The sequence below is a fragment of the Sceloporus undulatus genome, chromosome 2 (assembly GCF_019175285.1).
Source record: "Sceloporus undulatus isolate JIND9_A2432 ecotype Alabama chromosome 2, SceUnd_v1.1, whole genome shotgun sequence".
NCBI classification, from domain to species: Eukaryota; Metazoa; Chordata; class Lepidosauria; order Squamata; family Phrynosomatidae; genus Sceloporus; species Sceloporus undulatus.
The window spans coordinates 57,856,593-57,916,452 of NC_056523.1; the positions used below are offsets into that span (position 1 = coordinate 57,856,593).

At 41.4% G+C, this 59,860-nt stretch overlaps 1 protein-coding gene across 1 annotated transcript; it reads left to right on the forward strand.

Moving 5' to 3' along the window:
- Positions 1 to 22,155: 22,155 nt before the first annotated feature.
- On the forward strand, positions 22,156 to 56,028 carry IL17RD (interleukin 17 receptor D; the record flags this gene model as incomplete). Its single annotated transcript, XM_042447465.1, has 12 exons — positions 22,156 to 22,237; positions 25,515 to 25,640; positions 28,252 to 28,370; positions 37,028 to 37,148; positions 38,710 to 38,754; positions 38,864 to 39,015; positions 40,340 to 40,405; positions 43,031 to 43,085; positions 43,932 to 44,042; positions 45,096 to 45,280; positions 48,292 to 49,231; positions 50,736 to 56,028. Coding segments are annotated over 12 exons (2,118 nt in total), but the record flags the coding sequence as incomplete, so codon positions are not given.
- Between the last annotated feature and the right edge of the window lie 3,832 nt (positions 56,029 to 59,860).

The window sequence follows — 59,860 nt, forward strand, 5'->3', positions numbered from 1 at the left end:
TTTGTTCTCATTGTAAGTGTTACTCAAGACATAGCAATTTGTCTTCAACTACATCTGCCTAGTCCAACGAATTACTCTTCGTATGCATTGAACTACAATCTCCATCAACCCCAAACATCATCGCTATTCTGCATGGAGAGGATTAAAGTTTCAGTTCAACACATCAGGAGGGTAAGAGGTTAGGAGTAGGGGAACCAGGAATTTGAAATATGAAATACTTCCCATGTCTCTTGAAAGAGCAGTTAAGATAGTAACACTAAATTTCCATTTGAGAATCTTATGTTCCCATGAGTTATTTTCTTTGTTCTTTTATCCTGGGTAGGTGTGGTGTGTGAGGGAGTTAGGCATACATAGAGAATGCACTAGAAGATTTCCTTTTCACCTTTGGATATCTTTCTGCTCTTCCTCTATTTTTATTATTTGAAATCTCTTGTAGCCTGTGGGGACTACCAAGTATACAGTCAGTGTGCACTTTTCTTTGTGATCCTTTACATTCTTCCCCCTGAAATCTATTCCAACTCTTTAGCATGGTATAAGTATTAAGAAAACTAATGAAGGAATTTGCATTCCCTCCCTTAAAATGTGCATACTTCATTTTCTCCCATTCCTGAGGAATCTATTGAAACCATCTGTTGGACAGTTTCCAGGTGCTTGTGAAGGTTTTAGAAACAGAGGCTGCGCGCCATGCTTCCTATGCTTCTCTAACTTCCTGTGTTTATACCTAAGTGGATAGTAAACGGAACTGCCAATATTGAAATTCTTTATCCTTTCTTCTAAACAATTTCTAGAAGTATGGTTTAGGCTGAAATAGTGTACAGGTTTATGTGCACAATGCACAAAGGGGCTTAATTCTGAATATACATATTTTACTACACCAAAATACAGGAACCCTATGTTTTTGGATATTCCAAAAAGAGTCACTTTCTTTTTGCTTTCAGTCGTGTAAGCTTTGGTCTTATGCCTTCTTTCCTGCCAACCATTTTACCATAATAGTGAAAGTTCAAATGGTTGCATTTAGTGACTTTATAGCTTGGAAACATTATGGTTGAGACCACAGTTTGCAAAATCTGGAATACAAGAATACAAACAGCTTGTATAATATAACAGAGACCCAGTCAGAGCTGTTCAGAATGTCTCAACTTGCAAAAAGCATTGGAAAAAAGTATGAGTGGTCTTTTTGGCATGCTTAACTGCACTGAATTCCTAAGTCTGACAAAAGATTTCAGAGAGCATTTTGAAGCATGCTAAAGCTGATCCTTCTGTTACAGGTGGTATCTTGTGGTTTTCAGAACAGTTTGGTTATTGAGTAAGCCTCTGTGAGGGACATCCTGCTAATAGTGCTAAAAAGACAGAATTGTTTATGATTCTGGCCAGTAACAAGACTTTTCTTCTCAACTCATACCTGTAAACCTGTATCTATTCAAAGATAGATATCCATTCAAAGACCTAGCGGTTAGCAACACCAATATCTAAAAGCCTAAACTATGAAACTAAATCAATATTTTTTTTTATGTTTCTTGTTTCACTTGTGGAATAAACAGTGTCTTGAGGAATTCAGGTCTTGCTTGCTAAAGTAGGCTGGGGAGTCCTTTGTCTCATCATACAGGTGTTCAAATAGTGGTCATTGAGCTGATTCACTGTAGTTTAGCAATATGGTAACAAGGTGAACATCATGCTTCCACACTGTCTTGTCCCTCCTGGCATAGTGAGGACGATTGTAGGACACTTGACTTCTGTTTTTGGTTTTCGTGTAATTCAAACTCAGCAAACTGCATTTAGTTAATCCTAATTGTGTTAGTAGGAGCAAGTGGGTTATAATTTGTGCTTTGTGAAACTGGTTTAGTACACTAGCATAATTAAGTTTAACCATCACTTAGTGTTAGGGCAACACACTACTTTGTGATGAATCTAAAATGGAAGTAGAAGCTTCTGGTGTTCTCTCTGTATTTAAGCTGTGATTTTGTGTTGCATGCAGATTAGCTCATGATTTCTGAACCTGGAATGGCAACCTTATATTTACAATCTTTCTAAAATGTTGCATAAATAAATGCATGCCCTTCTTTCTCTCTCTTAAAAAAAAATGATTCATGGAAGGAAAACCCAGTAACACATTTTATTTTACTGTTTGATGTTTCCCCAAATCACTTCCATTATCCCTAGTCCAGCTTTTTTTCATGAGCCACTTCTTGCATTACTTGCGTAGTGTGGTTGCCATTTCCATGTAGTCTCCTCCCAAGCAGTTCTGGCAGTGTTTCAGATGTGGACAGCAGCTGTGGGAAATATATTTAATAGTTTTGAGCCAGCTAACTTTTTCATTCAGGTAGTATGAGAACACCCCCAACATTTTCATGAAATATGAAATGATAATGATTAGAACCTGCCTTATCTTGCTGCATGGCTAAAGACATATGTTCAGCATTGTACAGGTTGAGTCTCCTTTATCTGGCAGTCTGAAATCTGAAATATTCCAAAATCCAAGACTGTCTACATGGCTGGCTGAGATAGTGACACCTTTGCTTTCTGACAGTTCAGTGTATACAAACTTTGTTTCATGCACAAAGTTATTGAAAGTATTAATTTAGGTAAATGAATTTAATGTTTAGACTTGGGTTATATATTAATGATATTTCATTATGTATATGTAAATATTCAAAAATATTCCAAAATCCACCCCCCCCCCCCGAAATCCCGAACACCTCTGGTCCCAAGCATTTCGGATAAGGGAGACCCAACTGGTAGTTGAATCAGAACCCATAGAGTTGAAGCATGGGGATGCTGCTGTCATCTGTTACCCCCACACAGACTTCCCTGGGCCGTCTGAGCCTAGTTGCAGTCATTCCAATACTGTACCTGGGAATGTGTGGGATTTTCCTAGAGACAATACAGTGTTGTGAGGCTAGCTACCCCTACTATAATGCAAAATACAGTTGCTAACATTTTTGGATTCTTCTTGGGTGCATAATTATGATGGATGTGCTCTGTCCTTCAGAATTCTCCATTGTACTTCTAAACATGTTTTTCTCTCTCTCATAGACAGCTGGAGCACTTATCTACCATATTTTAGTCAGCTGAATGTAACCTCTGTAGGTACCATTTATTTTTTAGCAAAACCAAGACTTCACTATTGAGCATGTATGTTGGTTTCCCCCCATGTTTTCTTCTTGTTATAGCTTCAGTCATTACCTTACAGACTCTTAATTCACTGAACACCCTAAAGGGGCCACATCTTCCCCTCCCCCTTATATCAAAAATAGTCATCAGGTTTTTTTTGTTGGAACACAAGTCATAGGAAGAACCATTCTCTGGTATATTCTGTTATGCTCATGAAGTTCATAACTCCTTTACAGTATTTCCCTTTCTGTCCATGACATTATAATGAATGGCTCTGAAAACAAGTACCAAAAGTCATGCTTAGAATGGAAAAATAGTTGCACATGATGAATTGAACAATAGTCAGTTGCTTGCCTTGATTTTGTGAGCTCTTTTCATCAAAGATCTAAAACTGCATTTTAACTTCAGATGCAGGTCATTAGTGTTATAACACATAATGCTACCTTAGGGATGGATAACAGTGGGAGGCTAGGGGGCAACAATACCCTTCTAGAAACCTTTGGGGGTGCACTGCACACACCCACTAAAATCCCCCCAATTTTGTTAGTAGCCTTGTTCAGGTATTAAGCTTTTGCAGTGAGCTAGGCACAGGTCTTCCATCCCACTGCGCCACCAGTGTGATCCGTCCACTAGGGAATCTGACAAGGTGTGTGGGGATGGGTAACCCATTTGCAGCTGAAAATATGTAGAAATTTCCATTAAATCAGGAACCCTGCTTTTTAAGGTCCCATATTGAGCAGGAAAGTTTGACTGTAGTTTCTATGTGTGTTCATGTAGAAGCTTTCTTCAGATCTCCCTGCTCTATGTGGAAAGGCCAGAAGTGGGAAAGGTGGTTATTCCCAATATGTGTTGCCAGATTCCCTGCTCAGGAATAACATCTGAGCAGGGCTGCTGTGTATACATAAATACATGGGGTATGACCCAGCCAAAGTTAAGCAAGTTCTAAATCCTGTTGGTTTTAGTGGGTAAAGTATTTGCTTTAATGGACACATGGGATTTCGAAGCACTTGATGGGTTTTTGCTTGTGCTTGCTGCCATGTATTTCCTAGTAAAAAAACTATACTGAATGTCAATAAGAAGTGGATTAAAAACAAAAGGTGCAGTGTATTTAGAGAAGAGAAATTCTTTGGCATTAAATTATAAACTTGATCCTCTGGGTCACAACTTGCTTAAAGAGACAACATTGCATGCCAAGTTACTTGAAAACATTCCTATTGCCTAATTCAGTGGTCTTGCTTGCAAGCAATATTGGAAAAAAATGTTTATATTACATATACAAATCTTGACATGTGCATTCCCTTCTCTTTTTAATATCCTGTGAAGAGATGGGGATCACCTATCCATTTTCAGTTTGCCAGGGTTTGTTACAATATTCAAGCCTAGGAATTGCAGATACTGTTAATGGTGGACCAGACTAACTCTTCATTTGTTTATAAAGACTTATATTAGGGCAAATCCCTTTCAAGGTAGCTTAGAAAAAACAACTTTGTTAACTGTGGCTTGCACTTGTCCCATTAAGGTAGATCATAGGTACAAAACACAATGCAGAAATAATCCAGTTTGAGACCTGTTTAACTCCCTGGCTCAGTGCTAGGGAATCCTGGGAACTGTAGTTTTGTGAGGCATTTAGCCTCCTCTATCAGAGAGCTCTGGTGCCACAATAAATTACAATTCCCAGGATTCCCTAGCACTGATCTAGGACAGTTAAAGCAGTCTCAAAATGGACTATTTCTCCAGGGTATTTTGGACCATGGTTAACATAAAACATCCTTCAGACAGATTTACGTGTAAATCCAAACCATAGTTATTTGAAATAAACAGATGCTTCTCCTTTCTTCTTGGGGCCATAATGAAGTGGAAAGTTACCATGCACAAGCTCAAATCTTATGCATATAATAGCAAACTGTGGCTTAGCACTGAACTGAGGAATTTTTGGCCTTCAGGGATTGATGAATGACTGTGTCTGTCCTTTATCACCACTGACCTATCTGAGAGGGCTAATGGTAATTGGAGTCAACCTCTGGAGAGTTAATATGCAAATAGTATTGAGATTCCCCAACAGTGTTCAGTAAAAGATATTGTATCTTATTTGTGGTTGGGTGTGTAATGCCTGTAGTCACGTTCTGCTTTTCACAGGCAACTCAGTGGCTGATTTGAAATAAAGCATTAAATGACTACAGTGCCAATATAGTTTTATTGAGACACATAGCATACATGTTTAATATCGGAAAATCTTCAGTAGTTCCCTGAAGTAATTCATATTCAATGTAGGGTAGTTGTCACATTGGTAGCAGGAAAAATACATATACACACACATCAGTTTTACATGGAAAACTGTCTACTTGAACAGTAAGCTTCTGTTCATGTAAATAGAGGTTAATGCAATTAAAATCTAAATCAGCAGCACTCATCATTTACCTTTCTAATGACATAGGTTCATTATATTGAATTCTGGCAATTTGAGGAACTGGGAGTGGAAGATCTGTGTAATCTCCAGGAAAATTTGGGAGGACACAAATTTGAAGTGTTTGGAAATGCAAAACAAAAGAAAGTATCTAGTGACTAGATCAGGTCGCCAAGAAGATTACTCCCTTAAAGGCTGCTTTGTGTTCTCAGGAAGTCAACTGTTAACTGTGTGAGCATGAGGAGAGGGTTTTTCCATCCCAGAAGAGATTAAAAGGATATACCAGACAACACAATGTAGTAGTTGAAAAAGACAAATTGTTTAAGAGTAATGTGCAAACCCATGAAAGACTCATTGCTAAATTTTTCTTAGCAGCACAGACGGAAACTACTTTGACATTGCATGTTTCAGGGCAGGAGGTCAGAGCTTGGCAAGTTACATTTAAAAAGTAATTATACAACTTGTTACAGGGCAAAAAAGAAGAAACCTTGTTACCCCATAACATTTGAATTGGAGGTGCTATTTGTTATGCGGCCGTTCTTTTTGCTACATGTGTTCATGTTATGTGTGTGTGCATGCTTTCAAGTTGCCTATGGAATTATGGAGACCCTCTCAATTTCAGTCTTATGAAAATGGCTTTTTTTTTAAAGGCAGAAGCCTCAAAATGGCTCCAAAGGAATTTGATTCCCCTTTAAAATTAGAAGTCAGTACAATATGTAGAAAAAAGTTACTTTTACCAGTGTTGTGGTTTCTAAAGATAAATTGTAACATGTAGCCCTTGTATTGTAATTACTATCAACTGTCGTCAAGATAGCTAATGATCAGGAATGATGGGATGAACTGTAGTCCTAACAACAACTCAAAATTTGGGGAGGGCTGAGTAAGGTTTACATTGATCACAGGTGTTACTTCTGAATAAAGATGAATAGGTTTGTGCTGTAAAAGTTCATAAAAATATTATGTACTGCATATTCTTTCACCAGTATAAGACTCTCCCTGCAAAATGTACCACTGTATCTGTTTTTCAGTAGGACTATCAGCAGAGCATAATTTCAGACACAGACAGTATTTCTACTAAAATATATGTATATGTATACTCTGTGTTGCTGTCATGCAACAAGTATAATCTATTAGATTATACTGAGTTTTATATGTGTATGTATACACTGTTGAAAAATTAATTTGGGAGCTAATACAAAAGTATCCCCCCACCCTGGAGGATAGTGTGAATTGTAGTCAGAAAGTGACTTTTACAGATTCTGCCCAGGGAAGATCCTGTCCTCTTTAAGTACAGTATAGATACTCAGGTGAGTCAACTTGGTTTAGTGGTTTGAGAATTGGACTAAGATTCTGAAGACCAGGGTTTGAATCGCTGCTTGGCCATGGAAACCCACTATGTGACCTTGGACAAGTCACATTTTCTCAACCTCAGAGGATGGCAGTGGCAAACATTTTGTCAAGAAAACCTTGTGATAGGGTTATCATAAATTAGAAATGACTTCAAAGCACAGCAACTATATACCAGTGTAGTTACGCCAGATTCCACAGTTGTGCAACTGACTGCAAAACAAGCACTTTGGTCTTGAGTTCACCTGTTGTTCAACAGTAAGTTAGTTCCCCATCTACTCAATCAGAAGTGAATGAGAGTGCTTGTGAAATGACTGGATGCACTAGAAAATGCACTTAGGTAACAAAAAGCATACTATGATTTTTATACTAGTGTAATGCCATAAGATATTGTGGCTATTTCTCTTAACTTTACTCCTGTTACCAAACTTGTTTGGAAAAATGACTACTAGCATGATGAAGTTTCCTATTTGTTGAAGTTGCAGGTGGGTCACCAGAGAGTGCAGGCTGCAGCAGTTGACATCACTGCTCCCCAAACATCTGCCGTTTGGCAGAAATGGGCTGTGATGTTCGCCGTTAAAATGCTGAAGTGTTGCTACAGTGAAGATGCAGAAAATAATTAAGAAGTAGACTGGAATACATGCATATACAAAACAAACAGAATAAAATATTTATTTTAAAAAAAGGACTGTTTTGGGTCTTTCATTTGGTCACACTTCTCTAAATTTCTTGGCAACATCAGAGTTTGTTGTCTGCCCTACTGCTGGACGAAACAGCACTATGAATCACTTTATCAAAACCATTCTTATCAGACATTTTGAGTGTTTGATTTATCTTCAGAGAGCTTGACAAATTCAAGCTTAAAACTCAGTAATATTTATCATTTCTCTCTGCAATGTTAAAACTCAAACCAATTGTTCAGTTTGCCTTGTGGGAGCATGAAATTAGGAACATATGCATGCTAATTAACAACATGTGAAATTGTGATTGCTTTTTGGTCTGCTGCACATGGCTTGGGGGGGGATCATTAGTTCCTACCTCCGTAACCCAATTATAATTAGTTCTTAGGCACAAGTTTATGTGTCTTATGCTGATATTAAAGGTGATGATATGTCTTGAAGTCTGTCTACAAGGTTGCATCATTGTGACATTTCATTGGATGCAGCCTAACTGTTGCAATAAATCTCAGCATAATTATACAGGTAGTTTATGCAAATAGTATTTATCTTTTTAAAAACAAAACAAAAACAAAACTAATTCTATTTCAACCTGAGGTTCTTCCTACATAGTCGAAGAAGACATTCTCTTATAATTAGACATCACTTCCTAGTTGGGAAGAACATTTTAACTGAGAGATGCAGAATGTGTGGCCATCTGGATGTTGTTTGACTGTAATTTTCATCTCTGCCAACAGTGAGAGAGCTATAATATAACAACATAAAGGGCCACATGCTCTCCATCATTAAATATATGGACTGTTTTACTTGTTGGTTTTGCTGCACAGGTTCCCATAGGTGTGGGAAAAGCTCATGTTTACTCCTTTGTCTTATGTTAATATGTAAATGAGAACTGGATCAAGATGTGTTTAATTCCTGTAAACTAAGAGCAATAATAGAATCTGTTGGGAAAAGGAATATAAATTGATCATTGTGATTCCTAGGCTCTTTTGGTATTTGCATCCTGTCAGGTTCACATGAAAACTATAACATTAAAACTGCATCTCTGGGCTCCTTTGGATGCTGTGTGTGACAAATTAGAGAAAGCCAAGTAAGCAGTCCCTCAAGATTTTGGCATTATGATTACATTAAAAACAGTCCCCCCTTTCCTGATTACACAAGTAGGAGCGTATCCCTTTGACATCATTTTACAACACAAATGATTTTTATTTTTTAAATTTTTTTAAAACCAGCACTGTGAAGAATTAGGTTCCAAGCAGTATGACTTTTTTTCACAATGCACACTTCCCTTCTGGGTGCAGTTATCCAGCCCTGATCTCATGGGCAAGTATCCTGTTATGGACCTCAGAACAGTTTATACTGTTGATGTCTCACATTTCCAAGCTGACACTGAGGCCCAGTTTTGTGTGTTCATAACCCCTCCAGTTGATGGAACTGCTTCCCTCAGCAAAGCAAGAGAGTGTGTCTCTCCCTGACTCTGGCAGCCCACTTTGTACCCTCAATTTTCTGGGGAGGATTATGAGATCCTCAGAAGCAGATTTGCAACGGAGCATGGGAGGCTGAGACTGAGAGAACCAGCATGGTGTAGTGGTTTGAGTGTTGGGCTAGGACTCTGGAGAACAAGATTCAAATCTCAGCTCAGCCATGTAAACCCACTGGGTAACCTTGGGCAAGTCACTCTCTCTCAGCCTCAGAGGATGGCAATGGCAAACTTCCTCTGAAGAAACTTGCCAAGAAACCCCCATGATAGGGTTGCCACCTTAGGGTCATCATAAGTCAGAAATGTCTTGAAGGCCCACAACAACAACAACAACGTGGGGAGGCTCCAGAAGGTGACGAAGGAAGAGAAAGTTATCCTCCATATGAATGGACATTGTTCATGTGGTTGCTTTTGCTCATGCTTTACTGGCTGTGGGAACCAAAATATCTATTTTTTTCAGAATGAAGCCCCTCCCCTCCTGTCTTTATGCCAGGCAGGCGAAGACATTTTTATTTAGGTGCTCTTTTGTATTTTAATTATGGAACAGTAGTAAAAGATTAAAAATATGTCGTATCATTTCACACAGACACGTTGCTGTGTGCCTTCAGGTTGTTTCCAACTTTTGGCAACCCTAAGGCAAATTTATTACAGGATTCTTCAGAGGATGTTTGCCTTCCTCACAGCTTCAGAGGAAGGCAAAGGCAAAGACAACGGTAACCTCCCTCTAAACAATCTTGCCAAGAAAATCCCATTATAAGATTTCCATAAACTGGAAATTATTTGAAGGCAAACAACAACAACAATGAAGTGTGTATGATGTGGTGGACTGTATTTTAATCTTTTACTGGAAACTATGTTGTAAATATATTTTAAATGTCTTCAGTCAGTTGTATACCCTTAAAGTTCATCAGATTCTGTTTCCCAGTTAAAAAACCCCCAAAACTTGAGATTATCAAATGTTTCTGCATTGTCTCTCTGTTCTGGTGTTTTTTAACCAAAGAATTTTTATAGTAAAAGCTGCAGGCAAAGGGGACTTGTTTTTTAGCAGTAATCAGAACAAATTAAAAGCTGCCCATAAGTTGAACAAATGTTAGTGACTAATTGACAGACTGTGTAGTCCTCAGGCAATACATTTACATGTATAGTTGAAGTAAGATATATCTGAAACAGGTCTTAATTGCAGGCTAATTAAATGGCAGAGCTGCTTGGTAATTTGAATTTCAAGCCATGTGTCTGTAGGTGTTTTATTGAAGTCATATGCTTGTGCGACAAAGTAATATGTTTTTGAGTTCAAAGCTTATAAGGGAAATGACCATAACACATAGGCACTTCTTTAGCCGCTGGCCCATTTTAAAGCCCTTATTAATTATTGTGGGCTCTTTTGTGGTAAATGGTGAAAGCCTGGCACCTTCATCATAAATAGATTTCTTTGATTTCAGGTGAGATTGATTTGCCAAGAGAGCTTAAGAGTGCAGGTCTAGTTACTGTTCTTACATTTACTGACAGCAGCTTTGTGTCCACTGGGAGAGAGTTCCTGTAGGAAAGTCTTGCTGCAATATTTACATTTTTGTTTTCACACTGAAATATATTTAAAAGCAGATCATAAGGTGTATGAGAAGAGACACTTAAGAAGTTAAGTATCCAAACTAACTTAAGTATCCAAAGTCATTCTGTAAGGATACATGATCTTTTGTAGTGTTGTAAATGTCTCAGTTTATTGCAAACACCAACAGTTCAAAGCATACAAGCAATAACTCCAACCCAAATTAAAGTTATAAATAAAATCAACCCTCAGTAAAAATTTTCATGTGGTTTTTTTTTAATTACAAAAGCAGAATATTATTTAATGTAGCTTTTCACATAATGGATCCCTCCAGGTATTCTGGCTGACAGCACCCTTCAATCCTTTACTGTTGGACTGTATTGACTGAGGATGATGAGATCTGCAGACAGTAGCAGCTGGTGGCTTCAATGTCAGTTGAGTGGTGACTTGCTCTGGGTTCTAGTCTGAACTTTTGAGGAGCTATCCAAGTTGCTATGAAAGGTACCAGCCACAACTGGCTGTAGGCAAAAATGATGGAGGGAACCAGTTTGATGAAGGCTGTACTGCATAGGTCCCCCCTCCTCACCTCACTGGCAAGTATTCCCTGTAGGTTGGAGTTTATTCCTTCCTTGCTCCCTGAGTTTATCTTGCTGAGGGAAAAAAGTTGTGCCTTCATGACTTGCTCATGGACTTCCCTGAAACATCTCAATGGCAATTGTTCAAAACAAGATGATAATGTTACGGGTCTTCTTTTCTTCTAAGGAGTTTATCACATGGAGGGAGAGTGAATTGGTAAAATCCTGTGCAGAAACGGGTTTTTAAAATCTGGTTGTTGTTTGTCAGACACGTTGGTGTGAAAGAGAAATAACGCGAAAATCATCCAAACGGAAAGCTTCTTTGTACTTTTGGAATTTAGCGAAAGTAAAAAGGAGCTGATTTCAACAACTTTTCATCAGGGTTATTTTCATGTTATGTCTCTTTCACAGAAACATCCCACAAATGTGGGTTTTTTCAACTTTCTGTTCGTGTTAACCCCGAACATTTTCTGAAGAACAATCCACAAATGTGGGTTGTTTTCAGTATAAATTTAGTTTCTGCATGGGATCCATCCTGTGTGATAAACTCCATAGAGTGGCAAGGAGATTTGTTCTTGTGAACAAATAAATAAAATGGATGGATGGTCAACTTTTCCTTCTCTTTGAATACATCAGATTCCTCACAGATTCTCCTTAGGAAGTATGGAGGTTGAAAGAAAGGGAGACAGAGCCCCATGGGGGCAAGAGTCACAGAATGTCACAATGAATGTCACAGATTTCAGATTTCTGTTTGTACTTAACTGACACTAAGTTAGACTCAAGAGCACTCTGAAATGCCCCAGAGGACGAGCTTGTTTTCCTTGTCTGATTGCTGGTTTTTTGTCTGGTCTACCTTTTCTTTCTTTTCTTGAAATTTGGAACTGCTCTGTAAAATTATCTGCTGTTGGTCAGTAATCCAAAGGCGCTTTTTACCATTGCACCCTCTGTGTGTGTGTGTGTGTGTGTGTGCGCGCGCGCGCACGTGTGTGTGTGTGTGTGTATCTCTGAGCTCTTTTTAAAGAGATTATGGGAGGAAAAGAGACAGAAGATGCACTGAGGTAAGTCCAGCAACAGTGTCTCCTGTCACGATCATTGTGCTTCTCTTGAAGTTTTGCTGCCTCCAAGTCACTTCCTCTCTTATAATTAAAGTATATTTAATTAGGCTTCCTACTAATCTCTTCCCAAAGACATTGCTTCATATTTCCAGATTTTCCTTCAGTGTTCCATTCACGTCATATTTATACAACACTAGAACCAAGTGGAAACACTTTGCCTATAATGTAAGTACCATTACAGATGTGCGGGGGGGGGGGGGGATATTTAAATGCATCCCACAAACACCACTCCATTGACACGAATAAAAGGTACATCACTTATTGTGAAGTCAAAGGCATTCATGTCCGGCATCCATAGGTTTTTTGGGTTTTTTTTGCTTTTTCGGGCTATGTGGCTATGTTCTAGAAGAGTTTATTCCTGACATTTCGCCAGCATCTGAAGATGCCAGCCACAGATGCTGGCGATATGTCAGGAATAAACTCTTCTAGAACATGGGCACATAGCCCAAAAACCCCACAAAAACTTCACCACTTATTCTCTGTATGGCAACATTCAAACATGCCCCAGCAGTCTGAAATGGAACAGTTCTAGGAAAATTGATCCTGCTCAGGTATTTCTGCTGATCTTTTAATTTTCTTCTCCATGTCAGGATGGTGCTTCTTGTCCATGTCAGGATTAGTAGTGTTTGTAGAATGAAAATAATATATTTTGCATGAAATAAATACTGTTCTGTTTTAGTTTGTGAGTTTTGTTTTTAATGTTCTTGGTTTTCTTTTCCATAACTTTGTAGTAATATTCTAATGTGGCAAAAGTTCCATTGCCTTGAGTCCCATCTCACCCATACGAGAGTGCAGCAGTTGTGCGTTTGAGTTGGTGAACTTGTTTTGGATATGCCATATATACTCTTGTATAAGTTGACCTCATAAGTCGAGGTCAGGTTTTGCTGCCAAAATTAAGGATATGACTGGGCAAAACAGCATTGCATAGTGGTTTGAGTGTTGGATTGTGACTCTGGAGACCAGGGTTCGATTCTAAGCCTGGCTGTCAAACCTCACTGGATGATTTTGGGCAAGTCACATGCTCTCAGCCTCAGAGGAAGGCAATGGCAAACCTCTAAACAAATCTTGCCATGAAAACCCCATGATAGGGTCACCTTAGGGTTGAGATAAGTTGGAAATGATTTGAAGACACACAAAAATAGCAACAGAGGATGTAAAGGACAAAGCAAAGGGAAGTGATATCAAAGAACTTATAAAATTCTGGCAGGCATAATTGTTTGAGCTCATCCTAAAGGCTGGATGGATGAGGAGGGAAATACAGTAAATGGTGGTGTGGAGAAGGGAACGAGGTATGGGCCGTGCTAAGAAAATGTGTGCATTCCAAAAAGGATGTAAGTTAAAGCAAAGGAAATGGAGAGTTATGTTAGCAGTGATTACAGCCTTTAACTTTAATGCAATGATTTTGCTGGATTTTAACCCAGAATAGCTGATAAACACACACAGATATCTTATTTGAAGCCAGTTTCCTCATTGCAGGAATAATATAGTTGGAAACCTTTTCTCTGAGTAGAGTGGCAAAAGGCAAGAGCCTAGCCCATCCTTGGAGAACTTAAAAGTGATCCTCTCTACTCTCTCTGCCCTCCTTTGTGGGGAAATGCTGCTCCCACCGCTATTTTCGTGACTAGGCATTTAAAAAGGCCAGAAGCGGCATCATGGAGGAGAGAGTAGAGGGGATCAGTGATTCTTTTAGATTCTCCCAGGACAGACTATCCTCTTGCCTTCACCACTCTATTCAGAATAGGGATGGCTCCTTTTTAAAAATAAGAGTTAAGGTACAGTACTTATGGACCTGTGGATAAGTTGATCCAGGTTTTTGGCTTGATATTATTATTATTATCATCATCAGGTAATTTATACAAAAGTATATACGGTAACGCTACAACACAGTTTGTAAGGAACCTAGATTCCCACTGGGCTTCCTGCTTTCTTTGTCCATGTCAACGTAGAGGAGTTCAGAAACATTCCCTTCTGTTTTTGATTACCTGTAGCTTGCCATGTTGTGTGGCCTCATACAAATTGTGGTTAATTTAAACTATGGCTAATGGAAACAAGCACACTTCAAACTATAGTTCATGAAGCAGACTTGTTTAGTTGTTATTGAGGATTTGGATGATATGCTAAATTGCGGTTAATATAAAATCGAAAATGAAGCGTCTTCCTTGGAGCTTAATAAAAGTGAAGAGGGGACACATGAGCTTTGGTGGGTGTTAGTCTTTCCCCCCTTTCCTTTCCTTTTTTTTGGGGGGCAGCAATAAAACATAATTTAACAGTATAGCCAAATAGAGCTCTATTATAAATAAATTGTATCCAGGTGCTGGCACAGTGCTAGCACAAGACATTTTGCTGTTCAGATCTTCTGGCAAAGTTTTACAAATTTTAAAGGTTTTTTTCTTCATTATTTACAATTCCTGCCTTCATTCACTTCTCACCCCTTGGTGCCACTTGAAACAGGTTGCTTCACTATGCTGTACAGCAGTGTCAGTCCAGTAGGGTTGCCACACGCTTGAGCATGTTTTAAGAGTATTGATACTACATGCAGCATGCAACAGAGCTCTGCTTTGTGGATCCTGCTCCACTGTAATTAGAAACTAAATTATGTTTGTGGGATCAACATTTCCTAAATCTTGCCAGAGTTTACCACTCCATATATTGATTCAGCATAGAGATATTGTGTACAGAAGGGATTGCGAACATTGGCACTTGTACTGGAGAAGAAAAGCATTTTCTACAAATGTACCTTCTTGGAAGAGCTGCAGCACATCAGCTTAAGTGCACCTCCTTTCTCAGCCAATGTCCCTAAATCTAGGAAGGCAGGGTCATTTTCAATACTTCAGAACAGCTGGCCTTGCTCTATCTCTTTAGCATATATGCCTGCTAGATTCAGATTAATTTTCAAAGGTTCAGATTAATTTTCAAAGTACTGTACTCCGTGCGCAGTCTGGGGGTGCTTCTTGACTCGTCCCTTCTCCTGACTGCTCAGGTGAATGCGACGGTCAAGAGTACCTGTTATCAGCTTCGGCTGATTCGCCAGCTGCGCCCATACCTGGCCCAGAGGGACCTTGAAACTGTTGTACATGCTCTGGTAACTTCGAGACTGGATTTCTGCAATGTACTCTACATGGGGCAACCCTTATACCAAACTCGGAAGCTGCAATTGGTGCAGAACATGGCAGCGCGGCTGGTCACTGGTGCTCCCAGGATCAGCCACATAACACCTGTGCTTAAAGATCTCCATTGGCTGCCCATCCGCTTCCGAGCGCAATATAAGGCGTTGGTTATTACCTATAAAGCCCTAAATGGCTTGGGCCCAGGATTCCTGAAGGACCGCCTCTCCCCGTACATTCCGCCTCGCACCCTCAGAACATCTGGGCAGCAACTCCTGAAGGTGCCTGGGGCTAGGTTGGCTACTACAACCAGAAGATCCTTTTCCATAGCTGCCCCAGCCCTTTGGAATACGCTGCCCACTGAGCTCCGCTCATCCTCCACCCTGGCCCAATTTAGGAAGGGTCTCAAAACCTTCCTATTTAATCATGCATTCCCCGACTAGACATCCTATGGGCCTCCCTCCTCTCTCGTGGCCGTGAGGTTGGGCTAAGGGGTTTTTTATTGTTTTATTGTTTTATGGATTGTTGTTGTTGCACATGTGTTTTCAAATTGTATACTGTTGCACTTCGGTGCATATTGTAAGCCGCCCTGATCACTCGGAAGGGCGGGGTATAAATAAAAATTTTATTATTTATTTATTATTATTAGTTGTTTTAGATTGTGTCCATTATAAGGTGCTTGCACTTCCAACAGCTTGTCCAGTCTTGATCTGTGTGGCCAATGCCATACTGTTTGCTGCAATAGAAAGTGGATGACTTTATAGGTCTTCAAAACAGAAAAGAGTAAAAAAAATTTTTTTTAATTGTTGCTACTTAGCTTTTGTTTTTGTTTTTTGGCAAATAGCTAAAAAGGTTTTCATCTTCTTCTAACAAGGCCTAAATGACTAGCAACAGATGAGACTTCTGGGAGGTAATTTTGTCTCCTTCCTGTTTTAGGAAACCTTTTTAAACTTGATATGTTTAAAGCTAAAGATAAGATAAGCAAATGAAAAGGAAACTAGACAGGGTAGCCAGATTACTAGCTGCATTATGAAAGCTCTAAACAGTATCTGTTTTGATCCCTTAAGTAGTAGTTTACATCTCTTTAAAAGGGGTTTAACGCAGATGCTAATTACACTCAGATGCATTGTTTCCCTTCCTTACACCTGCCTTTGACTTTGGTTCCAAGTTTATACATGTTCTTGAATTGACAGAATCCTTTTCTTTAGTGTAGTGCTGTTACCAAACTTAGTATCTGCATACAGTATATCCTTTTTATTCAAATCTGGAGGAACTACCTTTTGACAATTCTTAGGACCCCTAGCTGTAGGCAAGTGATGAAGCACTTGCTTTGTAGCCTGTGTTCAGTCCTTGATAACACAAATTAACATTTTTATGAGCAACATTGAGAGAGAGACTACCATTGAGAACCAGGTGAGCAGCAGAGAGTCAGCATAGATGGCTGAATATTTTGACCCGAGTGCCACACTGGTGTGTTGGCCCAACCCTTAAAAAGAGAAGACACCATATTCTTGATGATGTCCCTAGCACCACACCTCAAAGTGGCCCAAGAAGCACACATTAGGTCACAATTAACTCTGCTGCATAAGCACTCACAATTATCTTTGCTATCATGTTTTCATTTGAAGGATGATTGAAAACATATTGGATCCCAAAAACTGGATCTTGGATGCTCTATGTGCCGCTGTTGCTTGCTAGTCTTAATTGCTTAAGAGAATAGGATGGAGGTTTAAGGAACAGAAGGATTCCTCCCTACCCACAAAAAAAAGAAAGGCAGGAATAAGCCTTTGGAGAAGGAATAATGGCTGAATGAGAAGCCCCCACATGCTAGCTATGGTTTGCCTAGTGATGGCAAGACTGGGTTAACTAGACCAACAATTCAGCATAAGACTGCTTCATATGTGATGTCCCTTGCTTTCTGCTGAGCCTTGTATATTGGTAGTATCTTATGAATGTGATGACTAATTAACTTCAGATTTTTTTATGCATTTTGAGGGTGTTCATAGCATGCATACCATCAAGGTATTATATACAGTTTTCTCTCTTGTAGGTCTTTTATGTTTTGAAGAAACTGAGACCTCTAGGACAGTGAACAACATATCTTTTTCTGTGCATGGCAGCTCTCCAGCTTATGTCAGAGGTGGAGAACCTCTGTGAATCTGGGGGTCGTTTTTGTCTCTCCTCAGACCTTGCCAGGCTAAACACACACCCACACACCCTGGAGAAAAATTGCCAAAAGTGCTGCAAGGAGCAAAGTCCCTTCTACTGCCTACACAGCATGGCCTCAAATAACCTTTTTTGGTAAAAGGAAGTGACCTCCCAGGACTGGAAGGGGTCAGGAGACCCACTGGCAGGCCACATGGACCACAATGTTACCTCCCCCCACCCATTTGAAGAGCTTTGTGTTAGCTATCATGGACTGCTGAGTAAGAATAGTTATTTCTAAGTCTTGCCATTAGGGTTCCTTTGCATGCTTTATATGTGGCTAGTATTCTGTACTCAGTTATAATAGCAAGCATTTCAATTTTGTTGCTTTATTTTGGTATGTTACAACTTGCCCGTTATGAAAAATCCATTTTGGTTTGTTATTCATAATATGAACAGTAAGAATTTGACCCCTTAATTGCCACTGACTAATTTTAAGCCTATATTTATGCTTCATAAACAGTAAAGTTCTGATCAGCAGCTGGTTGGATCTCAACACCAGATGTCTGGAAACTGAAATGTAAGAGCACTCCTTGCATTTGTTCCTCTTGCCAGAGAAACAGTTCACCAACAAATTCCCACAGGATGAAAAGGCACTTTAAGTGAAAAACAAACTTCTACCCTGGAGTTCCTCACCTAAATTCATTTGTGTTGTAACTCCATAGGAGGTAGGGAATTAATTTAATCCATTGATTGTTCTGAGAAAACAGAAGACAAAGCTTGGTTTTTCCTACCACAATTATAGACACGAAGCATAATGCTGCAGGGGGGTTTGGAATAGTTGTCCAGGCAGGTTTTGCAAGTTTTGTGAAAGAAGGAAATAGTACTAAGTGTAGTTAAATAATACACTTATTTCATTGTTCTTTCTTGTGCACCCATGGTTAGTAATATTAAGAGAGTGAGGGAGCAAATGTGTAGGCTGTACAACATGTTCAGGTCTGAAAACACACTTTTATTTACTGATTTCTTCTCCCTATGACAAGTGTTCAAATACTTTCCAGGGTTTGTTATTATCACTCTTCCATAGTGTTTTCCATTATGTTACTTTCTTGATATTACTAATACTTTAAGTTTCATTTAAACAATTAATTTTGTTCAGCTGAAGAGTAATTAAGCTGGGTGGGTACATACTATCAGCATTGTTGTATATACTTTACCAGTGATGATATCTTTTGCATGTAGAAATGACCTTGGGAGAAAATTTTGAAAGTAAAAGTAAATGTTAAAGAAAGCAAGAATCTTATGCAGCTGTGGTTCCAAATTGTATCCTCTGAATGGGAGATAATCTAGCCTAGAGGCAATTGAAAGGCTGTAAAACATTTCTGTTAGAGGCCAATTAAAGCTGTTAAAAAGCTAGACACAGAACCAACCAGTTTAGTTGTTGTTGAAATCTAACAGATGAAAAAAATGACTTCCAAGACTTCCATCTGTCTTCTGTGACAGCACATACCAGCCATCGGTTAGTTGACTTCTGCAGAGTTAACTGATTTAACTCAGCTAGGAATTTGTATTTAACAAATTGTATTTAACAATGACTGAATACAGTGTTTGTGGGTATCGGGTAGTTTAAAAAGTAAAACAGAATTCTATTCCAAGGTAGTCCAAAGTCTATACCATAAAAAGGTGAAGCTGTAATTTGTAAAAATTATGCAGCTCATGCAAATGTATGTGATTTCTTTTTTGGTTAACTTCTTTTGGTTTTGCTGGTAATGGGAATGGTGGGGAGGATGTCAGATGTTTATTAAGCCATGTCAACCATTGGAACATTTATTTAGTCCTAATTGATCCTTAAAAATTCAACAGATATTGCCAAAACAAGGCTTAAGTACCTTAAAGGCACCAGATCCTGTTTGATCTTGGAAACTAAATGGGGTCACCCCTGGCTAGTACTTGGATGGGAGACCACCAATAAATACCAAGTGCTGTGGGCTAGAATTGTCAAAACTACCTCATGAGTATTCCTTGCCTAAGAAATCCCTAAGTTTCATGAGGTTGCCATAAGTTGACAAGCAACTTGAGGGCAGGTACACCCACACATATTACCAAAGCATACCATATTTTCCAGCATATTAGATGACTGGGCATATAAGACGACCCCCAACTTTTCGCCGGCTCCCCAGGCAAAGACTGCCTCATGTGCAAGCAGTGCTCTGACCTACTATAGGCTGAGTTAAGGGGGCCTGGCACCCACACATGCCAGCTTCAGGGGGCCTCTGAAGGCCTGGAAGGCGGGAGGAGGCTGGTGGCCATGGGGCTCTCTCCTGGAGGTTCCATTTTGCTCCCTCACAGTGAGAGAAGACACCTCACCTCTGGGCAATGGCTCTCTGTGACTGTGAGGGAGGCAGAACTTGGTGCCTGAGAAGGGAGTGTGCCTGGCCCTTCCCTGCTGGGCCTCCTCTTCCTCCACAGCCGCCTCTGCTTCTGCTTCAGCCTTCACCCAAACGGCCACTCACTCAGTCCCACCTGCGGGACCGCAGCTGCCAGCCCGCTTCCTCGGTCGGGATCTCCTTTTTTTCCGCTCTCCTTCATGCAAACCAGCTCTCAAATGGTGCCACTTCTACCCTTGGCTCCTTTCCAGCTTCTTCCGCTTCCTCTAAGGGCTCCTACTTTGGAGGCCTGGGAAAACAGGAGCAGACCGGGGCTTAACCTGGTGAATAAGATGACCCCTGACTTTTAATGAGCTTTTTCGGGGCTAAAAAGTCATCTTATACGCTTGAAAATATGGTATTTTTCCCACGTATATAACTAGTGAGAACAATTGTTTAAGAAGTATAATGGTCGAATATGAGAGAACAGTGTCTGAATCCCACTTAGCCATGGAAACCATCTAGATGGCTTTAGGCAAATCACACTTCCTCAGCCTTAGAGGAAAGCAGTGGCAAAGCATCTTGGAATAAATGTTGCCAAGGAAATCCTAGGACAGGGTTGCCCAACTTAAGATTCAGTGTGAAAGTGCACAACAATAACAGTTGCTTAAAGGAAAACTCATAGTCTTAGGCAGGGGTAGGCAACCTGCGGCCCGTGGGCCAGATCTGGCCCGGCGAGGCCTTGGGACCAGCCCCAGCCCGGTCCTGCCGCCGATTGCCACCGGGACCTTTGGTCTATCAGGAGGAGGCGGGCAAGCGGCGGGCAAGGGGGCAAGTGGGGGCAAGCGGCGGGCAAGGGGGGCAAGGAGGGCAATTGTCTATAGAAACCTCAGAAACATGCATTTATATTAACATTTTTTTAAAATCAAAATTTTTTCGTGTGTCCTCCATTTTTAAAAAAAACTGTCCTCGATTTGAAAATTTTGTCCTACATTTGTCCCGGTTTATTTATTTATATAATTTTTATTATTTAATTATTTATTTTTTGGCTTCGGGCCCCCAGTTGTCTGAGGGACAGCAACCCGGCCCCCTGGTCAAAAAGGTTGCCTACCCCTGGTCTTAGGCAACACAATTTTGTGGCCACTTCTGCACTTTCTCTATGGTTCTGTAGATTTATGCTGTGTACACAGCTTTTGGTTGGCCTTTACTAACAGGCATTTCAAACTGTGCAACTGTGCCAAAAGCATTCACAAAGAGCAGTAGTTTTGCTGTTACTCATAGACTAACTCCTTGGATTTCAGTGGAACTTAAGCATGACTGAATGGCAGAAGATTTTACCCAAATCACGATGAAGCTGGTGTCAATGTAATGGTTAGGGTGTTGGACTGGTTTTTGTGGGGGATTCAAGTTCTAGTTTCTACAGCCGCATGGAACTCAGGATGACCTTGGGACAGTCTCCTCAACCCTAACTTGCTTCAGAGGGTTGTTATGAGGATGAGATGGGGAGCAGAAGAGACAGGTGTGCCAACTAGAGATCACTGGAGAAAAGACAGGAAATGAACGGAACCAGAAAATAACAAGCAAGTGATTATAAACTAGCAATTCATTTTTTCTGTTTTTCACATCTTTTCTATAATATTTTATCACTAATATCTTCTAGTACTACAAAGGGCACAATTTGTTCACATACTTATCCTGTTTTTACTTTACTTGCAGACTTTTTGTTAAGTATAACAACTTATCTTAATGGAGTCAGTTGTTGTATATCCGGGGGGGGGGGGAGTACAGGAGAAAAGTAAGTTAGAATCCATTAAGAAAGTATTATTTATGCAGTTCATAGTTTTGTCCATAAAGAGTGCTAATATTTCACACTAATTCCTCTGAATTTATTTAATTTGCACTGATTGCCAGTTTGTTTCTGGTCACATTTGAAGCCCTGTTTTTAACTGTGGAAAGTCCTTACAACTTGAGACATGTTATCTTACAGGAGGCACTTTCGGCTGCCTTCTGTACATGAGCCCTCATGTACTGTACTTCATTTTTCAGCTGAGACCTTGCTCTGGGATAAAACTTGCCACATAGGTTTCAGTGGACAGTTGTTTAGAAAAGGGTTTGAACTCCACAGGCTTCCTCGTATTGTACGACTGAAATTTCCAGCAGCCCTAGGCAAGATTGGTGATGGTGAGGTATGCTGTGAGTTACAGTCAAACAACATCTGGAGGGCCACACTATATTGGGATGATATATGATGCTTTAGTTACTGTCAGAGCTACAAAAGTTGGTCTTAACTGTACTTTTTCCTTTCTCTCCAGGGATTATCACCAATTGGAAAGAATACTGGGCTGCTTAATATCACCTTTAAGTATGACAGTAAGTTTTCTCTTTCATCATTATAATAATTTTCTTCATTACATGTCCTAATGCATTAATTAGAGGAAAATACAATGCATTAAACCAATACTTTATAAAAGATGAGCAACGATAATAAGAGGACTATTGATTTGACTGATTTCATTTATTTAGCAGTACATTCATTTACCCTTTTAACCAACCTGAATTTTCAAACAGGTTGCAAAAATACTAAAACATGTTGCTTTTTCAGCATTATATGCTTATCCAAATAAAATCAAACAAGACAGATAGTATTTAGTCATTGGTTGTTGATAGAGTTGCCATATTTTAGTTTTTCAAACTTTGATAATATAATTTGCATATTATACCAGTGTGTATAATGTGAAATACAATATATCATTCACATTTTTATATTATATAATTAAGTCACATTAATTAAGTTTTTCTTCCACTGTTTCATCCTTGATATATTTTATACAGTAAACTTTGATCTGAGAAAGCCAGCACTTGGAACAGGGAGAGTCAAGTTAAAATTCCTGCTTGTTTATCAATGGAGTGGCTGCTGTTGCTCCTCCTTCCACCTCCATTTGCCTGCTGACCCTGCCATATCCTGTTTTATTTCAATGGCAGCAATGGCAACAGTTCCTTCTCCTACTTGCCTGCTTGTGAGGCAGATGTTGCTGCTCCTTGCCATCACTGACTGCATAGAACTGGCAGGACCAGACTAGTATTTTTTTAAAGAACAGGGACGCAATGGGCAGAGGATGATGAAACAGGAACCATAGCGGCATCTGTTATGAGGGCCAGTGTGGTGTAGACGTTTGAATGTTGGACTCAGACTCTGGAGACCAAAGTTCGAATCCCAGCCCAGCTATGGAAACCCACTGGGTGACCTTGGGCAAGCCACACTCAGCCTCAAAGGATGGCCATAGCAAACCCCCTATGAACACATCTTGCCAAGAAAACCCCATGATAGGGTTACCTTAGCGTCACCATAAGTCGGAAATCACTTGAAGGCACACAACAACAACAGGTAGCACTTCTACTCACACATGAAACAGAGGGAGAGTTTGGGCCCCATGACTATCAGTGACTATCAGCTAGTTCAAATAAAACTTGTTAGCCGTTAAGGTGTAAAAAAGACTCTTTAGATATTTCTCCTGCAACAGATTAACGTGATTGTTAATGTGGAAAGTCTGGAAGTGAAAGTCTGAAAGATGTAAAAGAAGATATAGACACATGTGTTGTCTGTCTGTTTACATCTACATACTTTCTTTCCTCTCTGACTATCATATTTCCCTACAGTTGAAGCAAGTAATAATCCAGTGTGGCAGACATATGTTAACTCATTAACTCAACCCTCCCACAGTTCTCAAAATAAATCTCCCCTACTCTTCTACCCACCCTGTACCTGTTTTGTTTCCCAGCTGTAGGTTACATTGCACTAGGGAATGGCAAAGGATATAAATCTCCTGTGCATATTTACTTCAGTTAAAGTTAAAGGCAACCCCCCTCTAAATAAATCTTACCAAGAAAACCACATGATAAGGTTGCCTAAGATGGAAATTGCTTGAAGGCACACAGCAACAATATCAATTTTAATCTAGTAGGTCACATATCTGGGTAGAGTTCAGAAGGCTATGCCATATGCCCAACATAAGGAAATGTGGAATTAGTATTATTACTATTAATCCAATTTAATCTATTTCCCACCTTTCTCCCAAGATGAAATTGCCACTTCTAAAGGGACTTGATTGTTTCTTTATTATTTGAAACTTTCCAGAAATCTTAAGATATGCAGCAAGCATCTATCCTACCCTAGGAATCCCCCTCCCCTTTTTTTAAAAAAAGCTTTTCTCTTCTTTTCTCTCATCTCCTCTTCCATCTTGGATCACCCACTTCAGCTCTCAAAAGGATTGGGGGAAGTAAAATGGAACTTAGATTTTTCAGGAAACCCTGTAAAGATTGCTATGCTTGTTGCAACAAAAACAACAGAACTTATGGTCCTTGAATGGTAATAATTTTCTTATGATATTATAGCATTTTTTTCTGCTATATTTTATTGCTTTGCTTTGTGGCATTTTCTCCTTATTCATTCTTATAACCTGATTGTTGTTCTGTTTGCATTGTATAGAATCATAGAATCGTAGAGTTGGAAGAGACCACAAGGGCCATCCAGTTCAACCCCCTGCCATGCAGGAACTCTCAGTCAAAGCATTCCTGACAGATGGCCATCCCTCTGTTTAAAGACCTCCAAGTAATGAGACTACACTACACTCTGAGGGAATGTGTTCCACAGTCGAACAGCCCTTACTGTCAGGAAGTTCCTCCTAATGTTGAGGTGGAATCTCTTTTCCTGTATCTTGCATCCATTGCTCTGGGTCCTGTTCTCTGGAGCAGCAGGAAGCAAGCTTCCTCCCTCCTCAATGTGACATCCCTTCAAATATTTAAACAGGGCTATCATATCACCTCTCTTCTCCAGGCTAAACATCCCCAGCTCCCAGTCCTCATAGGGCATGGTTTCCAGTGACTAAAATGGTGAAGGGTCACTCTCCTTTGGACAGGCTCCAGTTTCTCAGTGTCCTTTTTGAATTGTGGTGCCCAGAACTGGACACAGTATTCCAGGTGAGGCCTGACCAAAGCAGAATATAGTGGCACTATTACTTCCCTTGATCTAGACACTATACTTCTGTTGATGCAGCCTAAAATTGCATTGGCCTTTTTAGCTGCCGCATCACACTGTTGACTCATGTTCAACTTGTGGTCTACTTGGACTCCTAGATCCCTTTCACATGTATCTCTTTAAGCCAGGTGTACCCCATCCTATATCTATGCATTTTGTTTTTCTGCCCTAAGTGCAATACCTTACATTTTTCTGTGTTGAGTATCATTTTGTTAGCTTTGGCCCAGCTTTCCAGTTTTAAACACAGTTCCAGTGTTAAAGCATCTCAAACTGGATTATTTCTTCAGTGTTTTGACACAAGAGTTGTTTTTTGTATCAAAAGACTTACAACTGTTTAGTTGTGCTACTAAAAGGACATTCCTGGACCCAGAATTGTTTTCACTCAGAATTCAAGCTTAATGACAGTGAATGCCTCAACTAAAGAGCCATAGATATGCACTTACCTAATCTTACTGATAGGAGCGAGATCTTATCTTTGCTGCTGAAAAATATTTTATTTTTTGACTGACTTTAAAAGTGCTGTAATAGTGAGTATAATTCTTTCATATACTCTTGAATGTGTCTTTAAGTTAAGGCAATAGTTAATAGTATTTAACCACTTTTGTTTTTCAGACTGCACTCCTTATTTGAATTCAGCTGGAAAGCATGTCATTGGTGATGTGCAAAACATCACCATTAGCCAGTATGCATGCTCTGATCAAGTTGCAGTGACAATATTGTGGACAACAAATCCCATTGGTAAGCAGAGGAAAATGAACTGCAATTGCATTCTTATTTAAGTAGTGGTCTGTTTGCAGTTTTGGTGTATGTGCACTCTCGCAAAAAGAACCGTGGTCACCTCCCAGCACAGCTCATAGTATCAAGCCCTTTTCTGGTCCCTCCAAATTAATTACTCTTACAGCTGAGGCTAGAAACTTAGTCCAACATGGACCACAATTGTTAATGCTAGGCTATAGCTGTGAAAGGAATTGTAGACAGTTAGTTTAAGAAGCAGATTGTTGAAAAAGGAGCTTTCTCCCCAGCATTTAAAGGCACCCCAAATTTTGAAAAGCTAACATTTTCTTTACAAGCATTAAATTTTCTGTAAAAAAGTCAAAGCAAAGTTGGTTTGAACTTGGTCCATTCTCTCTAGGTTAGATTGTGTGTGCCTCCCTCTGCTCATTACTGTGATCTAAGGTGTACTTGCCGGGAAGTAGTTAGTGAATTCAATAGGTTTTGGGTTTCGGTTGTTGTTGTTTTTAAACATCAATCTGAATTTATTTAAATTTTTTACACTAGCCCTCCAGATTTTGAAGTTGCCATTTCTAAAGATGAATGCATGATGCAAGTAAAGTGGGGGATTTAAAAATGTGTTTTAGTGTACAGGTATGTCCTAAGCACTGAGTGCCATAACAATTGTATCTGTCAGTATGAATTCATAGTGGGTTAAATCCATTGTTAAAGTCTACGTACTGTAGAGTTTGAAATGAATGGGACTTCTAGTCATAAGTAACTTAAGACCCATTGATTTTAACAGGCTTATTCTTGGTAAGAAAAGGTGCGCTCAGCAATGGTGTATTTAGAATCATACTGATTGTACTGGAGGTTGTTAGGTATTTATAAAGGGCTAAAGTACTGTTCTAGAAATGTATTTTAATAAACAACTAATAAATATGTTTGAATGAAATGTAAAAATGTCTAAATTAATTAATTAAATTGTAGCATACTGGATTATATTCAATAGTCTGTGGATCTGAATAGAAAATAATGAGCAGTTAGTCTGAAGGAATGTGCAAATGATACTCCATGCTTCCAAAAGTGTAGAGTTACTGAATTGCTAATCTGCAGCTGCAGGTTTGGCTGCATCCAATCTCCATGGGATACAAAGCTTGGTGTTTTCTCTTGTAATGATCAGAGGTTAATCCTTTTGAAAGCATCAAGAGAGAACTGTAGTTGAAGGATCTCAGGTAACGGGCAGCCTATTAACTCTTCTCTTTCATGGTCTGTATGTTAGCACAAACACTGCTTTTATTCCTCTAAATAATAAGAACACAGTGGGTGGCTTATTTGCCTTTCCTATTGCAAGATCATTTGGACCTGAGAAATAAGATACTTATGTAAATATACACACTAGGAAAACTGAATTCGAGCACAACAAAATGTACAGAGTGAAGCTTTTGCAGATAATGTTGGTTCAAGTAGTTTTGGAATATAGGAGAAGTCCCCATTCCTTTTTAATTGCGCCCAGACTATAGTTGGTGTACTTAAATTCTTTCATGGCCCTGTTATTCAGGATGGGATTTCTTTAAATCAATGGTACCTTCACCATAAATACCACAGAGAGCCAAATTAGAGACACAGCTGCATTTCTTTTGAAGCCCTAAGCTGGACACATACCTGTGCTGACCTAAGAGGTGAAACAGCAAATGCCCTCCCACCCAAGTCAAAGTGCATAATGCCCAAAACCAGCCCGGTTATTTTGGCACACATGGGAGAAATAACTATCCTTGGCAGAACAAGTCTCATTCTTGACAGAAAAAAACACTATAACTAACAATTTGGAACCCATTCTTTATACCCCAAATCTGCCTGAGGCATCTACCTCATTCTGCCTCATGTTAGGACCAGCCCAGACAAGATTCCATGCTGGCTAGTTATGCAGTATGCCTTTGTTTAAAAACATACCTTGATTCCTGTTATTTGTTGTAAGAGACAAAGTGTATCTGTTCTGTGTTCTTTGTTTGGACTGGTATGGCACCAAGGATGTACACTGACTGGCTGTCATAGCAGCACATTGCAGAACCTTCGTGCCATGGTTTGTCCATACATACATGACTGGCTGTTAGTAGCCCTATTCAAGCAGTGATTATACGGAGACACTCACCCCACTCTTAAATTCTTTCAATAATCTGCTAACAGCTGAATCTAGCAAATAAAGGGAGGTAGGAGATCCCCACAAACACCGTGTTTGGAAAGGGAGAGCCTCATCGGATTGTTGCACCAAATTTGTGTTACATTTGAAATGGGAAATGCCCAGTCCCCCACTCCGTCACCACATCACACCATCCTGGCAGTTTTCTTATGTCATAATATTAGAAACACTATCTGGTTTCTTCCCACTGATTTTTGATGTCTATCAGTCTGAAACTGCATTGTTCCATTCTGAAAGTGAATTAGACCAGTTTGAATTGATCCAAATTAGCCCAGATTGGCCTGATTCACTCTAGGATTCAGCCAGAATGGTTTTAAAACCTAGTCAGTGTCCAGATGCATTACTCTATGTTCCTTTTCATATGAACACCAATTATCAGGTGTTAAGGTGTAATGATACCGGAACATTTTGTTGTTGTTGTTGTTTAAATAAACGCAGGCATTGAATTTCTGAAGGGATTTCGAGTGATACTAGAAGAATTAAAATCAGAAGGAAGACAGTGTCAGCAGTTGGCTTTAAAAGACCCAAAGCAGCTCAATTCAAGTTATAAATGGACTGTAAGTATGTGTTTAAGGGAAGTATTCCTTGGGTCTAGGAAAATATCTTTGTTTTAATCCTCTGCCATCCCACTTTTCAATTACCATAGTTTCTGTCTCATCCCACTTTCTCCTTTTGTCTTCAGCTTACTTCACTTGTTGCAAATTGAGTTCAAAGAGCAGAAGTAGTTTCCCCTTAGTTAACTCAATGGAGGGGGGGGGGGGGGGAGGAGAGGAAGGGAATAAATAAACCTTCCCATTAGGCTCTGGCAGAAGCACACCACTGCAGCTTCTCCTAGCTTGCATATTCTTTCTCAAAGGTTTTGCAATCTTGACCACATTTTTTTAAATTTTATTTTTTATTTAGGTATTTATATCCCGCCCTTCAGCCCTAATGGCTATCAGGGCGGCTTACATTTATTATTATTTTTAACCAGACAGTTCCCTGCCTGCAGGCTTACAATCTAAAAGACACGACAAAAGGAGAAGGGAATGGGAGGGGGGAGAGGGATGAGGTTCAGCATTCTTCTCCCAATGAGGCTGGACCAAGCAGATGGACCGGAGGGAGGGCTCTGCTCTCTTCCAGGCAGGCCTGGGGAGCTAGCCTACCTCTCTCTCCCAGATGGTGGCTGAGGGAGGGCTGTCCTCTTCGAGGAGGCAGTTGGAGCTCACTTGCTCTCTCTCCCAGATAGTGGCTGAAGGGGGGCTGTCCTCTTCGAGGAAGGCAGTTGGAGCTCACCTGCCTCTCTCTCCCAGATAGTGGCTGGAAGGGAGGGCTGGTCCTCTTCGGAAGGCAGTTGGAGCTCACCTGCCTCTCTCTCCCAGATAGGGCTGAAGGGAGGGCTGGTCCTCTTCGAGGAAGGCAGTTTGGAGCTCACCTCCTCTCTCTCCCAGATAGTGGCTGAAGGGAGGGGCGTCCTCTTCGAGAGGCAGTTGAGCTCACCTGCCTCTCTCTCCCAGATAGTGGCTGAAGGAGGGCTGGTCCTCTTCGAGGAAGGCAGTTGGAGCTCACCTGCCTCTCTCTCTCCAGATAGTGGCTGAAGGGAGGGGCTGGTCCTCTCGAGGAAGGCAGTTGGAGCTCACTGCCTCTCTCTCCCTTCCAGATGTGGCTGAAGGGAGGGGCTGGTCCTCTTCGAGGAAGGCAGTTGGAGCTCACCTGCCTCTCTCTCCCAGATAGTGGCTGAAGGGAGGGGCTGTCCTCTTCGAGGAAGGCAGTTGGAGCTCACCTGCCTCTCTCTCCCCGATGTGGTGGGGGGGGCTGGTCCTCTTCGAGGAAGGCAGTTGGAGTCCCTGCCTCTCTCTCCCTCCAGATGTGGCTGAAGGGAGGGGCTGGTCCTCTTCGAGGAAGGCAGTTGGAGCTCTCCTGCCTCTCTCCTCCCAGATAGGTGGCTGAAGGGAGGGCTGGTCCTCTTCGAGGAAGGCAGTTGAGCTCACCTGCCTCTCTCTCCCAGATAGTGGCTGAAGGGAGGGGCTTGTCCTCTTCGAGGAAGGCAGTTGGAGCTCACCTGCCTCTCTCTCCCAGATAGTGGCTGAAGGGGGGGCTGGTCCTCTTCGAGGAAGGCAGTTGGAGTTCGCCTGCCTCTCTCTCCCCTTCCAGATGGTGGCTGAAGGGAGGGCTGGTTCTCTTCGAGGAAGCAGTTGGAGCTCTCCTGCCTCCTCCTCCCCTTCCAGATGGTGGCTGAAGGGAGGGCTGGTCCTCTCAGGAAGGCTTGGAGTTCGTCCTGCCTCTCTCTCCCCTTCCCAGATGGTGGCTGAAGGGAGGGCTGGTCCTCTTCGAGGAAGGCAGTTGGAGCTCACCTGCTCTTCTCTCCCAGATGGTGGCTGAAGGGAGGGCTGGTCCTCTTTGAGGAGGGCAGTTGGAGCTCAGCTGCCTCTCTCTCCCAGATGGGTGGCTGAAGGGATCAGCCGCTGTGTTCATCAAAATCTCCTGCTGTAGGCCCCATCTCTGTCCAGGATTTCAAGGCAGTAGCGGTCCCTGCCTCTCTCTCCCAGATGGTGGCTGAAGGGAGGCTGGTCCTCTTCGAGAAGGCAGTTGGAGCTCGCCTGCCTCTCTCTCCCAGATAGTGGCTGAAGGGATCAGCCGCTGTGTTCATCAAAAATCTCCTGCTGTGGCCCCATCTCTTGTCCAGGATTTCAAGGGCAGTAGCGGTCCTCTGCCTCTCTCTCCCAGATGGTGGTGAAGGAGGGCTGTCCTCTTCGAGGAAGGCAGTTGGAGCTCGCCTGCTCTCTTCTCCCAGATGGTGGCTGAAGGGATCAGCCGCTGTGTTCATCAAAATCTCCTGCTGTAGGCCCCACTCTTGTCCAGGGTTTCAAGGCAGTAGCGGCTCTCTGCCTCTCTCTCCCAGATGTGGTGCTGAAGGGGGGCTGGTTCTCTTCGAGGAAGGCAGTTGGAGCTCGCCTGCCTCTCTCTCCCCTTCCAGATGGTGGGTGAAGGGAGGCTGGTCCTCTTCGAGGAAGGCAGTTGGAGCTCACCTGCCTCTCTCTCCCAGATGGTGGCTGAAGGGATCAGCCGCTGTGTTCATCAAAAATCTCCTGCTGTAGGCCCCATCTCTTTCCAGGATTTCAAGGGCAGTAGCGGTCTCTCTCCCTCTCTCTCCCAGATGGTGGCTGAAGGGAGGGCTAGTCCTCTTCGAGGAAGGCAGTTGGAGCTCGCCTGCCTCTCTCTCCCCTTCAGATGGTGGCTGAAGGGAGGGCTGGTCCTTCGGAAGGCAGTTGGAGCTCCCTGCCTTCTCTCCCTTCCAGATGTGGCTGAAGGAGGGCTGGTTCTCTTCGAGGAGGCAGTTTGGAGTTCGCTGCCTCTCTCTCCTCTTCCAGATGGTGGCTGAAGGGGGGCTGGTCCTCTTCGAGGAAGGCATTGGAGCTCCTCCGCCTCTCTCTCCCAGATGGTGGCTGAAGGATCAGCCCTGTGTTCATCAAAAATCTCCTGCTGTAGGCCCCATTCTTCTTTCAGGTTTCAAGGGCAGTAGCGTCTCTCTGCCTCTCTCTCCCAGATGTGGCTGAAGGGAGGGCTGGTTCTCTTCGAGGAAGGCAGTTGGAGCTCGCCTGCCTCTCTCTCCCCTTCCAGATGGTGGCTGAAGGGAGGCTGGTCCTCTTCGAGGAGGCAGTTGGAGCTCACCTGCCTCTCTCCCCAGATGGTGGCTGAGGGATCAGCCGCTGTGTTCATCAAAAATCTCCTGCTGTAGGCCCCATCTCTTCTCTAGGATTTCAAGGGCAGTAGCGGTCTCTCTCCCTCTCTCTCCCAGATGTGGCTGAAGGGAGGGCTAGTCCTCTTCGAGGAAGGCAGTTGGAGCTCGCTGCCTCTCTCTCCCCTTTCAGACGGTGGCTGAAGGAGGGCTGTCCTCTTCGAGGAAGGCATTTGGAGCTCACCTGCCTCTCCTCTCCCAGATTGTGGCTGAAGGAGGGCTGGTTCTCTCGAGGAAGGCAGTTTGAGTTCGCCTGCCTCTCTCTCCCCTTCCAATGTGGCTGAAGGGAGGGCTGTTCTCTTCGAGGAAGGCAGTTGAGTTCGCCTGCCTCTCTCTCCTCTTCCAGATGGTGGCTGAAGGGATCACCGCTGTGTTCATCAAAATCCCTGCTGTAGGCCCCATCTCTTGTCCAGGGTTTCAAGGGCAGTAGCGGTCTCTCTGCCTCTCTCTCCCCAGATGGTGGCTGAAGGGGGGCTGGTTCTCTTCGAGGAAGGCAGTTGGAGCTCGCCTGCCTCTCTCTCCCTTCCAGATGGTGGCTGAAGGGAGGGCTGGTCCTCTCGAGGAAGGCAGTTGGAGCTCACCTGCCTCTCTCTCCCCAGATGGTGGCTGAAGGGAGGGCTGGTCCTCTTTGAGGAGGCAGTTGGAGCTCACCTGCCTCTCTCTCCAAGATGGTGGCTGAAGGGATCAGCCGCTGTGTTTCATCAAAAATCTCGCTGTAGGCCCCATCTCTTCTCCAGGATTTCAAGGGCAGTAGCGGTCTCTCTCCCTCCTCTCCCAGATGGTGGCTGAAGGGAGGCTAGTCCTCTTCGAGGAGGCAGTTGGAGCTCGCCTGCCTCTCTCTCCCCTTCCAGATGGTGGCTGAAGGGAGGGCTGGTCCTCTTCGAGGAAGGCAGTTGGAGCTCACCTGCCTCTCTCTCCCAGATTGTGGCTGAAGGGAGGCTGGTTCTCTTGTGGAAGGCAGTTTGAGTTCGCCTGCCTCTCTCTCCCCTTCCAGATGGTGGCTGAAGGGAGGGCTGGTCTCTTCGAGAGGCGTGGAGCTCACCTGCCTCTCCTCTCCAGATTGGTGGCTGAAGGGAGGCTGGTTCTTTGAGGAAGGCAGTTGGAGTCGCCTGCCTCTCTCCCCTTCAGATGGTGGCTGAAGGGAGGCTGGGTCCTCTTCGAGGAAGGCAGTTGAGTTCGCCTGCTCTCTCTCCTCTTCCAGATGGTGGCTGAAGGGATCAGCCGCTGTGTTTCATCAAACATCTCCTGCTGTAGCCCATCTCTTGTCCAGTGTTTCAAGGGCAGTAGCGGTCTCTCTGCCTCTCTCTCCCAGATGGTGGCTTGAAGGGAGGGCTTTCTCTTCGAGGAAGGCAGTTGGAGCTCGCCTGCCTCTCTCTCCCCTTCCAGATGGTGGCTGAAGGGAGGGCTGGTCCTCTTCGAGGAAGGCAGTGGAGCTCACCTGCCTCTCTCTCCCAGATGTGGCTGAAGGGAGGGTGTCCTCTTTGAGGAGGGCAGTTGGAGCTCACCTGCCTTCTCTCCCAGATGGTGGCTGAAGGGAGGATCAGCCGCTGTGTTATCAAAAATCTCCTGCTGTTACCCCATCTCTTGTCCAGGATTTCAAGGGCAGTAGCGGTCTCTCTCTGCTCTCTCTCCCAGATGTGGCTGAAGGGAGGGCTGGTCCTCTTCGAGGAAGGCAGTTGGAGTCGCCTGCCCTCTCTCCCTTCAGATGTGGCTGAAGGGGCTGGTCCTCTTGAGGAAGGCAGTTGGCTCACCTGCCTCTCTCTCCCAGATGGTGGCTGAAGGGATTCAGCCGCTGTGTTCATCACAATCTCCTAGCTGTAGACCCCATCTCTGTCCAGGATTTCAAGGCAGTAGCGTCTCTGCCTCTCTCCCGATGGTGCTGCAGGGAGGGCTGGTCTCTTCGGGAAGCGTGGAGCTCACCTGCCTCTCTCTCCCAGATGGTGGCTGAAGGGAGGGCTGGTCCTCTTCGAGGAAGGCAGTTGGAGCTCGCCTGCTCTCTCTCCCAGATAGTGGCTGAAGGGACAGCCGCTGTGTTCTAAAACCCGCGTGCCCCATCTCGTCAGGTTTCAAGGGCAGTTAGCGGTCTCTCTCCTCTCTCTCCCAGATGGTGGCTGAAGGAGGGCTGGTCCTCTTCGAGGAAGGCAGTTGGACTCGCCTGCCTCTCTTCCCCAGATGTGGCTGAAGGTAGGCTTGTTCTCATTTCTTTGCCCCATTGTAGGTTTCAGCCCGTGCGTCTCTTGCCTCTCTTCAGATGTGGCGGAAGGGAGGTGGTCTCTTCGTGGAAGGCAGTTGGAGCTCGCTGCCCTCTCTCCCCTTCCAGATGGTGGCTGAAGGGAGGTGGTCCTCTTCGAGGAAGCGTTGGAGCTCACCTGCCTCTCTCTCCCAGATGGTGGCTGAAGGAGGGCTGGGTCCTCTTTGAGGAGGGCCAGTTGGAGCTCACCTGCCTCTCTCTCCCAATGGGGCTGAAGGGATCAGCCCTGTGTTCATCAAAATCTCCTGTAGCCCCACTCTTTCCAGGTTTCAAGGCAGTAGCTTCTCCCTCTCTCTCCCAGATGGTGGCTGAAGGGAGGGCTAGTCCTCTTCGAGGAGGCAGTTGGAGCTCGCCTGCTCTCTCACCCTTCGTGGTGGCTGAAGGAGGGCTGGTTCCTCGGAAGGCAGTTGGAGCTCACCTGCCTCTCTCTCCCAGATTGTGCTGAAGGGAGGGCTGGTTCTCTTCGAGGAAGGCAGTTTGTAGTTCGCTGCCTCCTCTCTCCCCTTCCAGATGGTGCTGAAGGGAGGGCTGGTCCTCTTCGAGGAAGGCAGTTGGAGCTCGCCTGCCTCTCTCTCCCAGGGTGGCTGGGGTCCGCTGTGTTCATAAAAATCTCTGCTGTAGGCCATCTCTTGTCAGGGTTCAGGCGAGTAGCGGTCTCTCCTGCCTCTCTCTCCCAGATTGGCTGAAGGAGGGCTGGTTCTCTTCGAGGAAGGCGTTGGAGCTCGCCTGCCTCTCTCTCCCCTTCCGATGGTGGCTGAAGGGAGGGCTGGTCCTCTTCGAGGAAGGCAGTTGGAGCTCAACCTGCTTCTCTCTCCCAGATGGTGGCTGAAGGGATCAGCCGCGTGTTCATCAAAAATCCCTGCTTGTAGGCCCATCTCTTCTCTAGGATTTCAAGGGCAGTAGCGGTCTCTCTCTCCTCTCTCTCCCAGATGGTGGCTGAAGGGAGGGCTATTCCTCTCGAGGAAGGCATTGGGGCTCGCCTGCCTCTCTCTCCCCTTTCAGACGGTGGCTGAAGGGAGGGCTGGTCCTCTTCGAGGAAGGCATTTGGAGCTCACTGCCTCTCTCTCCCAGATTGTGACGAGGAGGGCTGGTCTCTTCGAGGAAGGCAGTTTTGGATTCGCCTGCCTCTCTCTCCCCTTCCAGATGGTGGCTGAAGGGAGGCTGGTTTCTCTTCGAGGAAGGCAGTTGGATTTCGCCTGCCTCTCTCTCCTCTTCCAGATGGTTGTTGGAGGGTCAGCCGCTGTGTTCATCAAAATCTCCTGCTGTAGGCCCCATCTCTTGTCCAGGGTTCAGGGCAGTAGCGGTCTCTCTGCCTCCTCTCCAGATGGTGGCTAAGGGAGGGCTGGTTCTCTTCGAGGAAGGCAGTTGGATCGCCTGCCTCTCTCTCCCTTCCAGTGGTGGCTGAAGGGAGGGCTGGTCCTCTTCGAGAAGGCGTTGGGCTCAACCTGCCTCTCTCTCCCAGATGGTGGCGTGAGGGAGGGCTGGTCCTTTTGAGGGGGCCGTTGGAGCTCACCTGCCTCTCTCTCCCGATGGTGGCTGAAGGGATCAGCCGCTGTGTTCATCAAAAAATCTCCTGCTGTACCCCATCTCTTGTCCAGGATTTCAAGGGCAGTAGCGGTCTCTTGCCTCTTCTCTCCAGATGGTGGCTGAAGGGAGGGCTGGTCCTCTTCGGAGGCAGTTGGAGCTCGCCTGCCTCTCTCTCCCCTTTCAGATGGTGGCTGAAGGGAGGGCTGGTCCTCTTGAGGAAGGCATTGGAGCTCACCTGCCTCTCTCTCCCAGATGGTGGCTTGAAGGGAGGGCTGGTCCTCTTCGAGGAAGCAGTTTGAGTTCGCCTGCCTCTCTCTCCTCTCCAGATGGTGGCTGAAAGGGATCAGCCGCTGTGTTCATCAAAATCTCTGTGTAGGCCCTCTCTTGTCCGGTTTCAAGGGCAGTAGCGGTCTCTCTGCCTCTCTCTCCCGATGGTGTGAAGGGAGGGCTGGTTCTCTTCGAGGAAGGCAGTTGGAGCTCGCCTGCCTCTTCTCCCTTCCAGATGGTGGCTGAGGGAGGCTGGTCCTCTTCGAGGAGGCAGTTGGAGCTCACCTGCCTCTCTCTTCCCAGTGTGGATGACGGGGAGGGCTGGTCCTCTTGAGGAGGGCAGTTGGAGCTCACCTGCCTCTCTCTCCCAGATGGTGCTGAAGGGATCAGCGCTTGTGTTCATCAAAATCTCCTGCTGTAACCTCATCTCTTGTCCAGGATTTCAAGGGCAGTAGCGGTCTCTCTGCCTCCTCCTCCCAGATGGTGGCTGAAGGGCGGGCTGGTCCTTTCGAGGAAGGCAGTTGGAGCTTATACACATTTATTATTTGTTCCTTTGGATCTTGAACTAATGTGAACTTTCCATGAGTTCTTTTTGGTTCCTGAAGAAACAAAGGCAAAACATACTGTTTTGACAAGTAGTTGAAGGGAGCGTTTCTCTGTGTCAAGAACGCACACAACAGTGTTTGTGTCTTTGGCACTTGATATCTGAATGCTCTGATAGAGAATGCCCATCTGGTAAAAGAAAGTATGTAAGCAGATGGTGCAGTGCTCATGTAGAGGGAAAAGGCTGTAGCAACCAAGGACAGGACTGATAGAAAATATAATGCATTTCGGAGACTACAGGACTGCTTCAGAAACTTCAAGTATGCTTTTTAGGTAAGGTTGGGGGGGAGGGCAAGTAAAAATGATTCAGTTCAGATTTGTTTCTTACTCAGGGTGGTTTCCATTATTATTTCTAGCAGAGCTAAGTATACTCTCCCCTCTTTGTAAACATTTGTGCCATCCCTTTGCCACAAAGAATAGCCATATGAAGTACCAGGAAGAAAAAGAATGACAACTTTGGCGGAGGGGGGGGGGGTTGCATGTGCATGCTTCTGTTTGGAAATTTAGAGAACAAGCAAGTCTAGAATTTAATCAGTTTCTTTTTTTCTTTTTCTTTTTTAACAAAGAATAATTCATGGGAGCCCATCTGGGAAATCCAGGATCTCCAACCCCCATGCCTTCTCTGTTTTCGTCAAACTATGCCCCACTCCAGCATCCTCCTTAAACCATTCACTAATTACAAAAGATGTAGAAGGCAGGCCCCTTCTGGCCCCATTGTAATTTACAATCCTGTAATCCTACAAATAGGAACTATGAATTTATGTTAGAAATATATATTGCACTGAAGTGATCATATAAGAAGGGAATAGAATAAAATTACTGATCAGCTTAAATTTCTCCAATTTCAGGGAGTGGAATCTCAACCTTTTCTAAATCTGAAATTTGAAACGGACTACTTTGTAAAGATTGTTCCTTTTCCATCCATTAAGAATGAAAGTAACTACCACCCTTTTTTCTTCAGAACTCGATGTAAGTAGCAAATGAAACTGCATGGTTCTATTTCTATTGTTGTTGTGTTTTTAAAAACAATACATCAGTGAATACTTTTAACTAATACGCTCAAAACACAGCCCCTAAGAGGTGGCCTCCAGCGGCCCCTTTCCTAGCCAATCGGGTCCATGGCAACCTCACGCCACAACCCCAATCTGGCCTTTCCAGGGCTCAAAAAGGAGCTGCAAAAAGCGGCTCTTTTTTGTGCCCTCAAAAGGGTAACATAGCTGTGGCAGCGTGGCTGGATGGTGCCCCTTCGGTGCTGCATGATGTGGACACAGCACCAGAGGCGTGCCATGACGCTGTGCACTGTCTGCAGCGGTGTGTGGCATTAAGGTGCCCTGGCGGATGGAGTCAGATGTGTGTCGTCAGGACTGTGCCCCCAGACTGGCCTTTCAGGCTGGTCTGTAAAGGCCCTAAAATGGATTCTGAGCCTTCTGGGACAAAATGAACATGAGTTTCACAATAGGTAATGCAAGATCTATTAGGATGGTGTTGATAATAAGCAGAACTTGTAAAAATTACTCTTTTGGAATTACAATTCCCAGAATCTTGCAGAAAGTGGTCGTACTGCTGAATGATTACACACAAAAAAACCCTGATTTAAAAAATTTGATACAACCCCCACCCGCCAAAAAAAAAACCTTTCCCCAGGCTGTTGTAAAAAAACATTAGAAGGGTAGGTCAGCTACTGCATCCACAAATACAAGGCACAAGAGCATGGTCTGAGTGATTTTGCCACCAGGTTGCCCATAGGCTTAAGTGTTAATTCAGTCCTGACACATAAAAATGCTTCTGAAAATCAAGGCCTGGCTCACGCAACCTATCAATTGCTACTTCTGCCTTGTTTAATTTGAATATATTGTTTGAGTAGGGGCCTATTTGTCTGGAAATTCTCCCTTGGCGATACATTCTTGGGTTGGGAGACTTGTACCTCTCTGCTCTTATATTCTCCTGTGGTGTGCAGAGGACACACTGGATTGGGCTTTTCCTTACACTCCCTCTGATAGGCAGGCTCTCCAACTCATTGAATTGAGCCTCTAGCCTCCTGCTGGTGGGAGGGTGAACTCCCCCTGTATCCACAGTTTAGTGTCTGCCTCCTCTGTCTCCTTCCTCAGTAGCTTCTCTTTAAGGAGTGAAATGATATGAAGCTATTAGGTATTAAAGGCATTTCTTCATTTGGTGAAGTAATATGACCTGTCAGTACAAAGATGTTTTTGTAATGAACAGGAGAGCAGTGAAAAGATGTTTATACCTCTGTTAGATTTATTTTTTTGTAATGCTTACTGTACTTTGTCATGTTGCAAGGACTATGCACTGGTAACAGTTAACAGTTCTGTAACAATCTCAAGGATTTACCCTGTATAATATGTTGAAGGGCTTCTAGGATGGTTGAATTTCTTGGCTGATGTAGGATCCACCCTGTGAAACCTTCTACAAAAAGAATATCAATTTTCTTCATTTCTGAACTGACACTTTAAAAAAAAATTGTCAGTGGGGATTTTAACCGTTTCTTTTTTGTGTACATTTTTCTTGCTAGCTTGTGAATTGCTGCTACAACCAGAAAACTTAGCCTGCAAACCTTGTAAGTGGAACTGTTTGCTTCACAATGTTTTTATTGTGATAGTAATCTGTACTTGGATTTCTAAAACAGTAATTAATCCGTGTCTAAACATTTATTTATTTTTTGATAGTTTGGAAGCCTAGAAACTTGAATGTTACGCAGCAAGGCTTTAATATGCAGATATCATTTGACCATGCACCTCATAATTTTGGATTCAAATACTATTATCTGCACTACAAGCTGAAAAGTGAAGGACACTTCAAACAAAAGACTTGCAGACAGGTTTGCTGAGCATGATTTACAATACTGTGTATATACATGATGTTGTTGTAATATGTTTGGTAGGCATTTTGGCATGCTAATGGAATGACAAATTTGTTGGCATCTTTAAAAATATGTTGGCAGAAGATTTTGGCAGCAGAGCTGTTCTGCCAGGATGGATAAAACAGAGCAGAATTATGGAGGGCATTAGCAAGGAACTGTTGTTGTTGTTGTTGTTGTTGTTGTTGTTGTTGTTGTTAATTAGATGGTTCCCTGCCCTCAGGCTTACAATCTAAAAAGACATGACACAAAAGGAGAAGAGAATGGTTGTGGGGAAGGGGATTAGGTCCAGCAGTTCTTCTCTCCCTCTTTCATCAGTGTATTATAGCAATGGATAGCCAACAAGGCCTAGTGGTTTGAGCCTTGGGCTAGGACTCTGGAGACCAGAGTTCGGATCCTGACTAGGCCATGTAGACCCACCGGACGATCTTGAGCAAGTCATATTCTCTCAGCCTCAGAGGATGACAGTGGCAAACCTCTGAAGAAACTTGCCAAGAAAACTTGCCAAGGGTTGCCATAAGTCAGAAATGACTTGAAGGCACACAGCAGCAACAACAACAACCATAACAATGGAATCCTATTTTCATCAATCCCTTGAAAGTGTAGTATTTAGTGCTATGCCTAAAGTGACAATATAGAACACCCTGTTGATCACAGCTTTGTTTATTAAAATCATATTTATTGTAGATAGATTTTTGTGATAGAAGTTGTAGTTTTATTGTTTGCAAGTATTACTGGGTTCTTTTCGATGACCTAGGACAATATGTCTACAGTAAGAGTGCTTTGAAGTTATGCAGCTTTCTATTGAATATTAAAGTAATGCTTTCATCACAGCCCATAAGACTTTGTGCAGTTCTCATTTCCTTGGGTGAAATGCTGATTGCTTTCCATCGTATGCATTCATTTTTGGAATCTGCTCCCTTGGGCTATTTGATATGCTTGGCTTTGGGCCAAAAGAGCTAGTCGCGAGTGGGGTAAGATTCTCCAGCATTGGCTATGGGAAAGAATGAGCCTTCTACATCTACAGTCACACTGGTCTTTGGATTAGAATGCTTAACTTTTTTTTATGATTACTGTGCTACATTTATAAGGCCAAGGGCTCTTAAGTCTTTGGTCCTAATAATCTTGTTGTGGGTTTGCGTTTATATTTACCAGATGAGTTTCAGATACTTGAGAAGTGGTATTTATTTGCAAACTGGTAGCCCTTTTAAAGTTGTTTAACTATGCTAATACTCAAAAGGCATATGAATGACATACTACAACGATTGCTCTCTTGTCTCCTTAGGAGAAAAATACAGACGTCACTAGCTGTGTTCTTCAGAATGTCTCACCAGGAGATTATATAATTGAGGTAATATAATTATTTTCAAGTTTCTGAACTTGGTATTGACAGAAATTTATTTTCTTGTCATATAAAAGGAGCAAGTATCTTTCATATGCCATGAAGTTGGGAGCACATTTAGAGAATGTTTTTATCTTTGCATGACTGCCGTGGTGAAAATGTTCTGTATAGGACCATCTGTAGTGAAATCAGGCACTTTTGATAACTCCATGTCGTGAACTGACTTTAAACCCTTAGTTTAGGTAGGGCCTGAGCAGATGGGCCAGGATAGCAAATGTTCACTTGGGTTAGTCCCTGGGATGGCACAGGGACAGGCAGGTGTTTGCACACACGTCACCTCACCAAGCTAGGACCAAGGACTGGCACACTGCTCCTTACCTTTTGGTAGGTGATCCAGCTGAGAAACCCCCCAGTTGCTGCATCTAACATGGAAACAGGGCAACTGACTGGAAAGGTAAGAAGCACAGGGGTGGGGTGGGGGGGCTGTCTGAACAGCTCGGTTTTGCTGCAGTTTCTTAGAAATTCCATGGAAAAGCAGGACTGTTTTACCCTGGGTTAAAGGCTCTTTACCCTGGAGTCAGACTGGATCCTCTGAATCCATGTCTGCACAAGCAGGATCACTGTGGTTTTGGTCTGCATAGTCTAAATTAGACAGTACAAGGCCAGGAGGGAGCAAGGCCATTTGGCCTGTGCTGACTACCACATAGTTGTCTATGTGTGAGGATTAATATTTTTAGATGGCTGGTATCTTGATTAGTTTTTAAGATTGGCAATAAGTATGGGTCAGCATGTTTGAATCTTTACTCATTTTAGAACATTTTTACTTTTTGCTAAGTTTCAGAACCCAGTTCATTAAAAAAATCAATGCATTTAACTTAAAGTTTGTATGTATAAAATATGTTTATGAGGTTATGATATTTTATTTTTGGATGAATTGATTTCAGTCATGACCGTTCAAAGCATGATATAATATCTAGCGAATCAAAATCACCTGAAATAAATCAATTACAAAATCATGTGAAATAAATCAATTACAGATTACAAAAGCCATGACTGAAATAATGAAGAGAACAATGAGTTTGCAAATTTTGAAAATTTGATCACTAAAATAGGATAAATAGCAATACGGTCAATTGGAATTTTTTTTAAATGTTTGCATTTTTAGTATCCGTGTTAAATAACTATTCACTGTCCTTTAAATTTCTACAAGTAGATCTCATTGTGCATGCTCCCACTGCTATTTTTATGCACTGAAATAGGGATTTTCCTGCCTTTTCATGTTTGATTGTAGGTAACTCAGTTTGTGTGAATGTGACAGAATGAGTAATTCAGTTTTCTAAGTAAAAATGAGAGCTGAGAAAAATTTGGAATTTTAATAATATTTATTTAAATAAAAGCTTAATTTTTTAAAAAAATCTGATTTTGATAGTATCACTTTTGACAACCAGCTCAACTAAAACAAGGGAATATTGTCTGATATTTATTCTTAGGTGATATCTAACCCTACTGAAATTAAACTATAAAACTTAAGCTGCAGGTGAGGAATTCATAGAGAGTGGGCTTATGGTCTGTCAATTATGGGAGGAGGTTTTTGGTGAAGCAAATTTCCAGTATTGTATCTTTTGGCAATCCTTGCGGGGAGTAAAGAGGCATTGTTGCACAAAACCCTACTCGCTGTCTTCTGGCTGGCAGCCCACATGGAAATTAAGGCTGCCTGGAAGAAGGATCAAAGGATTTCTACAGTGCAATGGAAAAACAGGTTATGGGAGTTAGCAGTAATAGAGAAACTTACATGGGCAAGATGCATGGGCAAAGCTATGACTATAACACAGATGCTTTCCATGACACTTGGTTTTACTTTGTTATTATTACATGAATTGTGATAGATTTACCTATGTGTTACTTGCCTTTCCACCTATACTGACCTCTGGAAAAATATTCTGAGCTGATGCTGTGACATCTATATAATGACTGTTGCTGTGAATAAATTATTAGATTTAAGGTCTGAAGCTGCTGCTCTTGTTAGTATTTATTAGGACTATTTTCCCAGTACTCCTTTTTACGTTATGAAGAAAAGTCAGTAACATTTAAAAATCTGATTAATATGTTTAATAATTCATGTTTTAAGAAATATTTTTATCCATGCTGTTTCCTTTCTTCTGGAGTTTCCAAGTATTCTTTCTGGTCTTTTCCAAGTCTGGAAAGATTTCTTTACCACTAAGTAAAGAACATTTGATTGTTCCTTATTTAGTGGATAACTTGCAGCTCATTCTTTAAACCAGTTGGGATGAGATTCAAAATGGGATTCAAGGCATTAGTAAACCAGTCCATACATTCTTACTTCTTTGTTGAAGCTGAGGGCCTAAATCCTATGGGATACAATCACTGATGGAACTGTTTCCATCAGGAAGAAGGGGACAATCTTTCCTGCTCACTGCATTATACATTTCCTTGAACACAAAACTTGCTGTGGAGGGTTAGGCGGCTGGATTTTGGGCAGGGCTGCAGGAGGCGAGGGGAATGGGGGAAAAACATCCAGGTCCCTGTAATTAATTCCTCTTGTCTTGAAAATATATATTGCAATACAACTTTAAAATAAGTGCATTCCTGTTTCTTTCTTTTTAAAAAAATAAGCTGGTTGATGACACCAACACAACAAGGAAAACAATGCATTATGCACTCAAACCAGGTATGTTTTATTGTTTGTCTGTTTGTTTACTTAGTAAGTAAAATAGGTTAGTTTATAATTTCTTTCTGAGGTTGCTTCTTAGGATTTCCTGAAATAGCCAAATTAGTGAAGAAAAAACATAGAAAAGCCCTAACCCTTTGCTGCTAAATGTTTTAAAGAACCAATCAAGGGGAAGAACAGGATGACTGCCCGACCACGGCCTGATCACTCCTTTTCCTTCTTATTGTTATTTCTGCCCTACATGAGAGAGAATCAGCATTGGCAAACAGTGCCAGGCTGTTTTGTGGTTGTGTGTGGTGGGGAAAGGGGTGGGAATTTTATGATCACTACATTGTGTGTTCAGACCAATAATTTTGGTAACTGATAGAAAGACATGTAGTTTTCAGCAAATCAAAGCAGGGGTTGTTTTTTGTTTTTTCCAGTCCTTTTAATACAGTGGGCCCTTGGTATCCGCTGGGGTTTAGTTCCAGGACTTGCTGTGGATATCAAAATCTGTGGCTGCTCAAGTCCCATTAAATACAATGGCATAGTAAAATGGTGTCCTTTATATAAAATGACAAAATCAAGGTTTGCTTTTTTAAACTGATATATAGTTTTCAAGCTGTGGATGGTTGAATCCTGGGATAAAATATCTGTGGATATGGAGGGTGACTGTATATGAATTATAGAGGAATGGGAGAATGCCCTTCTGTGTATGACTAGAAGTATTACAAAAGCCATTAAGTTTAGATTTATTTGGCTTGCATGTGGCAACAATGACAATAAAAGGCTAGATTGTTCTATTGCCTCTCTTTGAGCAGAGCTAATTCAGTGTCTCTTTGTTTCTTCCATTTCTCCTTTTCAAAGTGCACTCCCCATGGGCAGGGCCAATAAGAGCAATAGCCATTACTGTTCCCTTGGTTGTCATCTCAGCATTTGCAACACTTTTTACGGTGATGTGTCGCAAAAAGCAACAAGGTAGGTTTTTCTCTTCTCCGGAGGATGAATTTTGACATGCAGAAGAAACTGAATTGTTTAGAAGCTGGATTCTGTTGTCAGAGGTTCTTTCCTTTGACCATTCCTTGATAACTGAAATCTCTATACTAGCAAGAGACCAGTATAGATGGTCACTTGTCACACCTTGGGATTATAACATTTTCATGTGATAATCACATGAAATCAGACCCTGTAGAGGAGCACAGATTCATGATGTGTCTCATCTCCTGGGTAAGAATGGCTGTAGTTGTTCCAGTCCTTTCTAGACATATGACAAGTTCACTCCATTTGAACTCACAAATGGCTGGAGTTTGCTTGGGTTCAGATTGTGTGTGGTGCTAGAAATTTTCAGGATAGCATAATGCTTGAGGAAATAACCCCTTTTCGGACTACCAAAAAACCCCACAACCTGCTTTGACCATGGTGGTTAGAGTACTCCTTGGAGATGTAGTACAAAGAAATAACTTCCCAAATTTTTTAGTACTTCCAACATCACAAAGTCCTTTTTCAGGCTGTGCTTGGAAATCATTAAGCTCAAGTGCCTTCCATACTGATAGAAGTTTTCGAACATTTATGAGGAAACTCTCAGTCTGCACTGTATTGAGCAGTTTTTTCAGTAGATCAGGTTTCACTAGAAATGGTTTTTCAATAGATTAGGCATACAGAGATGCCAGTAATTCATACATTCTAAGTTTGCCTGAAGAAGAACAAATGTTCCCCTCCCAAAGTCAAGTACCCAAAGTTAGCAAATGCATGTTAGTACATTAAAATCCCACAAGGGCTCTCTCACTTCTTGTAATAATTTCAGCATACCTATTTCTCATGAATTTGAGTTGCATACGTGAAGGCTTTTATCTCTCCGACTTTAAGCAGCAACTTTGGCTACGTCAAATCCCCAGAGAGTATTTAAGTTATTTTTGGAAGGAAATCCAGGATATTTTTGGAATAAGGGAAGACTGCAGAGGGGAAAAAATGCCATACTAGTGTTTGTAGATAGTAAAATGCTTCATTTTCAATTTTTTTGTTTCAATTTAGAAAATATCTATTCCCATTTAGATGAGGAGAGTTCGGAGTCTTCAAACTACTCTTCAGCTCTCCACGTGGAAAGGCAACGACCCCGACCTAAAGTGTTCATCTGCTATTCCAATAAAGATTGCCAGAAGCACATTAATGTCATTCAATGCTTTGCCTACTTCCTTCAGGATTTCTGTGGTTGTGAGGTAAACTCATTTTACAGGTTGTCCAAGTGTGCATATAAGCAAGGAAATTTCAAACACAGACCTGTATTTGATTTTCAAAATGATAATCGAAAATCACCTTGCCGTTGAAGAAAATTGGTGGAACAAATAATTGTGGAACATTAAAAAATAATTTTTTTTGTTCATTTATATAAGTAACTGGAATCTCCATAATGTTTCTTCACAAACTTGTTTTTGGTCCATCCACTTAGAAAAAAAAAAGAAATTAGGTGAAAATCTGTGTTTTAAATAGCTAAACCTGACAAAGTCAAGAAGAGGAAAAAAAGTATTAGCCTGCAGGATTTATTTAGAGTCTTTGTACAGGACTAATCCTGTCTCTGTGAGGTTTTAAATTAATTGGTATTTGTATGAATTTAAATGTTATTTTTTCAGGGAGAGGGGAGGGGGTTGTTTGTAGTTCAGCACAAAGAAATCAACACAGCAAGTCTGACCTCTAGTGGTAAAAAAACTTGATAAATGTTGTGTGTCTTCAAGTAATTTCAGACTTATAGTGACCCTGACGCAAACCTATCACAGGGTTTTCTTGGCAATATTTGTTCATAGGGGCTTTGCCCAGGAGGCTGAGAGAATATGACTTGTTGAGGGCAACCCAGTGGGTTTCCATGGCCAAGTGGGGATCTAAACCCTGGTCTTCAGACTCTTAGTCAACACTCAAACCACTACACTACACTCACTCATTTGGTAAAAATACTTGCCTATTATTTTCTACTTTAGCTACTTTTCAGACAATGTCTGGAATATTTAATTATTGCAAATTGATGCTAAGATCTTTCTATGCTGACCATCAAATCCAGATCTTGAAAAAGTTACTTTTTGGATTACAGCTTCCAGGATCTTACTGCCAGCATGACCTTTGACTTAATCATGGGAGTTGTAGTCTAAAAAGTAAGTTTTCTATGCTCTGATCAGATCCATTTGTAGAAGGCTTCTGTGGAATTTGTACTTCAGTACCGAAGGCAGTACTGTTCAGCCATCCTGGGCAAAGAAGTGAATTATTATTATTATTATTATTAACCTTTATTTATGAAGCGCTGAATGATACATCCTTAATAACATGGAGCTCTGTGCGTGCAGCAGAGTTTACAACCATTGCCATTTAATGGTTAAAGTAGAGTAAGGCACCTTTCAGAGGTCTGACCTTGACACATGTCCCATCCCCCATGCCCCCCCAAAAAAGCCTGGGAAGTCACTTTTGGTTTTGAAAAAAGTACCCCTGGGCTTGTGGGGGCATAATGATATTCCCTTCTACATCCTCTAATGGACATGAGGCCATTGGGACATGTACCTCACTAGGGGCCCTGGAGGACTGTATGGGCTCCTTGGGCTGACACTTGGGTTAAAATGTCTGACTGGGACACTCAGGTTCAAGTCCCTGCTTAGTGAAGAAATTCACTGACTTTGGGTCAATCATTTTTATGCAGGCTGGCCTACCTCTCAGGATTGTTAGGAGGATAAAGATGGGAGGGAAAGCTTTTTGGGGGAAAACTGGCTATAAATGTCACAAATAGATGATGATTATGATGGTGATTATTTTTGGATCAGGCTGCTACAGTTTTAGTAACATGCATGTCCCTAAGTTTCTGGAGGTTTATAATATAACCTCAGAGCAACTAATCCAGCATTGCAGTGTACTATTAATCTGGATCAACCCCTCCTTCAACAAGCCTCTGAATTGTAAATCTGAACTGATTATGCAGGTGTTCTCTCAAGAATGAATGCTAAGAGTGACTGTTGTCATTTTAGCTGGTTCATTGATTTCCCTTATCTTTAAAAGCCTGACAGCCCAGTATAAAATGTTGTTACCACTTAATCCAGATGCAAAAGCTCCATCATCATCAATCATCATCATCATTTTTTCTGTCCCACCTTTTCCCTAAAGCAGTATCAAACTAGTTTACATATGAAAATAATTACAATATAATTGAAAACATACAAAAAGTTAACATTAGAATAGAATTAAACTATTAACCATGTTAAAACAATTTAAAACATACATTTTCAAAAAATCTAACCAAGGCCAAGGGGAAAGAGGATCAGACAGCAAGAGCAAGAGGTATCCTTCAATGCATGAAAATCCTTTCTTTAGAATAGGAGGAATGAGAGGTGGATACAAATATAATTGAGCTGTTCACTTATATATTTCTATGTGTTTTATAAACCAATCTGGAGATATTACTGAAGGTGAACTTTTCTAACAGATCTTTGCTGAGATTACCTCTAAGATTATATGAACATACTGGCTATTGATTATATTTTAATTGTTATTCTTACTTTGTATTTTAACTTGGTTTTCTCCTCTATTTAATATTATTCTGACCTTCCTTGTCCCATTTTGCAGAGAAAGGTGGGATATAAATTGAATGTAAATTAAATTAACAATTAATGGAAATTTTATCCAGATTCAATCATGTAATTAGTGTAATTATATAATATTGCCATGGAGAGTAAGTAGGTGTTTGATAAAATGTACCAAACACTTTATCTTATCATTTGTGGGAAACCAGGTGCACATTTTTCATCATATATTAATAGAGTGGCAAAAACACCTCAGAGTATTCCTTGCCTAAGCAAGCACAATTGCACACGTGCGCACGCGCGCACACACACTCACACACACACACTTTTAGGCAAATATTGTGTGAATTCACGTATCACAGATGTTTACATGTTATAATGTTATGCCACCCATGCGGGGCTGTGACCTCAGCACATTTCCCCATCCACCTGACAATTATCATATATGGGCTACCTTTATGTATGAACCACCACCAATTCTTTCTTCCACCAATTAATGCTGCGCTGCTTGGAAAAAACAGCAGCAACAAAGCACTAACCATTGATAGACAAACCTATAGTGAATTGCCTATTCATGGACACAGAAACACTTCTTAATGAGAGTAATGTAAGATATGTTGGTTGTGGAGAGGCACTCAGGCCATTTTATAATGTTTTCAACCTCTTTTTTTAAAAAGGTGTTCTTAGATTTATGGGAAGACCTGAGGATTTGTAAAGAAGGGCAAAAAGAGTGGCTTCATCGAAAAATCAGTGAATCCCAGTATGTCATCATTGTGTGTTCCAAAGGAATGAAATACTTTGTGGAGAAAAAGAACTGGAAACCTAAGGGATCCAAGGAAAAGGATGCTGGGAAAGGAGAACTCTTTATGCTTGCTGTAGCTATGATAGCAGAGAAGCTGCGTCACATGAAACAGAACCCCCATGACTTCTGCAAGTTCATTGCAGTCTACTTTGATTATTCCTGTGAGAGTGACATTCCTGGTATTCTGGATTTATCTACAAAATACAAGCTCATGGATAACCTGCCTCAACTTTACTCTCATTTACAGTCCAGAGATCTTAGCCTTCATGATTCAGAGTTGTATCCTGTGCACATCAGCAAAAGGAATTATTTCAGGAGTAAATCTGGACGGTCCCTTTATGTAGCCATTTGCAGCATGCACCAGTACATTGACCAGGAGCCTGACTGGTTTGAAAAGCAATTTGTTGACTTTTTCCCAGCTCCTTTACAGTACCAAGAGCCCATGATGGAAAAATTTGACTCTGGACTAGTGCTAAATGATTTAGTCAATAAACAAGTGACTGATGGGGATTTCTACCTAAAAGCTGATGCAAATATTATTCTGACTTTAAATTCAGACTCACATTGTATAGTGCAGCATTTGGATCTTGGAGAGGATAGAGAATCTCAGGACATTCATAATGGTAGTTCGATTCTTCCACCTTTGCTGCATGTTGTAAAAGCTGCCAATCTCCCCGATATGCCCCGGGATTCTGGAATTTATGATTCTTCGGTTCCTTCATCTGAATTATCATTACCTTTAATGGAAGGGCTCTTAGCAGACCAAATTGAAACCTCTTCCATTACAGAGAGTGTCTCCTCTTCATCAGGACTGGGTAAGACTGAGCAATGAAGAAAGATGTAAACCTAGGAATTCCACTGAAAAACAAAACTTTAACTACCTTTCTTAGACCTAAATGATCAGAACTATTACCATCTCCTATTGTTGAATTGTATGCTTTGTACTGGTAATGCTTGAACAACGACAGATTTATATAAGGTCATCTACACCACTATCTGATCCCACTCATGAGGTTTTGTCACTGAGACCTTATCAAAGCAGTATATATTTCAGCCAGGACCAGCAAAAATTGTGCTGCTCTTCTACCATAGTGCATATCAGGCTCTGTTTGGAACAGTGTTTATGTCAGGTTATATATCTTCAGTAAAATGATTGTAAGGGAGTACTAGAAAGCAGTGTTGGGCACCAGTGGCTCATAGTCCTAATGGGGGAGGGAGCTTCTCACCACCATTTCAGAGTGAAACCCCCCATTGGGGCTGAACCTAGTAGAGGGGCATTTGAATACCTGTTTCAGCCTTTGTTGATCTGATGCCCTCCTTTTGTGCTGCTGCTGCTGATGACTATCATCCTCCTGCTGCTTTTTATTTACTGATATTCTGCCTTTTCCCCAAGATTGGGATTCACTTTCATTATGTTGGCTGGAGTGCTAATCCAAAATATTCAGACAGCACCAGTTTGAGGAAGGGTGCTGTGTTCCCTGGCCACTGGAAGTCTTAGTCTCCTCCTCGTTTCTGAGCTTTCACGTAGATTTGACAAGATCTCCCAAGCTCTTGGAACAGTAGAGTGGGAATTTTCATAAACAAAGTTCAATTTAAAAAAAACTGTACAAATTTATAGGACTGTTAATGGCATGCATCAAATGTATAAGGTAAACTCACAGATGCTCCTTTCCCTTACCAGTCATTCACACTCTATCCTGTGTTGTTCTCTATCACACTCTATCCCGTGTTGTTCAAGAGGGTCCTCAGGTACTCTACAAAAGTTTTTCAGGGTTAAAATGGCTACAGGACAGAAGAGAAGGCAGGACAGTTTTTGTCCATGAAGTTTCTTTTGGTTGTATTTCTTAAGGGTGAAACAGACTGCCCCAAAAAGGCAGATTGGGGCCACCCCAGAGCTGCTTGCCCCGGAGCTGTAGCAAGCACACACCACAGCCCCAATCTGCCCCACCGCCAGCCCAATAGGAGCAGAAAAGATCCACTTCTATTTTGGCCAGTAACGGGCTCCCTTAAGTGGCCCTGCCACAACCCCAGGATGGCTTCAAAACACCATGCCTTCAAGCCGCCTAGAAGCTGGCTTTTCTGGGCCATCTATTCGGCCCCTGTGTCACACAAAATTCCCACGTGGTAAACTATACTTGTCTCTCTTCTTATACTGTTGGTATCTTTAAACTTTGAAGGTAACTTATTTTTATAGGCTTTTTGCTTTTTAACAAAGTGCTTATGAAGATGAAATTTAATAGTGTCATATTTTACTCTGTGTTGAAGAGGACGTAGAACAAACAGCGTAACAGAACATTTCCAATTTTTGTTTCTTTTTAGGAGAAGAAGAACCTCCTTTGCTTGCTGTCACTAAATCCCTAGTGCCTGGAATATGTAAAGCAGAACTTCATTGCCATATCCGCACTGAGGAACTGCAGGCAGTTGCACCTTTATAACACATTGCAAGATTGTTACGCATTGCCACTTTATCAACAGCCTCTGTGTATGCATTATTAATCTCTACATCATTACAACCACATGACCTACTTGAAGAAAAAAAAACTTTCTGGGAGGATTACCTACACTGCTTCTCAGGGGAGTTTATGGCCAGTATATTTCTATACATAGTTCTTTTTTTTATAAAGGATTTTCCTGCTTTGTTACTATAACACACATTTTTTTTTGCATTTTGTTCAGTAATAATTGTCCTGCATTTAACATAACAAATAATCAATGGTACAAATTTAACTGGGAGTAAAACACAGGAAAATAGTTAATAACAGTGGTCTAAATTCCACTGAAATATTATGCTGGCAGTCTAGATTTACATGATGTATGAAATGGTTCAGCACACATGTTACTCCAGACTGATCAGTTTTAATGCATAATTTCCATCAGGGAAGCCATATTTAGTTAAAATATAATCAGAGCTTCCAGAAGTCTCAATCTAGCCATGAAGAAGGAGAAGAGGTGAGCACACAAGCACAGGAGGAAGATAGAGTCATTTTGTGTAACACTAAACAGAATGTTAGCGTTATGGCCACATAAGCTAAACACGAGCCAGAAGTTTTGGGTCCCCTGATATTCCATGTGATATATAACATTGCTTCTGGATCTAAGTGCTATTGGTCTTGATAGTATAATAATAAGTAGACAATAGATTTGAGGATGGGATTACTGGATTCACAATGTTAAAATGCCAAAGACTAGGCCTATGAAAAAATAGGCTCTATAGAAGAGTAGTCTCTATTTTAAAAACAAAACAAAACTTCCTCTCTTTTGTTAAACTCTTATGTTTAAGCTCTGCCTAGTATGTTTTGGCAGTAAGTTAGACGTGTCATTATTTTCTGTCTCATGTTAACCTGTGGACCTATTTATGTTAATTGCTATTTTGACATTTCAGTTTGAGAATAGTTTAAATGTAAATTCCATTGTGTTTATTTGTTGTGGTTAACTGCCATCAAGGTCAGCTTTGACTAATGGTGACCTGAGTGAGTGACCTTCAAGTCTCCTTGTCCCCAACAGCCTGTGGACCAAGACTGCAGACTCAAGACCAAGACTGGCTTTCTTGATTAAATCTATCCAGCTTCCTGTTGTCTTCCTTTTTTCCTACTGATTTCTACCTTGTTGTCTTTTCTAGAGAGTCATAGTGTCTCATGATGTGTCCAAAGCACTACAGTTTTAGTTTAGTCACCTTGGCTTCTAGGGAAGCCAAGTCTTCTACAAATTTTCATTTTAAATTTATTTGTCATGTAAAGAAACTTGCATCTCCATAAATGTTCTTGTTTGAACCCACGGAAGACAAAGTACCATTTACAGGTGATCAGGAAAAGGTGTGAGGACAAAATGTATAAATAATAATTATAAAGCTTAAGAACTGCTGACATGACCAAGCACAATAGAGAATCTTTAACATCACACAGGTGCACACAGAATCGCAATGACATTACAACCAGTACAGCCTCCACTTTACAGTGGTGTTGTGGATATGTTAAGTATATTATTGTTCATGTTATTTTCCAGTTTATCAAACAGAGTCAGACATAAAACTGGGTGCATATGTTGATTCAGTATGTAAAAGCAATTAGAGCCTTTATGCAAAAGTATTGTGAGCAAACTCTTGCAGTGAGGACTAGTTACTTTTCTCAAAACTAATATTTATGTTCAGTCTTCTATTTGGAAGCAAGTCCCATTGAGTGTAGAAATACAGGCATAGAATTTCAGCTTCTGTTGCTTTAGTCTGATCTGAATAGCAGTATGTACACCAAGTTTGGTAAGCAACATTGTCAATTTTTTCAAAAAGGAATTTATACTTTCTTGAATAGATTAAAACTGAGAGGAAATTTTTAATGAAAAATCATTCTGGTAAACAAACATGTTACTAATTATGTTAAACCTTTGCACTGCAGTTGCCTGCCCAGTCTGTCTGTATGTGTGTTGACCACTTGAAAATGAATCCTGTGTATCCTGATTACTTGAAAATCTAACTCCTAATACTTTTTTCAAGAGCAAACACACAATTCCTTTTGGCAGTTTTAAGTGAATAAAATGTTTATGAATTTTTAAAACTTAAACCACTGTGACAAACTCATCCAACAAGGTGCATTACAAAAATTTGTAATCAAAACATTGGATGGAAGATCCAGTTGTAGATGGCACTAGATAGAACATAGGTTGCACTGAACAGATATAGAGCAAGCCAGTTTTGGAACCCAGCACCCTCCTCTCTGCCCTCAGAATTTTTCAGTCCTCCATATGTATTTTTGCCCTTCGCGACTAGTAGCCAACCCTATTCAGGAAGATTATTTCCAGAAGAAAAGTATTGGGAGGAAAGGGATGTCATATGCATGCCATACATGCTTAGATCCTCAACTAAGTTATTTGATTGCTCAAGATATGAATAGTTTTTGCAGAATGTGAATAGTTTTGCAGTCTCTCATCCTCTTTGGATTTGTTTCTGTTAATGGCATTTCTACTGCATCAGTGTCTCTATGATAGAATATCTCAAGGTAGCTAACATTCCTAGTTCAAAGTACTAATGCTGTATTTTGATACAGTTTCTGTGCTAGCCAACATATTAGAGTATGTATGAGACTTCTCTGGACTGCAGCCTATGGCATCAAACAGCATACATTTTCCAGATACAATGACACAAATGATTGTTCTTGCTGTTACAGAGTAACACCCTTCCAAAAAACAATGTTAGAAGAATTTTAGTGTTTGAATTAGATCATTTATTTATAAGTATAAGAAAGAGAATGAACTCAGAACATTCTTTTGATGGTAATGGAAAATGAAGTAAATATTACAGTAGGTACCCATTTTTTAAAATCTCTATTAAAGATTACTTTAACTATTGTTTCTAATTCTCTAAGAATATCAGTAGTAATCCTTTACATCTCATATTTTCAAAAAATAATAAATAAATCCCTGAATAAATATTTAACATTTCATGTGGATGGCCTATATTTTCAGGTGGTAGAAATATTTTAGAAGCTGACGCCTACTTGCCAGCCAGTCAAAGTAACACTTACCTGTATGTGCCTCCATGCTATATACAGTTGGCTTGATTCCCCTTGATTCTTTGAAACTATCATCTGCTCTTCTACTTGTTCTCAATTAATTCCCCCCATGTTAAGACAGAGAAAAATCTGTTTGCAGCTATCTTCTCATTCCTCCTTTGGTTTGCCCTTTTTATTCCTGACACAGATTGTTATAATGACCCAACAATTGCTACCTAAGGTAGACGATGGCCTGCCAAATAATAGCCATAGAAGTGAGTAACTCCATCTGGTGGAAGTGACATACCTACAGCAGTGCTTATTAAACCTCCCCACCAGCCTGCTTTTGCAGTCTGGTGCTCTCCTGTTGAATAGCTCACACCTCATATTGTCCCAGCATAGATGGCTCATGTCACTGTGAGTTCCAGTCTTGGGGAAAAGGTAGGATATAAAGAAAGTTAATGATAGTTAATAATAATGTTGAGATACTAGTTCTGACTGAAATGGGTCTTTTAGCTGGGTGATAGCAAAGCAGCTCCTTCCCTCCCACCAGACTACAGGTGTCTTTTTGCCCTCTGCCAAGAAGAGTGAACAAAAGGAAAATTGCCAACTTGTTTACATTATCTTCTTAAAGAATCCAGGATGTGTCATGTAGTTAATTGAATTCAAAAGAGTTCATGAGCTAGATGAATAAACCAAGCATTTATAAGGAACACTGGTTCTCTTTAATGCTATGCTCAGAGTCAGTTTTAAAAAGAAGTTGTTTTGCAACCCTCCCAGCCCCATTATTTGTTAAACAACCTAGTACGTATAAGAATTACAGGAAAGCCAGAACATGTACTTGTACTTTGGTAATCAAATTATTACCTTAGTTTCCATTTTCAAAAATATATACGTTACATTTCTGTTAGAGCAGCCCAAGAGGAATGTTATGCTATTCTAAAAGAGAAAGCATATGGCTCTCAATTCACCTATTTATTGTGACATTTTTCTCCCTCAGTTAATTTTTGCACTGGCCACAACCCTATGCAGATTTCTGCATGTTTTACCCTGTTTATGGCTACTGGATCTGTTACTACAAATGTAGGAAGCTTGCTGGTAAAGCAAGAGCCAATACAGTGGTTCTGTAGAAACAAGTCATTTCCATGCATGGAGTGGGTGCCTTCTTCTGTTTCTCCATGTGCATTGGCTTTCCCATGGGATGTATTTTTTAAAATTTCTTTGCTAGGTTGACTTTACTCATTGGTAGAGTCCTGAATGAAAATGGCTAGCATTTTCTTTCTAGCAAGGAAAAAGAAATTAGAACCTCTAAGGTTATTTTGAGCAAGTGATGGAGAAATGACTACAAAATATTTTTCTTGCCTTTATGTTGTTTCCCTATTCTCACTTTGTTTCCCTTTTTCTTTTCAATGTAAAAATTGATAATGGCATACCTTTGAGAAATGATGTTTCTCAGGAACTGCTCCTGTACAAACTCAATTGGAACATGCACGTTCTGCAAATCCCATTAATTGTGTTGAGTCAATGTGGTTGTTTATGCTACAGAAGAATTACATAGTCCAGAAAACTTTGGATATAAAAGGTGCTATGCCCTTTAACTCTCTAGCTGAAACCAGCTGTGCTTACCTTTGTCTGAATTGTGCCACCCTGTACGATGTGCTTGAGGATATTTGGTCATAGGTTCTTCCATTCATGAATTCCAGTAGAGACTTTGGGGCAAGGGACTGATTTTTAGTGATTCCCACAGAAGGCTGGAGGAATCAGGAAATCAGAATATCAAAATCCCTCTCCCTGCTAAAGTTCCCTTGTAAGGTTAGCGGTAAAATTTCCTGAATGCCAAAAATGTTGATAATACACTTTAGAAGTTAGGTTGCTATTTTAGCATTGTTATAAAGACTGAATTGGTTTTTTAAATGGTAACGTAATCCCTTGTGTATTTTAGATTACACAAATGAGGAAGTAAAACATTTTTAATGTTTATAATTCTTGTGTGAATAAATTAAAAACTGTATCAGCATGGGTGAACGTTTAAGTAAATGTATCAGTTTTCATGTTTATGTACATGGATATAAACTTTTTACAATAGCTGATATTTGGATGAATTTAGTTTTTATGTTTCAATAATTTTAGAATTAACACCAGAATAAAAAATTGTAAAATTTAACCTGGAGTGTCTTGTTCTTTTTATAAGAGGCATGTTTTTGTAAATGTGACACAATAGAAGCACATATTTGTATCTTTTTGATATATCTTCAAATAAAAATTATATACTACTCGTATATTAAAGGAGACCAAATAAAATGACAGGACTAAAACATTAATCTTCTACAGTCATGCTGCAGGAAAAGAGATTCCACCTCAACATTAGGAGGAACTTCCTGACAGTAAGGGCTATCCGACAGTGGAACACACTCCCTCGGAGTGTAGTGGAGTCTCCTTCCTTGGAGGTCTTTAAGCAGAAGCTGGATGGCCATCTGTTAGGGATGCTTTGATTGAGAGTTCCTGCATGGCAGGGGGTTGGACTGGATGGCCCTTGCGGTCTCTTCCAACTCTACAATTCTATGATTCTATGCTAAGCAAAGTAGCACAATGCTCAGTATTTCTGTGTGCAAAGTAAGTAGCAGACATAGTACAGTAAACTGGAAATGCGAAGAGAAATTTTAAGAGACTATATACTAATTGCACCATGTCTGCTATGTAGCACTTATCAGATGTGTGTCTTTAATGCAGAATTAAAGTTTATGTAGTTCAATGAAGCTATAAACCAAGTCCAACCTTGGCAACCAGTGCCAGATTCTCTCTGGAAAGACTAGTAGCAATGGAACAGGTGCAAAACTAGTGACTGTAAAGTTAAACTTTTGGTGACTACTTCCTCTACTGGATTTGTTTAGGAACTTGGTAGTGAACTTCCTGTACTTCGAGATGTTAATGAAGAAAATGTCCACAAAAACCAGTTCTTTTTCTTTGCCTTGTTGATCAGCCCTTTACTAAGAAAGGGATTGCTACAGACATTTTTAGACCATATGGGTTTTTTTTTCTGAATAGAGAAGTTAAGAGGCATGTAATATTCCTACTTTGTTTCATGGCTAATAACATTTTGTTGGTGTGTGCTGTTCAAACCACTACACAATACTGGCTCTCACCAGTAAAAACAAGACCTCACAAATAATATTGTATTTATTTTTGAATGCTCAGCCTCAAAAAATATCAGTCTCTGGTCATTTCAAGAACCCTACAGATGCACATGAAAGGAGACAACACATAGTCTGCCATTTTTTGAGGCTGGATATTCAAAAATAAAGGAAACAATATTGTTTGTAAGTAATATTTTTCATGTGTCTGATAATAAATAAGCTGTAGAGTGTGAAGTGTTGTGTTCCTATCTGACTGGACATTGGTCCTTTGTCTTCATGACACTCAGCTGTTGTTTTTGAACTTTTAAGAAGAAAGTAGGAGTATCTGTGTGGTTTAAATGTTGGACTAGGAGACCCATTCAGCCATGGAAATCCACTGGGTAACCTGGGCAAGACACATTTTATCAGCCTCAGAGGATGGCAATGATCAGCCCCATCTGAACAAATCTTGTTAAGAAAACCTTGTGATAAGGTCACTATAAGTCAGAATCAACTTGAAGACACATAACAAATGTGTAGCAGTTCCCCCCCAGTTGTCACTTGAATGGAAAACTAACATTTTCTCTTTCCCTCTGCTCCCAAGCACAAACTAGGTTTTACTAGGGCGCTTTACAGACCGCCCAAAAAGGGTGGTCTGCTGGTGCCATCATTCGCTGCGCGGAGGAGCCCCAGCGGCCAAACCGCGCGACTCCTCCGCCCAACAAAAAGCTGCAAAATGTAGCTTCTTCTTGTGGCACCCTTATGACGCCACAAAGCGCCAATGGTGCACTTGCGGCATCATAAGGGTGCCAAGACATGCGGACGCTAAGCCAAAATGGCGGCGCCCATGTAGAATGGGTGCCCCATTTTGTACGCGGTCAGCGCGTACTAGGGTTAGGGGCGTCCGGAAAGGATGCCCCTTTCTAACCCTAGTATGTGCCGCGCACATACTTTCCGCCTGTGCGGAACGGGCCTTAGTTAGTATCCATCACTGGCCACATTTAAAGTGGTCCCTCCACACTTACTGGGGTTAGGGGCAAAGCATCCTCATCAGTGGGAAAACTGCAAATAAAAAAACACTATTCTTTTCACCTGAGAGAACACCTCTATAGGAATCTCCTGGTTCTCCAGTGCAACTCTATGGTCAACATCTGCCAGAGGTTGATCACAGAATGATGCTGCAAGACCTACAAACACCTAGGGAAGTGTTTTCTCTAGGAATTTCTAGGTTCCCTAGTATAACTATATGGTCAATCTCCAACAGAATTGTGCTGGAGGACTTAGAGATTCCTAGAGAGAAGATATTAATCAAACCGGCAAATGCAATCAAATCTGCAAAACTCAAAGCTGCAAATGTGGAAGTCCAACTGTATTAGCTTTATATATACAGGAAGGGTGAAAACAATAAGACTCTCCAGAAATATACTGTTGGACTGCAAATCCCAGCAAGTTTAATTAGCATAGCAAATGGTGAGAAACACTGAGAGTTATAGTGCACAACATTTGGAGTTCTCATATTGCTGTAATATGACTACAATTTCCACTTCCATTTAAATTTTGAGCTAAAATACCTAAATATATAGTAAGTACACTTACTGATCTGTTTTAGGGAATATTCCTATTACAGCATGGTTAAGTACAAGTACAAATTAAAAAATGGATTATGTATGCTTTAAAATCTAAACTGTACTAAGATTTCACTAGAGCAGTTACTTTTCCATACCCTGTCAACAGTTTGAAGATATAGGTAGGGCCTCAGTTAACAAAACCTATGTGCTCTTGGTCACTGCTACAGAATATTTGGTATCAGAGGCAAAGATAACTAGCAAAGAATAGGCATACATTCCTATACTACAAAATAAGATGTGTTCTGGAACGTACTCATTTTAATTGTGCAAATGCACTCTGGGCCACCACTGAAACCTGGCCCCAAATAGAGTACATCACAATAATCCATACAGTGGCATGTGTAACTGTGTGACCAAATCTGACTTCTCAAGGAACAGGTGTAGCTGATGGAGGTCCAAAACACACTGCAGAAATAACCCAGTTTGAGAGCTATTTAACCGCCCCGGCTCAATGCTATGGAATTCTGGGAACTGTAGTGTTTGTGAGACATTGAACCTTCTCTGTCAGAGAGATATCTGGTGCCACAGTATACTAGAAATCTCAGGATTCTCTAGCACTGAGGCAGGGCAGTTAAAGCGGCCTCAAACTGGACTATTTCTGCAGTGTGTTTTGGACCTTGAAGTCTAGGAACTGTAGTTTTGTGAGACACTGAGCCTTCTCTGTCAGAGAGAGAGAGAGAGAGAGAGAGAGAGAGAGCTCTGATGCCACAATAAACTACAGTCCCCAGGATTCCCTAGCACTGGAGCAGTTAAAGTGGTCCTGAACTGGGTTATTTCTGCAGTGTGTTTCAGGCCCACCTAGTCTGTAGGGCGTTGGGCACACTCCACCAAAGTCCAGCAAATCCTTTTGGGGGCCTATCAATACTCAGAAGATGAAAAAATAAAATAAAATAGTAAAACTAAATAATAAAAAATAATTTAATAATTAATAAAATAATTAATAAAATAAAACTTAATAATAATAATAATTAAAAATAATTAAAAATAATAAAACTAATAATAAAATACTAAAATTATAAATAAAATACTAAAATTAATAATAAAAATAATTAAAAATAAAACGAAATAATAATAAAAATAAAATAATAAAACTTAATAAAAATAATAATAAAAATGGACCACAACGCACTGCAGAAACAATCCAGTTTGCGAGAGCTTTAACTGCCCTGGTTCAGTGCTAGGGAAATCCTGGGAATTGTAGTTGATTGTGGCACCAGAACTCG